The 71,771-nt window shown below is 49.8% G+C and overlaps 2 protein-coding genes across 2 annotated transcripts; both read left to right on the top strand.

Annotated features, from left to right (window-relative positions):
* The first annotated feature begins 14,982 nt into the window (after window positions 1-14,982).
* On the top strand, window positions 14,983-25,292 carry LOC149371143 (uncharacterized). Its single transcript, XM_089564632.1, has 4 exons — window positions 14,983-15,812; window positions 18,030-18,247; window positions 19,266-19,391; window positions 25,048-25,292. The coding sequence occupies exons 1-3, from the start codon at window positions 15,494-15,496 to the stop codon at window positions 19,350-19,352; spliced, it is 624 nt and encodes a 207-aa protein (XP_089420758.1). The 5' UTR covers window positions 14,983-15,493; the 3' UTR covers window positions 19,353-19,391; window positions 25,048-25,292.
* An 18,018-nt stretch (window positions 25,293-43,310) lies between these two features.
* Window positions 43,311-59,919, top strand: LOC149371142 (uncharacterized). Its single transcript, XM_089564627.1, has 5 exons — window positions 43,311-43,898; window positions 52,901-53,241; window positions 54,453-54,667; window positions 55,517-55,646; window positions 59,675-59,919. The coding sequence occupies exons 1-4, from the start codon at window positions 43,798-43,800 to the stop codon at window positions 55,601-55,603; spliced, it is 744 nt and encodes a 247-aa protein (XP_089420753.1). The 5' UTR covers window positions 43,311-43,797; the 3' UTR covers window positions 55,604-55,646; window positions 59,675-59,919.
* Window positions 59,920-71,771: the final 11,852 nt, after the last annotated feature.

Here is a 71,771-nt window from a genome sequence, read left to right as displayed (position 1 = left end):
GGGCGAACTAACGACGACATGCGGTGCACTGCCGCCATCTATTGGCGGGTCACAGCCGCAGAGACCGTCTTCTGGCGCCACCGTACCCTCCCCATCCGCTTTCCTCCTCGCGCTATCTTCGCGCAGCTAGAGCAGCGCGCTGCCCCGGCTGCGGAACTGGTTACAACAGAAAGCGGCGACGCCGCGAAACGCAGGAACGGGCGCCAAAGAGCTGCGCTCTAAAATTCAAGTGACGAATAAAAATAAGGATACATCTTTGGGATGTGGTCGCAGAAATCACAAGCACCATTATTTATTGCATACCTGGCCTAAAAGGTGAAAAAGAAGTGATGAAGGTTTGGAAAACGTTAATTTATCGGTTGATCTCATCATCATCATCAAAACGTTTATTTCCACCCAAATGAGACTCCTTTTTGGACCCCCCGGCACGCAGGCCTAAGGGAGCCCTACTTAGGAGCCTCGCAAACTAAGGTCTGGTGAAGACACATTGTCTCTTCACGGCCTCAGCCGCCAGGCGGATGGCTTGTTGCTGCTTAGCGGGGTCCTCGCTCCGCAGCAAGGTCTCCCAGGCTTCTCTATCGTCTATCTTTTGCTCGGCGCCCGGGCTTCCAGCACATTCCCATATGACATGGTCGAGAGTGCCCCTCTCCCCGCACGTTATACAATATTGGTCTTTCTCCTCTTTGGAGATTGTTATGTATACCCAGAAGGGGCTTATATGATTCCCCCCTTGCAATTTTCTCCACGCAATTGCCTCCTCTTTTGCGAGGGAACGGTCGGGCGGCGGATAGACCCTCCTGCTCAGCTTATAATGTTCCGTGATCTCGTGGTATGAAATTAGGCGATCTTTCATGTCTATGCGGGAGGGCTGGTCTGCGGCCGCCCGGTGATAGAGAGCTCGGGCAAGCTCGTGTGCAGCCTCATTTCCTGCAATAGACTCATGCTCTGGGATCCATTTTATCTCTATGTTACGTTCTATCGGCCTCGCCTCGAGGACGTGTTTGGCCTCTTCCGAGATTCTTCCTTTCGCGAAGTTTCTGACTGCAGTTTTGCTGTCACTTAAAATCATCGTGGACTTGGTACCGACGCAAGCGAGCGCTATCGCCAACTCTTCCGCCGCATTGGCATCTCTCGTGCGGCTCGAAGCCGCTACCGTTGGTACTCCTGCCCCGTCGACCACAGCGGATACAGCCGCCCCGTGCTGTCCGCACGCCGCGTCTACGTACGCCACCTGTTCTGCCGGTCGCTCCGTCATCTTCCTCTCGTAGGCCTTAGCCCTATGTTCTCGCCTTTCCTTGTTTTACACGGGGTGCATGTTCCGCGACATATGTGGGACGCATATCTTGGCCCTGATTCCTGCCGGGATGTTTACCATCTTGTGCGTGCTACTTTCTGGCCGGATTCCTACCCATTCGAGTATTATCCTGCCCGTTTCAGACTGGCCGAGCCGTTCTAATTGGGATATTCTCACCCCCTCTGCCAGCTCAACCCATCTGTTGTGTACCACCATTTTTTCAAGCCGCTCCGTCGACGTAGATATCGGAAGTCCCAGAGCTCGCTTGGCGCATTTCCTCAATATTCTGTCTACCTTCTCTATTTCTGCCTTGTTCATGTTTAGGTACGGCGTCGCGTAGCAGATCCGACTTATTACGTACGCCTGCGACATTCTCAGGAGATTCCTTTCTTTTGGTCCTCGCCCTTTTACCGTTACCCTCCTGAATATGCCTACCACTTGGTCTGCATATGTGGCTAATTTCTTTATGGTATTGGTGTTGTTGCCTTTCTTGTTGATAAACATGCCTAGGATCCTCATTTCCTCGACCCTAGGCACCTCCAGGCCTCCCACCACCACTTTAATTTCTACGTCTCTCTTGTTCCTGCTGTCGCTATTGTACACGAAAAGCTCCGACTTCTGCGGTGAGCACGCCAGGCCTCTTTCGGCCGCGTACTTCACCACTACGTCTGCTGCCCTTTGAAGACTCCACTCAATTTCCGCGTCGCTTCCGTTATTCATCCACATGTTTATGTCGTCCGCGTACATGCTGAATTTTAGATCAGGGATCTTGTTCAGCATGGCCGGGAGACCTCTCATCGCTATGTTGAATAAGAAGGGGGACAGTACGGCGCCTTGCGGGGTACCTTTGCTGCCCAGCCTTATGGCGGGGGACTCTGCGTCGTGGAATTTAATCACCAATGCTGTCTTGAGTGACGTATCATTCGGCCGCTGTCGCTGAAAGAAAACTTTCAGCACACTGCACATCGATACTGTTTCGTAACAAAAAACAAACGCTCACTGAGCCTTATTCAAGAATTACTTGCAACACCCCGGTGGAAACATAGCGACACTGCAATGCACGCGTGCTGTACGAACAGATCCTTGCTGACGCAGAGCCCCCTATTGGAGAAATGTTTAGGGGAATTCCAGGTAGAGTAGGTTTGTAATACCAGGGTAATTATTCATTTGCATCCACCGGAGCGTAGCCATACGGCTACAAAGGAATGCTATACAGCTTACGCAGAAATTATGTAGTTAAAGAAAAATTCGTCCTGGTCCGAAGTTCGAACCCGGGACGACCGCTTTACCGAAGAAGTCGCTCTATCAACTAGCACTTCGAGTTTTTAATTTTCTGTCGCCCTAAAATGTGGCTACCATATGAGCTTTATCAAAAATAATTCAAAATAAAATGTCTCAGCAGCCAAAATAAAATAACAAACAACTATAGCAATAATTTTGGAAGTTATGAAGGTAACAGGTTCAAATAAAACTGGGCCTAAACTGGATATTACACCAAAAAGTCTGCAACCAAATTATTCCTGTGTGATGAGCGTTGTTAAAAGTGAGTTCAAATTTTTCCTGCTTAGTTTTATGTTCTTTTGCTGTCCACAATATAGGCCTCTCACATCACTAATTTATACTAAGCTGGGCCACTGCACAAATGTAGCGTGAGTGTCAGCTAAAGTAATGTAATTTCGTCACAGCGCATGCAAATATCAGTAGGATACAGTAAATAATTGTCCAAAGATCACAACATTGGAGGAATGGTTGGTTGGTTGGTTGGTTTATGGGGTTTAACGTCCCAAAGCGACTAAGGCTATGAGAGACGCCGTAGTGGAGGGCTCCGGAAATTTCGACCACCTGGGGTTCTTTAACGTGCACTGACATCGCACAGTACACGGGCCTCTAGAATTTCTCCTCCAAAGAAATTCAACCACCGCGGCCGGGATCGAACCCGCGTCTTTCGGGACAGCAGCCGAGCACCATAGCCACCGAGCCACGGCGGCGGCTGTTTCGCAGCATTGTTTACCTTGCGTCCCCTAGAGATACCATTGCGAGTCATGTATCCCGCATCCTGAAGTTCCGGTTAATCGATTATCGCAAACTTAAGAAGGCTGTCGCACAGACACATTCCGGGAAAAAGCGCATCTAGTGTTCTGCTCATGGTTTTTGCGTACTTTTGCCTGAATTTTTTTCTTTTCTTGAGGAAAGCTCATGTATCTTGGTTAAGAAAAGCGGATGCGTTAAGACTTTATCAAGGGCTCTGAAGAATAAGGTGCAACAATTTCCCCTCCTTTAGCAGTGCCAGGAACTCTTGCTAATTGCGCGAGTATGTGGAGATTCGTCAGTTTCCAAGGCGAATCTGAACATGATGCCAAGAAAGCAGTCTTCTGAAAAACGGCCGCTCAGGCTCATCATCTATGGAAAATGTTTCTCTCAAATAAGTGTTACTTTTCATTTCTTTCGTAGGTATCAATCTCTTCTTTTTTTTTCAGGGAGAATGGGCAGAGGATCCATCATTGGAAAAAGCTCCCGCAATATTCACTGGCATGTGGTTCGCATGGATGTTTGTGTGAGAAGCTTTATCTTTGATGGATGATAGTGAAGGTATCGTTCCGAAATGCAATGGCTCGTCACGACCGCTTTCGAAAGGAGCGAGCGCTCTTCTTAATGGCCTTCGCAGTAGGGTCTGTTTCCGCTTTCCGCCGCACCTCGGTGGGGTCGCCACTGCCCCACCGCGGTACCACTGCGACCGCCGTGCATGCGCAAGGAGAAAGCGCGCTCGATCCCACTTCGGCTCGAGTCAGCGGTAACCGTTATGCCCTTATATTTCATCCCTTACACCTTATGCAAAGACCGCGTAATCGCCACCCCTGATTTTCAATGTGAGAAATCTGAAATAACGAATTAATTTCTGCGCGCGCTCGCTTTCAGCACGACTGTGCATCGTCGCATGTTCCTCGAGCACAGATTTCAATACGTCCTACCCCTTTGATTTTGCTAAAAAGCAGGCCTATGAGCCATTGTAGTTAGTCTTCTCGCAGGTCTAAATGAGTATGCAGAATGATTTGGGACGTGAAGCATTAGCATGGCAAGTTTCAAAGAGCAAATGATTCTGCAGCGTACATATAGCTCCCGAAATTTCAAGAGCAGCGGCTTTAGTTTGAAGCACAGCGGCATATTAGCAAGAACTCTTGGTGGTCCCATCATGTAATTCGCGAAACGGACGACTAAAGACAAACCCCATCCCTGGCCTAAGGAGTACGGTGTGATGAGAACATGTTGTACGAACGCGGCATCCAAGAAACACAAATCTTTTCCTCTTAGAAAGGCATTTTAAACGTTGGAGCTGTCTCACGGCAGCCCGTGCCGCCCTGCGAGAACACGAAAATTAAGTCAGTTGTTGACACTGACTGGCAGAAAGAACTCATTGCCAGCAAGGCAAAGCAAGTTCGGAACTGCGCTGTCTCAGTGAAATCGGCCTCCACTGGCGAACAGACTTATCTGAGAGGCTATGACTGGCAGAGTTGCATAATGTATTCTTCATTTGTACGGGCTCCTCACCGCTTTCGATAAACCTCCTCAGAACTTCCTGATATCACTTAGGAGACGAAATAAAACCCAAAAAGCATCTTTTCCGCAATCTTACGTATCTTTAACAAACCTCAGAGCAATGCGCTAGGCTAGCTGGGTTCACTCACTATGTAAGGAACTGAAAATTAAATTTTGAGATAATTATATAATAATAAAGGTCTCTTAACTTACAATGGGGGCATTTGACACCCACCTGCGTGGCTGACCATAATTTAGGCTGTTATTTTGCAAAAATATTAAAACGAAATATTTTATAGGTAGCTTCAGGACATTCTGCAGGTTGAAAATACCTCGACGGCAAAAAATGGGCGGTCTTTATGGTAGCTTAAGTCATTCATTCTGCATAATTTCGGAAACAGCACTACTCGGTACACGCCAGTATACTGCGCCCGCAGACGCGAATTGTACTGGTTACTTGTATCATGGTCTGGTGACGTTAGGCAGCCCAGATTGATGAGAAGCAAGCTTGCGTCCAACTCTGAAACTGTTTATTTGGAGAAATCATGTCATCAAAGCAGTTCGGATAACATTAAGTCAACTAAGGTCACATGGACGGTCGCTCTCGGCCATGCAATATTTAAAGCGTACAAGAAAATTTGAGCTCATGACGGCTAATGCTCCCACGTCTGTTTCGAACATTAAAGAGAGACTTGCGCGCGGCTACAGTCATTCCAGAGAAATCTGCTTGCCTCTCAAAAAAAAAAAAAATAGAAGCAATAAAGCCGCTTGCCAGCGGCTCCGAGCAGAGACGAAAATATTACAATTCTTTCTGACACTTGTCAGGAAGAATAACGCGAAATTTGAGCGCAGCTCATCAGCTGTTTCAGCTTTTCGATAGATTGAGGCAAAGCATTCGAGCAAGACATCTATGTACAGTTACAGACAACTTGTTAGACAACTTATTCCTTCTTCAAGAAACATTCCACTAACAATTCTTGACTATCTTGGTGAAATCTTTGTGGTCGAAGAAGTAGATGGAATATACAGGGTCTGTTCTGAAAGTAGTAGGACTGGTTTTTTCCTGGGCGAACGGGCGGACGAGAGGTGGTCTGCGCGTGCAGGATCGTTGAAGGGGGATATTGGGAATGCTGTGGAAAATCGACAGTCGGCTCTCGGCCGTTGAAGAGAGGACGTCGCTTGTACTGTGAACCCCTGTCGAAACGTCTCGTCACGCCAACGACGAGCTCGCGCGGTACGTGAACGCGGCCGAATACAAACGGAACGCCTTCGCAGCGGTCGTCATAGAGGCGTCGACCGGCGCCACGAGGACGGCTGCGAGCGTGAGAGGCGCCGGAGCGGAACAAGCGGAGGAGGTGGCCATCGCCCTGGCCATCGCCGACGCAGACTGCTACACGGTGCTGAGTGACTCGAGACAGGCGGTGCGAAACTTCGCCAAAGGCCAAGTCTGCAGGGAGGCCGAGCGCGTACTACGAGCGACTAAACTGCAAGACAGAAGAGTAAGAATCAAGTGGTTTCCGGCGCACGCGGGTGACGCGTCGGAACGCAGTGCGAACAACAATGAGACGGCACATGCAGCGGCGCGAGCGCTAACCAACCGCGCCCTGGCAACACACCGTCCGACGTGGTTCGGAGCCAAGGACCGCATGACCGACTACAGCGAAATCACGAAGGCCTACCGCCTGGCTCGCAGGACTCTCCCACCCCCGCACCCGAGGCTGAGTCGAGCGGAGGCGGTACTACTGAAACAGCTCCAGACCAGATCGCTACCGAGCCCGGGACTGATGCATCGCATGTACCCCGAGACCTACCCGACCGATACGTGTAGAGTCGGCCGGAGGGAGCCGGCAGATCACACGCACATCTTGTGGGACTGCATCAGAAATCCAAAGGAAGCAAGATCAGGAACAATCCCGCCGCGGCTGGAGGCAGCCGCGAAGAGCAACGACCATGACCAACAGCTAAGGGCCGTCCAGCAGGTCCTCGGGGCGCTCGAAAGGCAGGGATCCAGCGAGCCGGCAACGGCGAGCGGAGACCCGCGCCGAGTAACGGCAGCCTCGTAGACGACGTAGGCCCTCGTCGGGGCGCGCGAGCGCCCAACTGCAGGCACAAATAAAGTTTACTACAATCCAATCCAATCCAATCGTCACGCAGAATCATTTAGCGTTTACTGGATCAGCGATACGCGATCAAATTTTGAGTAAATCTTGATAAAACGGGCAAAGAGACTCACAACAAAATTAAGGAGGCCCACGGTGACGCTTCCATGGGTAGATCAGGTGTTTTTTGAGTGGCACAAGCTGTTCCGAGAAGGTAAGGAAAGAGTGGAGGAAGACGACCGCTCCAGACGCCCTTACTATACCCCTATTTTTGTAGCTGAGTTTCTGGCCATTGAGTTGGCCTTAATAAGGATTCCCTGCAGTGTCACTCGGGTTATTATACTCTCAGACAACCTTTCTGTTTTGGCAGCGCTCGAAACCTCGAGTGATACTCCTATGAGCCGTTCCCTTCAATTTTTTATTCCTCCACATGTTTCAGAAGTTCGCTTTCACTGGGTCCCTGGGCACTGTGGCATTGTTTCTAATGAGAGGGCTGATTTTTTAGCGAAGTCTGCCCTTGATGGCCCTATTGTCCCTTTCGTCCCAAATACTATTTATTTGACTCTAGCACGCTTTCAGCGATTCCAGCGTTTCCACACCTTGAGCCATGAGCCTCTCCTCGCTGCAGCGCATTTTCAACACCTGGCATTTCCTTGGAGTGTGCGGATGTGCAGTTCGAGGCAATGTGAGGTGTCCATGACCCTTTTGCGCTGCAGGATACCGCGGCTAAATCTTTATTTATGCCGATCGGGGCTTTCGATATCCAACCTTTGTGAGTCTTGTGGCGAAATTGAGTCTATAGAACATTTTTTCCTCTCCTGCAGGCGGCTCGCTGCTCTCCGTAGAATTTGCTTGGAGATCCCCCTCGCTCGGCTTGGGCTTCCTCTATCTATTCCAATTCTCTTATCCTTCGGGGCAAGCGCCAAGGGATATGCCCTGAAACCAGTGTTCGATTCTATTCACAATTATATAATTTCATCTGGTAGATTCCTCTGCTAGAATGTGAATTCACAACTTTTCTTTCTCCGTATTTTTTGTATTGTACAAATTCTAGCTCTGTGTCCCAAATTTTAGATTTAATTATACTCCATTCCCTGTACTTGAGTGCGTTTGTATCCGCTATGCACCCTGGCCAATCCCCCGCCGTGGGTATGTGCCATTCAGCCCGAGGACATCATCATCATCATCATCGACCAGCAAGACCAACGAAAATGTGTAGCGAGTGAAACATTTACTTAACAGTGATGATAGAATGAGTATCAGAATGATTGCTGATGACTTCAGCATTCATCAAACCCAAGTTTTTGAGATCGTGACAGAAAACTTATCCATGAGGAAAGCGTGCGTGAAGTTGGTGCCGGGAGTGTTGTCAGAGGAGGAAAATGCCAACCGGTAGGATCTTCTTCGTCATGTGAATGAGGACCCCGATTTTTTGCCCAGCACAAGGCGGCAACGCTTCCTCTGCCCCCCTAAAGTCTCGACTTGGCCCCGCCAGACTTTTTTCTATTCCCGAGAATAAAATCGACGCTCAAGGGGAAACATCATGGATCGGTAGAGGTGGTTCAACAGGCCGTGACGAGGGAGCTAAACAGCATTCCGGTCCAGGCGTTCCTGGAGGCGTACGAAAAATGTAAAACTCATTGGCAGCAGCGTGTAGGTACGGAAGGGTGTTACCTTGAAAAATTGTAATCGTTTGTAATATTCTCTTGAATACATTTTGTTTAAAAAAATGAGTCCTACTACTTTCAGAACAGACCATGTATGCTCGACTTGCTCCACCAATGCCTGTTTCTCAAAGACGAGGTCTTTGCAAGTATTTCGCCAGGCAGCCGTGGGAGGCGTTACGAACAAGAGGAACGGGTTGTTCTCCCGCTTAAGTGGTAAGAAATTCCTGTTTGTCTTTATATCTACATTAAAGACACAACCTACCCTTCTACCCTGGCAGGTACCAGCTAATGGTTGATCGCGAGAGTTCGCTCACCGTTGTCAGCGCTAACGCATGCAGCCCACATCTCCCGCTCATCACCCCACGTACCTATCAGCGTGATTCAGGCGCCAACAGACCCAGCGATTCCTTTCCTAAAAATGGAACACCATTGTCAATGGTAATGCAAGCAGCACACACCTGGGGTGGTATTCTCCCGGTGTCGCCTTTTGCGACATGTCGCATTCGCTCTTCGCTGATTGGCTCGAGCCGCGGTGACGGCGGCGTGACGACACGGATCCGCCTTCCTGCAACGTCATCGCGACGTCGCCCCAATTTACTACGCTTAGCCGAACAACGGAATGCGCTGAAGCGATTCGCGCTGGCGACGTGCCAGGAAATTGATGGGTCCCACTCTCCTTGCCAGGTTTTTGAGTTGCGAAGAAGAGTGGCGTGTCCGCGGACATCGCGACCAGTTTGCCTTGGCCGACGAATCTTGTCCGTGGCATTACCGGCTGTCGAAGAGCACAGCACTGTGGCTACCGTCTGCTGAGCCGGACTTCCAGTCACCATGCGAACTTACTTTGCACGAGCTGAGGCTAAAAACAGCGCAAACGGGGACGAAGCAGAGAGAGGGAGACGACGTGTCCCTTTCTCTGCTTCGTCCCCGTTTGCGCTGTTTTTAGCCTCAGATCATGCACCAACCAGCCCAAATTTCCACCCTTTTGAATTACTTTGCACCGTCGTAAACAGACGACGAAGCAGACGTTGCCCGCTGCGACGCGATGGCCTTGGCAGCGCTTGCGCTCGCATCTACATGAGCCTTCAAGGCGTTTTAATGCACGTTAGTGCAACGAAACAGTGTCTGCACGAGCCAAAGAGGATTTAAAGCAATGTGACGACTTTTACAAACCTACAACTGAACATTACGGAGTTTTATTATTGCTGGCTTTGCGTAATTGCGTGCATAGCGGGATAGCGGGTCCAGAGTGCGCATCGCAGAAAGCTAATGTAGAAATAGCGTTAGCGTACGAATGCAATCGGCAGTTGCGGCTTTTGCGCCCTTAGCGTGAAAACATGGCGGCGTCCTTCCAAACGAGAGCCGCCCGCTTCAGCCAATTCAGCAGTCCTGCGATTCCGGTCGGCATGTTTACCGGCAATTACTGGTGTTGTTGCTTTTCGCTATGACTTATCTTGCTTCGCCGATAAAGTTTAAGCTGCAATTCAGCCCAGTTTTTGAGATACGCTCTCGATTCTGGAGCGCGCAAGCATAATGGGACCTCCAGCTACACTGCTACCGTCTGCAACTGCCCGAAACGCAGCCGAAACCTAGCACAACTGTCCGGAACGAAACAAAATAGATTTGGAGCTTTTTCGCGGTGTTTTATAGACTTAAATGAAGTAAAGCGAGTTTACATTAAATTTGCAAATGTTTTTGAGCATTAGACGTCATGTGATGGCAAATATTCTTGCTATCAAAGATACGAAACTACTGCTGCTAGTGAATCAGCAGTGGTAAATTGTCGCTTCTCAGAGTGAATGAAAGCCCCGCCGACGAAAGTGCCGGCGGCGTTTTGCGTTTCTTCGAGCAACTGTACGCACTTTTTTAGGCCCCGCCCTAATGCGTCATGTCGCAAAAGGCGACACCGGGAGAATATCACCCCTGTCACTGCCACCACGCCACGTAGCTTGAAGCACAATTGAGGTGTCCAGAGTTCTGAGAGGGCATAACATATAAATACCAGCACAAACCAGAAAGCACAAGAAGAAGAAGCAGAACACACAAGCGCTGACTTCCAACTGACGTTTAATGGGTGAAAAAATGTGCTTAAATGCTGATTTCAAACAACAAAAAGAAAATATCTTTGCTTGTCACTTCTTCAAGAACACCAACTCTGCATCTGACAAGGCGATTGAAGGCGCTTAAGGCTTTCGCCTCACCGCACTTTAGGTCAGCAAAGTGGTGGTGAAAACTTTATTTCAATCTGGGGAGTTTCGGACACGTAGCTCCTTGGGCGCCCGCACGCCCCACTGCACTCAAACGTTCATGTCCCGAAGGCTCATGACGCTGGCAGGCCGGTGGATGTTGTAAGCTTCTTCATAGTGTTGGTGTTCTGTCGCCCCTGCGGGATATACTGCCCTAGGATCTTGATCTAAGTGGGTTTCTGTACCGGGTGGTTCTCTATATACACCGAGATGCTCTGCGCTAGGGGTGTCCTCGGGTTCTTCAGGATTAGCAACTCGGACTTTTCCGGCGCACACTGGAGGCCTCTCTCCTTGGCGTACCGGTCCACCGTGTCGGCTGCTGCTTGAAGACGCTCCTCGATCTCGGCGTCACTCCCCGAGTTGCACCAGACAGTGATATCATCCCCATACAATGTGTGTTTGATGCCGGGGATTTCGGAAAGAAGGCCTGGTAGATCTTTCATAGGCAAATTGAACAAGAGGGGTGACAATACCGCCCCTTGCGGAGTTCCCCTCGGGCCTAAAGTGATGGGATCTGATTTTATTCCACCGAAGTTTATAGTGGCTTGCCTGGCTGATAAGAAGTTTTTGATATAGTTGTAGGTTCTTGCGCCACAGTTGGTATCGACGAGGCTTTGCAGGATGGCATGAAGGAAAGGGATGCCATCCGCTTAGTGCAAGCTTTCGTGATCTCTCGGATAATGTACGGGACGGCATACCTTAACCTCTCCAGGTCGGAAATTGAAAAGTTGGAGGTACTCATCAGGAAAGCCTACAAGACGGCACTGGGGCTACCGAACTCCACGCCAACGGCAAAGCTCATGGCTCTAGGAGTACATAATACCCTCCAAGAGATGTGGGAAGCACAATGGCTCTCACAACTGGATAGGCTCGCACTTACAAAACCCGGCAGAGAACTGCTCGAAAATATCCATGTTAATCAGCCCTATACAATTGACCAAAGGGAAGAGGTTCCACGCGATGTGAGAAGACGCATAAACGTGCACCCCATTCCGCGGAATATGCATCCCGCATATAACATCGAGAGGAGGAAAGCAAGAGGTGAAACCCTGCAGAAGAAATGGGACAAGCAAATTAACACCCTTTACGTGGACGCAGCAGGACCAAAGAATGGACTCATGACTATTGTGGTCTCAACGCATTCAGGGTCGATGGTGAACTGCGCCTCGTTGAAAACATCTAAACCCACTCACGCAGAGGAAGCAGCTATTGCATTAGCTGTAGCATCTAACCCCAACGCCGTTGTGCTCACTGATTCCCAGAACGCCTGTCGCAACTTCAATAACGGATTAATTCACAAGTCAGGGTTGTCATTTCTGACTAAGCATCCACCCAACCAAGTCTCAGTCATCTGGTTCCCCGGTCACCTAGAACTACCAGGAGGAAACGAAGCCGGCGACAGGCATGCCCGAGCTCTTCTATACCGGGCATCTCCCCTGATGACCATGAAGGGCGCCGCGACCTAATAGGTTTAGCAGTGTATGCTGACAATATTGCGCCATACAGAACAGACAGAAAGGAGTACCCAACACCACACAAATCCCTCAACAAGTTAGAAGAGAACACACTTAGGAGACTACAAACCAACACATACCCAACACGAGCTAAATTACAGCATTGGTACCCTACACTATACTAGTACTCCACAGTGTCCACATTGTGGAGCGGTAGCTAACCTCTACCATATGTTGTGGGCATGCCAATATAATCCCTTAGTTGACCCCATTCCCAACCCCTCGGAGGAGCAGTGGGAGGCTATTCTGCTCAGCGATGATCCTGACCGTCAGCACTGGCTGGTGGGGAGGGCCAGCGCCGCAGCAGCAGCCAGTGGTCTACCGGACTAGGCGGCCCACCCACATGTTCTGAGAATATTGAATAAATAAAGATGTTTGTAATCAATCAATCAATGGCAGCCCGGCCTACGGCGATGGCTTGCTTGGCCGGGTCCTCGGAGTGCAGTAAGGTCTCCCATGCCTCCCAACTGGTAAGGTGCTCCAGGCCCTGCGGGGGAGGGTCCGCCGGGCAGAGGAAAAGAATATGGACGAGAGTGGCTTTGGGGTGGTGGCAAAGAGTACAGGAGGGGTTTGTGTGGACTTGGTGATAGCGCGAGCGTATATAAGGGGAGGGTAAAGCGCGTGTTTGGAGTCGCCTCCAAAGTGTCTGATGGTAATTGTCGAGGGAGGGATGGGGTGGGGGGTAGAGCCGACGCTCGGCTTTGCAGGCCTGCGTTATTTCACTGAATAATTCCTGGAGTGGGCAGGCACCCATATCAGCTCCACGTGGCGAGGAGTGCGGCGTGGGAGTTCAGTATGCGAAATGCAGGGACGCGAACTCTCCCGCGAGCAAAATTTAGTATGGCAGTTTGAGAATCAGATTGTATATATCGTGCCTCCGTGCGTGTGATGGCCAGGGCAATAGCGGCCTCTTCGGACTCCTCCGAAGTGGCAGCGGGGGATATGTGAAAGGTTACAATCGGTTGGAGGGATGGGTTTATGATGGCTACTACCGCGTCCTCGCCTGTGCATGAGGCATCCACCCAAACGGCATACGGTTCCATGCCATAGTGTTTGTGGAGTGCCCGAGCGCGAGCTCTCCGTCGGGGATCGTGGCAAGTGGGGTGCATGTTCCTGGGGAGAGGTTTGACAAGTAGTTCGCGGTGAATATGGCGGGGGACCTGGAGCTGCGTGGGGTCCGTGGCTGGTAGGTGGACACCGAGTGTGTGTAGGATGTGTCTGCCAGTGGTGGTTCTCGCGAGACGTATGTATTGTGTCTGTTGGTGGGCGTCGATAAGCTCCCCTATCGTATTGTGCAGGCCTAGTTGTAGTAGTTTTTCGGTTGAGGTATTAAGGCGAAAGGCTTTAATGCCTCATGCTGTCGTTAGCAATCCGTGTCGGCAGCCGTGTCTGCGTCCGTGTCGGCCGCCATGTGTCCGTGTTTTGACGGGTGTCCACCGAGATATGTGAGATAGTTACTGAGTAATTTCCTTTCCTCAAATACAATTTTCAGTTTCTTCATTACGGCGCCTCTTTCTTCTTTCACTGGCACTTCCTCCCTTCCTGTACGGTGTGGTTAAGGTGTCCACCGAGATGACTGAGAATTACAGCTCCATTTCCTTTCCTCAAAAAGCGTTGCGTTCAAAGGGCAAGGCACCGCGCCGAACGGATGGTGGCGTTCCTCCGTGGACCCCCCTGGCAGCTCTACAACACGCTGTCGCGTTCCACTCCCATTAAGCTTAAGCGCCATTAATTAGCAGTCAATTAGTGCTGAGTGATTCATCAGTAATTTGTAATTAATTAGTAATTTGCCATTACTTCGTAATCAATTACGTGTGACGTCATCCAGTGCGGACGTCACCAGTGTCACTTAGGCAAAGAGGTGCGGAAAACGCTTTCGCCTCTACGCCCTTTAGAGAGTCAAAGTGAACCATGAACTTTTTTTAGGGGTGGGTGTAGTGCTGTCTTAAATGCTGTTCGGATCATGGCATCCAGGGTGGAGTTTTCGACGTCATAGCGTGACGTCGTACCAGGGTGAGAGATGGGCTACCAAGTCGAGTCGTCGCGCAGCGGCGGCCGGTAGCCACGCGTGACCTGTAGACGCGGAGCACTGTGTTCCTTCTTCAGACGCGGCGCGCCGCGTAGAGGCGCTGCGCTCGCTTTCGCAACCTACCAGGCTTAATCAAAGCTAAGCTCCCGCGAATTTTTTAGTAGTAGTCGCCACCGTGCGTCCGAAAAAATCGGGGGCTGCATGCAAATAACCGCAGAACCTTATGAATAGTGTCATACGATTCAGAGTGTCATGCAGCATAAGCGTACTATTTAAATTAGAGCCTACATCATTGCAGGAAGTCGAACCAGCGACATATAATCGGGGTGACCGGTGACCTATAAGTATCATGCCCGGTTTGGAAGTCCACCAAGACAAGACTGCTACTGCCTGGTTTCCCTTCCTAAAACAAAACAATTTTCGATTTGTCCAACGGGCAAGGCGTCGTGCCGAACGGGTGATGGTGTTCCGTGGGCTCCGTGGAAGCGCTGCAAGACGCAGTCGCGTTCTACTCCTAAATACGAAGCTTAAGCGTCCTCCAAATTTTCCTTCTACTATTCCGCGGTACGTGTGTCCATCGAGATATGTGTGGTAGTTACTGCGTCATTTCCTTTCGTCCAAACCTGTTTTTGAATTTTTCATTTCTTTTCTACAGTTTTTTTTTTCTTCTCGTGTGGAGAGATCAACTCGTGCCAAATCTCCAGCAGCGAATGACTGAAGCCGCTGACGCTGCTAACGAGTCAAATGAACATGGCTCTGCGTTTCTGCTTGGGAGGCACGCACCGTGAACCCCTGATGCCGAGCTGGCTCTTCGGCAACCGGAGAAAACCATGAGCTACACCCCCGACAATGGCGTCGGCGTCTGCTGCGGAGACAAAAAGCGTAAGGCAACACGTGACCACGGCGCCTCGGCCAATAGGAGGCTATTATCCGGCGGCGTGCTAGGAGAGGAGTAAAACAGGAAAGTTTCACGCGCCGAACTCTGACACGTAACAGAGCTCTACTTGTTCCGATCTGTCGTGCCTCGCCATCAAAGCGCAGACGCTGCTGAACCTTTGAGGCTGCGACCTAGGGATCTCTGAATCCAGCTAGCGATATAAACTCTGCGGTTTAATGAGGCGTTTGGGTATGGAGGCCAGCGCCTTTGGCGTCAGCAGAGTAGAAAACGGACCCTGCGCACATGCTGCATTACTTCGGCGACGGTGTAAACCTGTGGCGGAGACGCTGCCTGGAGCTCCTGCTGCCGGGAAACTGCTGTGCCCGGGTGTGCTCGCACATGGTGATGCTCCCCTGCTGCCAGGTCGTCAGTGCCGTCTGGTACACCGAATGCGTCCCGACGAGCCACTCCTGAGAGCTGTTTCTAGACCATTGGTTCTGCCTGTACGACGTCGCAGGGATGGCCAACTCCTTGCGAGAGATGACTCCCAATCACGTAAGCTAGACCACAGAAACTGCCTCGCTCGGTCTTAAAAACGGCATCGCTCGGTCTTAAAAGCAGAAATAGCTCTTCAAAACCTATGCGGATTGCGGTTTGTCTCCAGTTGCGGCCTGCCTTCTAAACATCGGCCCTATAAACTTTTTGTTCTGGGGGGAGAAAGAAATAGGATCAAGCTGATTTAAGTCCCATTCTCCCGCTAGTTCAAGTGGAACCATTGCTGGTCTTTCTCTGCTCATGCAATGTTATGCTGGCTACGACTCGATAAAACTTCGGCAAAAAATTTGTTTGTAATTTCAGCGTCCGCCAAAAAGAAAATTCATTTAGTAGTAGGTGTGACTTTCGGAACTTATCTGCTTACATGTAGCTGCTGTGATTAAAGGCTGAACTATTTCTTGCCGCCGCTTTGCGTGGAGCTGGTTTAACGAATGATTGCGCGTTCATATAATGCATCACTTGCCTATGGGTTGGAGAGCCTTTACTGCTTTACTGCGAGATACCACACCTCAGCATGCTACATTTTTCTTGAATTTTCTTAAAAATTCATAGAGATCATATGCACACCGTCTTTCCATAGAAAAATTGGAGGAAGCTTAACCTTCGCCTTTATGAGTGGAACGCGACAGCGTGTTGCCGTGCTCCCAGCGAGTCTACGGAACGCCAACGCCGTTTCGGCGCGATGGCTTGCCCGTTGGGAACAGCTTTGAACACAACGCATTTTTGAGGAAAGGAAATGGCACAGTAATTTTATCACATCTCGGTAGAGACCCAAACCACACCTCAAGGGAACCGAGGAAGGTGGGAGTGAAAGAGAAGGGTGCTGTATTGAAGTAAATGAAAATTGGATTTGAGGAAAAGAAATGGCGTAGTAACCGTCTGACATATCTTTGTGGACACCCGAAGCCTACGTAGTCGCCGGGTCAAACTCCTGCCGCAGGCTAGGCTCTAACTTACTAGCAGGTTTATTATGCATGAAACACACAATTTTATGATACCATTCGGAACATTCTGCGGCAAGCGGTTGGCATGATACGATTCTTTATGCCGTCGCGGTGGCTCAGTGGTTATGGTGCCCGGCTGCTGACCTGAAAGACGCGGGTTCGATCCCGGCCGCGGTGGTTGAATTTCTTTGGAGTAGAAATTCTAGAGGCCCGTGTACTGTCGATGTCAGTGCACGTTAAAGAACCCCCGGTAGACGAAATTTCCGGAGCCCTCCACTACGGCGTCTCTCATAGCCGCAGTCGCTTTGGGACGTTAAACTCCATGAGAGACGCCGTAAACTGCATAAACCAAACCAATCGATTCTTTCCGACGCGCTGTGCCTACTACTACTACTACTACTAATACGACGCCGACGGCTTTTAAGGCGAAAGCCTTTAATGAAATTCTAGAGGCCCGTGTACTGAGCGATGTCAGTGCACGTTAAAGAACCCCAGGTGGTCGAAATTTCCGGAGCCCTCCACTACGGCGACTCTCATAGCCTTAGTTGCTTTGGGACGTTAAACCCCATAAACCTAACCTAAACCTAACCTTTAATGACTCATACTGTCGTTAGCAGACGCGTCGGCAGCCGTGTCGACATACGCGTCGGCAGGAGTGTCGACAGACGCGTCGGCAGCCGTGTCGACAGACGCGTCGGCAGATTTGTCCGCCTTTCGGCGTCACTGCGCACTGCGCCGAGGGTGGGAATCGAACCAGGGCCTTTGGCATTTGAAGAGGAGACGCTACCACTCCGCCACGAAGGCTCAAGGTTCCAGCATGAATAAAGGCGCACCTAGTGAATGCATAGGTTTCATAAATAAAATAAAAGGAATAAAGTCAAGAAAAGGAAAATAAAAATAAGAAAATAAGCAAAAATAAAAGAATAAAATAGGATGTGAAAATAAAAATAAAAAACAATAAAAACAAAAAAGCAGCAAAAATAAAAATATGAAAAAATAAAAGAAGTAAATAAAAACAAACAGCGCGCCCGGAACCGCTTTCGCCTTGCAGCACTTTAGCGAGCCGAAGTGCCCCCTGAATTTTTCGACTGAAGCAGCTGTATGCGCTGTCGCATAAAGCGTATGTGAGCAACGCTTTTCCTCTTGATACACGGGACTTCACTAAGAGCATGCACAAGCCGTAGTCACATGGTGCTATATGGCTGCTGTGTGTTCGCGTTGTGCGCGTTCGGTTTCTCACGCGACCAGGGTGCTCAGTCCGTCAATCTTTCAGGTGGAACCGGCGGCGGCTCAGATGGGTCGAATGGCAACGGCGGCAGAGAGGACGGATTGCACTTGGGGGCTGTTCGGCTTCGGCAGCAATCTGGGCTGATGGAAGACCTGCCTGCCGGAGCACCTGCTCCCGATCACGTGCTCTGGCTTCTTCGGGTGGGATTGTTTGGTGGTAACATCCCTCAGCTACCTCGCCATGTGCGCCGGATGCTATACCCGGTGAGTGGCTTTGAAATACACCAGAGTAGTCGATGCGAAGCGTTTGCGCCTGCATGCGTCGCAGTGATGGTTCGCCACAAACCAGGACATTGCTGCACGACACGTAACCAGTGACCAATGCGTCAGAAGGTCTGAACGGTCGGAATAGTTATCTGTGAAACCCCGTTTAGAACCACAGGATTTATTAGAACAACAACTTCTATTATACAACGGGTGTTTGTAAACTATGCGCCTCATACTTGGTAAACATGAACAGCGCGAACGATTTGTCCGTCCTAAGGAAGGAAAGCAACTTGAGACTCATTCTCTTCCCTCACAGGTATCAGCCGGAGGCTTCGTGCGGCTCCACACCCAAAATTCTCGGTTAACTTCACTGTCGCGACACGAAACAGTGGCATTCATTTTCATCTCAAATATCGTTAGGCCACAGTACCAGCCAACAGTCACATCGATAATGATCAGGAGATTATTCGTGGAGCTGCATCTCACAGATCTCCTGCAACGACAGTCTTTTCTTTGGAGGAGCAATTCTAGAGGCCCGTATGCTGTGCGATGTCATTGCACGGTAAAGAACCCCAGGTGGTCGAAATTTCCGGAGCCCTCCACTACGGCGCCTCTCATAGCCTTAGTCGCTTTGGGACGTTAAGCCCCAACAAACCAAACCAAACCAACTCGCTCTCGCTCGAAGCCGCCATCTCATCAGCTAGCTGCACAAACGACTACGTGTACTGCTCAGTTGATCATTCCAGCGCTGTGAGTGCTGAAGGCAGAGTTTCTATATTGCGACGTATTGTACCACAGTGTGGTGCTCATTTTACATGAAGTTGGGCTGAAATGCACGCTTCTGTGCAGAATTTTCGGGCGCCATGCTCAGGCACCCAAAGCATATCCTCCTCCGACACATTACAGCGTTCTAGGAACAGGAAGCAAAACATCCCGGAAGTTTGCTTTCGCTGGTTGTCGTTGTATGCCCGATGTGCCGGCGGCTGTCACGGTTCTTTATCTCTCCCTCTTTCAGGTGGGATTTGTGGCGTGTCTGATATCGGATGGCACTAACCCCGAAGAGGATGCACCCTACGTGCACACTACACGGCTTCGGGAATGACCTGGAGCGACGGCGCACCTGCTGGAGCATCTGGCGACGGTGAGGCACTGTGCCTGCTTCACGGGTTGTACTCGTAAACGATCGTGCTGTTATGCTTGCCCCGTGCATTTGAACTAGCTACACCTGAATGGTGTACATACAGGATTTCCGGTAGCCTGACATCACTGAGAACCGGTTCTCGAGCCAGGGTCAGGATTTATCGCACAGAAGGAAGAGTCACCGCCACTACCTAGCTATCAAGAGCGAATGGTCGTGATAGTTGATACTACATAACGAAGAAAACAGTGCGAGCAACAGAATTAAGTCCAATATCGGGACACACAAGCGCTCATATGCGCTTCATTATTGCTATCTCCTCATTATGTCATTAGGAAAGAAAATGTACCTTATTGGCTCCCTGGGTCCATGGACACCTCAATCCTGTTGGTCTTTCGCGAAAAACTCCGATACTCAAACCCCCATAAGGTGATAATCACCCTCCATAAGGCCTAGATACCTTAATTTGGAACCATTAGGACACTAGCAATGCTCGCTGGGAGAAATGATGCATCGGCACTGAATCGAAGGCAGAAGTCAGGGACTTTGCTAAGAGAAAGCTTCGTGCTCCATCTTTTTCTATCCTGGCAAGAGTCAAATTATGCACAGAACAAATCCAGCTGTTATGAGTGCCAGCACATACCAACCACCCAGAGAATACGGCAGCTCATGCATGTGCCCGAGGACTCGTCAATCGGGCGTAGAGCCACTGGTGTCCGTGGCTCAGCGGGAAGCGCCTGGTAGCCCACCACAGAATCACCCTCCACTATCGAAATAATCTGGTCAAATGCCCACCGCCCCACAAATCCTCACAAAAGCAGAGCAGGTTGCTTGACGAAGACAACTTCAAACGGCTACATTCCCAAATCCTTAAACCCGCTTCCTGATGTATCCACCGGAATACGATTCCAGCTGCAATTTCTGGAATCACTCCAAAGCAAACCTTAGCCACGATCTGTTGGAAGTCCCCGAGGTTAAACCGTCTCTAAGCCGCCAATTCTCAAACGAAATCAGTGGGAGACTGCGTTGCTCAGCCCTCAGCTGGTGTTCCTATGCACTTATGTCTGGTTCTGGGTCGAGCCTATCGCTGGTGTTGGTATGCCTTGCACTTTACCCTTGACCTTTGACCTTGCTTTTGGTGTGCAGATTATGCAAGGAGTCACGTGACTTTCGCGTAGTACCACGTGATTATGGCGTGGTGGAGTGTTGGTGGGACGTAAGCGTAGCGAGTAGTAATAACCAAAGCTTCCCGCCACAGCTTGCGCTACAGAATCAGGGTGCTGCCACTCGACTTGGCCGAACCGCGTTAACAGTAGAGAAAGGTGCGGCGCGAAGCTCGTGGTTGTATACATTTGGCGGAAGAGGCAGCTACGAGTCAAGGATTCCCGTCTCCTAGTCCTGCCTGCTGGGGGGCGGGGATAAACGTCTTTCATAATGGAAATAAAAGGTGTTCAATCAGTCAGTCATCACGCCAGAGTCATGTGGTATCACGCTGTCTCGTGATATCTTCGGCACCTTAACATCAAATGTAAGGTCAAAGGTCAGAGGGCAAGGGTGGTCCCCTGAGTCGACCACACATGACAAGGCATAAGCTCATAGCAACACCAGCCATAGGATCAAACCAGAAACTGACACTAGCGCATAGAAACACCAGCCATAGCTCAATCAAGGTCTTCAAGGTCGGCGACTAGGCGTGCGAAGTGTGATTTAGGTATCTTGCTGTAGCTTTCCTTCAGTCGCCGTCAACTTCACAACTTCACAGTGGGATTGAGTTATTCGCTGGCCTAGTGAGCCTGAGATGCACCTTTCCTTTACTCAAAACTGACGGAGGGTCTAGATGCGAATAACCAACACCAGAACAAGATTATGTGCTTCGGTCACGCGGGCTTTGGAGTCCATGAAGTGTGTCGAAAACGGGATTGAACCTATGACCGCAAGCGGAAGGAGGTCGAGTATTCACATAGAGTATATGCGCGAAAACAGACCTGGAGGCGTCCCAAAAAGGCAGTTGTCTCTGAAATGAGAGCCAAGCAAGGTGTCTTGGCCGCAAATGCCAAACGTTTTCGCTGATTAATGCGCTAAGACAGTAGTCTAAGATATATTTCATGGCACATAGCTTAGTTGAACATAGTAACCTGTCTGAAGGCACGCGCCCGGTCCTAGACAATTTACCTTGCTTTGATGAATATAGCAGCTACTACTATGCCTTTTCATTGCATGCATATTCAGCCACTCATATTCACGGCAGCTCATCGGTTGATGCTTTGTGCGTACTATTTGTAGCCACATTTAGCGGGTGAGTTACCTTTTTCCTGAGAGAATCACGAGATTGCGATGTCAGTGCGCATTAAAGAACCCCAGGCAGTTGAAATTTTGGGAGCCCTTCACTACGGCATCCCCCATAGCCTGAATCACTTTGGGACGTTGAACCCCAATAAACCATCCCATGTTTCTTTTTGAACGCCAGAACTAAAATGATGCTTTCTTGAAATTGTGCTTTAAATGGGAGCGCCATCGGTAGCAAAACATGTCAAGATACATAAAAAAATTCAGAGGGGCACTTTGTTGAACTAAAGTGCGGGAAGGCGAAAGCCTTAAGCGCGGTGTTGCTGCTCGTGACACTGATGTCGTGCTAAGATGTTAAGCTTCGCCTCTAAGGGTGGAACTCGACAGCGTGTTGGCACCCTGCCAGGGAGTCCACAGAACGCCACCGCCCGTTCGGCTCTATCGTTGCTCGTCCGTAAATTGGTTTTTGAGGAAAGCAAATGTATCTGTCTCGCATATCTCGGTGGACACCTGAATCTCGCCTTAAGGGAACGGAGGAAGAAGGGAGTACACGACGACACCGTATTCACTAGACGGGCCTTTGATCATACCAAAACATCGAGCTGGCGGGAAGTGGTTAGCGTGTTGTCTCGCACTCCGCAGACCGTGGCTCAATTCCCCAACTCGACCTCGGTTTTACTTATTTTTCTGGTCTGACAAGAAAGGTTTTTAGGCTAATTGGTTATTTAACTGATTAACCCTTTCGGCCCTGGAATTTTTATTTCGGTCGTAGATTTTTTTGCTCCGCGTTTTTACAATGCCTAAGGCTCCATAACCACGCAGTAAAAATTTAAAGCGCGTGGTGCAAGTATTAACTGATTTAGAGGTATGGTGTCAAAATCGTACATTAGGGCTCAATGGGTGTAGATGCGAAAAGGACCGTTTTTTTAATCGCAAGCGACAAGAATGAAATGAACGCCAAAATTTCTTATTTTGCTGTGTGGAGACCTCTAAAGAAGCTTTTTTTAATTTGTAAGGGATAGATGGATCTTGCAGTTGCCACAAAAGACGCTGCTCGCTCCTGTTTACCCTGAGTTTTGCATCCACTCCTCATTTTTTTTTTTTTGCTGACAGGCTTGTGTTCCAGGTTGTGTACGTCACATCAACAATACAAATGTTAAAAACTTGCCTAGATTTCCAGGAAGGCGATTGGGGGACACGATCAAGGCTTTCCTCGAATCTGTAACGCCCTCCTCTATCGAGCTTTATGAAGCGCTTCCATCAGGCCCAGCGCGGAGCTCTGCACATCTAAGTTCTAAGCTTGCGGAAACATAATGTATCTGGTTTGCACCTGTTTTCAAACCAGCTGTTTGCTATAGAAGAATGCATAAAGTGGAAGGTAATCTCGTCCTGTCTGTCTCTTCAGCGAATGCTGTTCTCTACAAGTGACAATCAATTCCTTCTCATCCATAGGCTTATGAGCTGGGGATACCTCTCGGCCGGAGAGTAAGCAGAAGCTGTTTTTCAGCACACCAAATAAGCTTTCTCAAGAAAATATAGCCAAACACTCTGCATTGATCCTAGCGTCGGGCGTGCGCCACAAGTGCTGCACGAGCGGTGGCGCGCGAGTTGCAGTGTGAATATCCCGGCCGCTTGTTGCAGCTCAGGAGCAGAGCGGTAAAAAAATGGAATAAAAGCGCTAGGTCAGTCGTGCATTGATTCTCGCTATTCCTTTGATCCGGTTGCTGTTCGCTGACATCTGCATGGTCATTTCCAGGCTCGATCCGAATATTCACCTTGTATGATGGCGAAAATTTTTCTTCCAATTTAACAAAAAGATAATTTTATTCGTTCGTCCATTTAGTGCGATGAACATTCAAGTCAGCAGTCCTAAAAGGCCATTGGTATAAGTGCATTCGCAAAAATGCTAGCACATTTTCTTCTACAAAGACCACCTTTCATCACTCAATGGCCACCGCTGGCAACCGTTGAGCCCTGATGGTGTCAAAATCGTACATGTCAAAAATGTGTTCAAACGCAGCGTATACGCATTAAATAATATTTACGACGGGGATGTGAGTTTGTATAAGCATTTCCCACAACATATAGAAATCTGAGCGCAGAAGAACGAATGTTTAGTGAGATACAAATCCACAAATTTGCTACACCTCGGCTTCTTCTCTCCATGCCTCCCATGCTGCTGCTTCTTCCTTAGACCGCACAGCTCAATTGAAGGGGGTGAACAGCGATGCCGATAGCAACAGGGATCCCTAAGGAACTACTCTATTAAAATTTAGTAGTATTTTCTTCTGTTACCGAGGCGTGAACGGAATATTTGTGTTGCGGTGTCACTTGACACCGCCAGGGCCGAAAGGGTTAACTAAACTCAGTCACACTTACTTGGAGCATCACTGTACTATCAGTTGGTTGACTGGTTACGAGCCAAAGTATAATTGGCCTCGTTTGAGATTCGCGCACTGTGACGTCACGACCATTTGGACCAATTGAAACGATGGAGTGTAGTCGGGCTAATAGGCGGCGTCCCGACGGCGTCCTTGAAAGTCTTGTGTATTGATTGCTGAAGTGTGCCTTCCGGTTGCTCCGGACAGTGCAGAACCTTTTGGCTCCACAAGGAACGCGTTTATAAGCAAGCCGCTGCGCTGGTTCAGTGGTCATCGCACTACTCTCTTGCACAAATAAAAAAGCGCCGCACGCCTCAGTGGAAAACAAGTCGGCTGTTCACTGCAATTCAGGGCCGCCGTGGTAGCTCCGCAGTTAAGGCGCTTGGCACGTCACCGAAAGGCGCGTGTTCGGTCTCGGCTGCGGCGTTGGAATTTCGATGGGGGCGAAATTCTAGAGGCATGTGTATACTGCGCAATGGAAGTGAACATTAGATGTCAGGATGGAACCAGCGGAACACAGACGCAGGACAAGAGAAAAGAGGAACACACACCACACCGCTGGGTGTGGTGTGTTCCTGTGGATGTGCTCCTCCTTTTTCTGTGTTCTGCTGGTGGAGATTATGAACCAAGTAGCCCAGGAATTTACGCCCCTGAACATTCGAGAACCCGAGTTGGTCGAAATTTTCACAGCCCTTATCTATGGCATCCCTCATAGTCGTAGTTGCTTGGGGACCTAAAACCCCATAGAAACAACACGTTTATACGAACTGGTAGGCGTTTGCAATGCGGAATATTACATAGCAATGCCAATTTCTCTAGCTATGACATTTATTTCCTCTGCAGCTCGAAGCGCACACCTCGAAGCAAAACAAGTTGTGAGTAGAGTGGAAGTTTGCTCTAAGTTGTACGTCACTACCATGCTGTTTCATCCGACCATCTGCCAGTTCTCAGATAGTGTGGTGTCAAAAAACGTTTGTTTCGCTCCATTCCAGGTTGCTGCCTAGAACGGAGAGAGAGGCTGCTGTCATGCAGGGCGACCTGCATAGTCCCCTCAGCTGTGCAACAGACACTGATCACGCCGCACTATTTGCTCCTCTGCTTGCCCCAGGCTTTCTTCTCGCGTGGACGTCGCCACCATCTGCCGTCAAGAGTTGCAAGAACTCTTGATGCGGCGCGCGAGACAAGAAACGTCGATTATAACGCGTTAATTCTATGAAATAATATATAATTTATCGTACTGGTGTGTATACGACTCATTTTTTAAGCGAAAGCTTGCCTAGAGTAGCGGCGCCGACTTCGCTGCCTGCAGGAGAGACCTTGAACAGGGGGAGCGGTGCTGCTCATGTAACTACTTGACGTACCACGTGAATGGGAGCAGCGGCAACCGCGCGGTCCACCATCGCCGCGGCCGCTGCCTGTCCATTGTCTCGCAATGGACGAAGCAAGTCAGCCGAAGCCGACGTCCTCGAGATTGGGTACTCGCTGACGACGGGCGGATAGTCTGATCGTCCGGTCGACATGACTGACTCTGGGAGGCATTTAGCAACTGATAGGGAGCATGAAGGCTCTAAATGTGCAGTGGAAACGATAGTGTGTGGGAGCTTCGAAAGCAAAGGAAAGGCGCGTAACTAGACTCCTGGTCGGCCAAGGAGCCGGTGACAGCCTACAAAGAAATTACAGCCCAATTCAAGAAAGTAAGATCTTCCCAGAACCACATAGATGTCAAAGTAAAACACATGCCAGATGGCGGCAGCTCTAAACACGCTTTAATCCGTGCATGCATAATCCATATGGTTCCTAGATCAGTTAAGCCCCGTCTGTTCTCTCTGTGAGCACCAATAGGCAGACACACCGCACATCATATAGTCACGTAATTAAGAGAAGCCATCGCAGAGGCTTCAGTTCTCTACCCAATCACTGTGGGAGGTCGCGCTGCTCATCTCGGACCCGGAGGTTCAACTCGCAGTCACGGAGCGGGCCGAAGAGGTCGCTGAACGACATCGTCGGTCGGCCACCTGGTGCCCTTCACCTGGCGGCCACCTGGCGGCCGATTATCTGTTTTAAGCATGAAATGCTTTTAGCCCCCGTTGTCGGCAGTGTGGTGACGTCACGCCGAGACCGAGAGCCATCATCCGGGCACTGAAATGCACTCATCCGGGCACTGAAATCCAGTCATCCGGGTACTGAAATCCAGTCATCCGGGCACTGAAATCCACTCATCCGGGCACCGTACGAGACTTAACGAGATTTAACGAGACTCTCTAAGCCCTCCTGCGCGACCGGCATGCAAGCGCCGGTTGGTCTCCAAACGAGACAAAAAATAACTGCTGCCAGTTATCAAGATATCAGTGGAGCTGTGGGTTTGATAATGCACGGAATTATAATTTCCGATTTCTAATAACGCGTGCAAAAAGCACATAAATGCCACGTTACACTTCGTTGTCATACGTGATCTCTTAGGGGCTTCGCGCATCGAAGCAAAGCCGCGCAGGCGCACAGGGGCCCGGGGGAGAAGCGCTGCGTTCAAAGGGCAAGGCATCGCGCCGAACGGGTGGTGGCGTTCCTCCCTTCCTTTACGGTGCGGTTCGGGTGTCCACCGAGATGGCAGAGAATTACTGCGCCATTTCCTTTCCTCAAAAAACCTTGCGGTCAAATGGCAAGGCATCGCGCTGAACGGGTGGTGGCGTTCCTCCCTTCCTGTACGGTGCGGTTCGGGTGTCCACCGAGATGACATTAGGCCCGTAAACATTTCATGCTTATTCTACTCTCGTTTACGGGAGAGGCAGAGATTTTTTCAGCAGCGTCCGCTCCGGCGGATGCAGTTGTTGCTGCGACGTGCGTCTTTTCTTTCCCTTTTCTCTTTCCTCTGATCTTTTAACTCTCTTCTATGGTGGCTTGGCTCGAGCCAGTAGGCAGGCCCGTGCAATTTTCTTTTCATCTTTCTCTCAGTCACAACAACAACAACAGCTACTTCGGCATTCGGTTTGCAGCCTTCGGGCTGCGGCCGTGTATCTGTTTTTTTCAAACAAGGGAGGACCCCAAGGGTCAGTTATCTCACCCCTACTCTTCAACATAGCTATGATAGGCTTAGCTCGAAAACTAGAGAACATCGAAGGCATCAGGCATGCAATGTATGCTGACGATATTACAGCATGGACAAACACGGGCTGTCTCGGAGAGAAGGAAGAAAGGCTACAGCAAGCGGCCTCTTGTGTAGAGCAATACCTCGCAGAAAGATGAATCGCATGCTCGACCGAGAAATCGGAACTGCTGAGAGTCTGGAGAGGCAAGCAAAACCGGACCGTCCCAACCAACGAGGACCTAAAACTCGACGTCTACCTAGAAGGGACGCCCATACCCGAAAAGACAACAATAAGAATTTTGGGCATGTGGGTTCAATCCAACCAGCGCAGTACTCACACTTTTACCCTACTGAAAGCAACAACGCTACAAGTTGCACGCATGATCACCCGCATCACGAACAGGCGACATGGCATGCGTGAAGAGGACACACTAAAACTAGTCAGAAGCCTAGTAGTTAGTCGAATCACGTGCAGTACCCTACCAGTGCCTCAACAAAAGCGAAATACAACAAGCGGATGCCCTGCTGCGCAAAGCGTATGACAGCGCTCCGACTACCACGCAACACGTCTACAGAAAAACTCATGGCCCTGGGATTACATAACACTTCTGAGGAGCTGCGAGAGGCGCAGCTTGAGTCGCAAAAACTGAGGCTGTTGCAAACAACGACTGGAAGAGCGCTCCTGCAGAGGCTCGGATACCGCGCGCAGATGCGAGAAATGTCGAGGACGGCAACGATCCCCGACGAGCTTCGCAAGACCCTCAAGGTAGCGCCAAAAAATTCAGGGAGCACTTTGGCTCTCTAAAGTGCTGCAAGGCGAAAGCGTTTCCTGGCCACTGTTCGTATTATTTACTTTTTTTATTTTTCATGTTTTGTTTTTATTTACTTTTTGCTCCTTTCCGTAGCTTTATTGTTTTTTATTTTTATTTTCAGATCTTATTTTATTTTGTTTTTATTTTTGTTTCTTTTCTTATTTTATTTTTATTTTCCTTTTCTTGACTTTACTCCTTTTATTTTATTTATGAAGCCCATGCATTCACTATACTCCGTTTCATACATCAGGTGCAACGCTGCCAAAGCTAGCGCTCTTTTTTGCGCAGCCTGCATCCGTGACAGAAAATAGTGCGTTGCTTGTGGTGAGCGAAAAATAACAAATGCATTGCCGACAGGCTTCGTGGGTAATACATTTGTCATCAGCGCGACAAAAAACGATGATATTGCGAATGAATCGGTCGAGATCTGTGATTTTGTATTTTGCGTGTGTCGTCTTTTTCCATTTCACGTTTTCGCTGTCCCCGCTGGCCGCCGTGTTTACTCTTTCTGTCCGCCTCTCTTTTACTTTTGAGAAAATGGCGTCCAGCTCAGCGGCGTGACGACAATTTGGACCAATCTGAAACGCGGACAAATACGCCTTGCTCGTCGGTAAATTGGTTTTTGAGGAAAGGAAATGTATCTGTCATATCTCAGTGGACACCTAAACCTCGCCGTAACGGGAAGGGAGGAAGATGGAGCGACGCGGCACGGCCACAAAACAGCGCGGAGGGATACACCTCTCTTTATTTTTTTCTCCGGACTACTTCCGTAGCCTTCACCGCGTTGCACATGATGTATGAAACGGAGTATAGATGCGCCTTTATTCATGCTGGAACCTTGAGCCTTTTAAGTAGTGACGCCGAAAGGCGGACGAATCTGCCGACGCGTCTGTCGACACGGCTGCCGACGCGTCTGTCGACACTTCTGCCGACGCGTCTGTCGACACGGCTGCCGACGCGTCTGTCGACACTCCTGCCGACGCGGTTGTCGATAGAATTCCGGAAAGAAACGCGCAGGCAAAATTACAGACCAAAGTTAGAAAATTACTCACTATTAAACCACTTCCAAAAAACATGCACCCTGCTTTTCACGAAGGCAGGAGGAGAGCCAGAGCAAAGGCCCTTGAAGCCAAGCTCGAAGGCTCGGAATCACAACCTATGTAGACGCGGCGGAATACGGAGGAGGCGACTCCTTTGTGGTCGTGGCCGTGAACGACTCGGGTGAAACATTAACGGCCGGTTCGGTCAAAACAAAAAACTCAGGGACAGCGGAGGAGGCGGCTATCGCCATGGCAATGGCCAGCACCAAAGCAATCACCATAATTAGCGACTCCAAGGTGGCTATCAACAATTTTGCGCGGGGTATGATCTCCCAGGAGGCAGAACGAATATTAAGACATAAAGACTGGGACCAAAGAGAGGTGCAACTAATATGGGTGCCGGCACACTCGGGGAACAGGGGAAACGAGTTGGCTCACAGTATAGCTGGAGGTTATGTCAGCCGAGCAGTGAGCCGGGTTGAGTCCCCAAATTTCACGAGAGATGCGTTCATATCATTTCACGAATACACCAATCAGTTTAAACTGGAAAGGAGGATCTATCCGCCACCAGACAAAAAGCTCGACAAAAGCCAGGAGGTAACGTGGCGTCGGCTCCAGACGCGAGCCTTCTTTAGCCCGTCGAGACTAGCACACATGTATCCAACACAATACAACGCTAGTTGCACACAATGCGGCGAGATAGCCGGATATGACCACATTTTATGGAGCTGCAAAAAGGCGCCGCCACCGGCGGACCTACTACCAGTCCCTTCTCTAGAGCGGTGGGAGGCTATACTGGCCAGCTCAGACCCGTTGACGCAAGTCCGGGCCACTAAGTGGGCTCACAAGGTCGCCAAAAGCCATGGGCTCGAAGCCACCTAGTATAATGCCCACTAGGGCTCAGTGCTGACAATAAACGTTTTCCAATCCAATGTCGACACGGCTGCCGACACGTCTGTCGACACTCCTGCCGACGCGTCTGTCGACACGGCTGCCGACGCGTCTGCTAACGACAGTATGAGGCATTAAAGGCTTTCGCCTTAATACCAAAAAACATGGATCCCAACCTCCATCGAGACAGAAGAGAAGCGAGGGCCGAATTGATCGAAAAAACATACGCTTCTCAAGCCACGACCGTGTATGCAGACGCATCTTGGAGAGGAGGAGACACCAAAATCGCTGTGGCGGCGGTGGTAGATTCGGCTTTACGCGAAATGACCAGCGCGTCTCTCCGAGGCCGCACAGCTGCAGAGTCCGAGGAAGTAGCTGTTGCTCTAGCGGTGGCGGAGGGCTATAGAACCGGGCGGTCGCTAACAATACTCACGGACTCTCAAACAGCCTGCCGAAATTACATGAATGGCAGGATAGGTTGTCACGCGCTCCGTATACTCCTAGCAGCAAGCGACAGAATTAAAACCAGGAAGAACAAAACGACAAGATCCTAAACAAAATTGTGTGGGTACCGGGGTGGTGGTGGTGGTGGTGGTGAAAACTTTTATTTTATGAAAAAGAGTCTGGAAGCCACAGAGTGGCCCCGCTACATGGTCGGCGTCCCTAGTCCGGGACACCGCACGACGAGGCCCCGTCCCTTCCAGAGAGGTACTGGGGCACACGGGGGTGGCAGGGAACCAAGAGGCCGACAGGATAGCTCGAGGATACATTACTTTCCAAGCATCCGACGAGACCGCAGAACTCGCGCCAGCACCCAGGGAATACTCGGCCATATTACAAAACTATAGAGGCAGAAGAATGCGATATCCCCCACCGCACAAATCTCTCAGCAGAGAGGAAGCTGTCACTTGGAGACAATTACAAACAGGCTCTTTCCCAAACCTACATATACTAAACAAAATGCACTCTACGATATACGTGGACAAATGTCCCTGGTGCGACCAAAAACCTACTCTATACCACATCACATGGGCCTGCCAAAACATAGACGTGGTCCCCAAAATACAAAACCCGAGTGCGGAGCAGTGGGAGACTCTGCTGTCCAGCGACCGCTGTGAAGACCAAGGTCTGGTACAGCGAGCTCAACGGGCGGCAGTGGCCAGCGGAGCCCTGGACTGAGGACAACCGACCACTGATTAGAGGCGGACGACTTCGACAGAGAAGGCTCCTGGGGGTAGAACCAAGACGTCTCTGAAGATGCCCCCAAACCGCAGGAAAAATCATTAGTGAAAATAAAGTTTTCCCTTCCTTGAGCCAGCGTCCGTTCCGTCGGACACGGTTGTTGTGACGCGCGTCGTTACTCTCTATTTTACTCTGTCCTCTTATCTTTCAACTCTGTTCCTTCTGCACGTGGCAGCGGTGGTGGCTCGGCTTGAGCCAGTTGGTAGGCCCGTTCACTTTTCCTTTTAAGGCGAAAGCCTTTAATGTCTCATCGTTGTAAGCAGCTGTTGTCGACAGAAATGTCACACTTTTCAGTTGGTCGAAACGGTCGTGACGTCACTGTGCGCCAATTTTAAACGGGGCCAATTGTACTTTGGCTAGTAAGCATGAAACCAATTGAAGGGATCGTATAGTGATGCTCCAAGTAAGTGCGACTGAGCTTAGTTAATTGCTTAATTACCAAAATAGCCTAATTAAGTTTTATTGTCAGGCCATGTAAATAAATAAAACCGAGTAAGAAATTGGTCGAGCTCGGGAATCGAACCCCGGTCTTCGGAGTGCGAGACGAGCATGCTATCCACTCCGCCATGCCAGCTCTTTTTTTTTCTTTATTGCATGGAAGAACTTCCGTAGAAAGGAGGAAAACTTCAGTCAGACTGGTTCGCGTCACAAGTTACCGGGCTGCTTAATAGGAGCCCGCCATAGCCCTACCTCAACACTGCATCTCTATCCAAACATCAAAATTCAGGGAGGCACACACATTCATCTAGACACGGCAGCCAGCTTGGAGGTTCTTCGCGTGCAGCATATACACTCCTCACCAAAGCACACTGTTCACAAAACACAGATTTGGACGATCTTGGTGGCTCGGCATGTCTGTCCATCATACGGCTTTTCCAAAGACTGAATAGTCCCATCAACATAAACAGATCATAAGGCACAACAGAGTTTTTGTGAACAGGCAGAAATCTAATAGTGTATGGTGTAATTTCAATGTCCTTCTTTAGAGTTCGTTGTAGTATGTCCCAAAAGAACATGGCATCACGGCACAGGATGAAGCAATGATCAATTGTCTCAGGCACGTTACACAGACGGCAATTCACATTCCAGGGTACAAACATCCCCTTGTCACTAAGAAATGTCTTGACAGGCAGCGTCGCTGTGTGTAGTTTAAAAAAGAACGTTTTAGCGGCTGCCTGAATGCACATCCGCCTAACACGCTTTAGAACACTGATGTCCAAAGACCCCAGATAAGGCTGCCGATACAATGGTGTAGGGAAGAAAGACTCAGTGAGAGCCTGGGTCATCTGTTTTCTCGAGAGGCTATACAGGTAATCTAAAGAGAAGCGCACAGTGAGGAAATTGAAAGTGTCAGCAACCTCCTTAAGGAATCCCCATAAAGTCCCCTCACGAGCCTGCACAGTCGGTGCGAATAAGTAAGGCAAATGAAAACTAAGCCGCCTAATGAGCACAGCTACCAGAAACGGGTGGTTTGCCGATTTGAAAAAGAAAAAAACGGGAAACAAGTTGATGCACGAACAGGTGAACAAGGCCCACTCCACCACCTTCTAAGGGAAGGAACAAGTTGTCACGCCTCATGGGCTCCCATTGAGAGCGCCAAACGAATGTTGCAAATATTCTGTGTATTGCTTGCACCTTCCTCCTCGCACAATGCAGAACTTGAAGGAGATACGTGAGCTTTGCAAACAAAAATATGTTACAGACCTGTGCCCTCGCAAACACTGAGAGTTCCCTACCCATCCAAGCCTGTGTTTGCCGCCGTAGAGTTACAATTTGTGAATCCCAGTAGGCTGTACTGTTGCGAACTTGGTGCAGCGGAACGCCTAGGTACTCAAGAGGGCTACAGTCCCAGCATATGCCACCAAACTGGCTTGGCCTAGTTCCCCAATAACCCAACCAAAAGTCTTTGCATTTCTCTAAATTAAGAGCCGCGCCTGATACATCGCAGAACTGTTTAGTCAAGTTTAGAGCCTCAAGTACACTCTTTTTGTCAGAACAAAAGAGGGCGACATCATCAGCGTAGGCTAAAACTTTAACTTCACATTGGGTCAGAGAGAAACCGCGGATAGCTGCGCTGTTAATAATACTGAGACAGAGGGGTTCCAGATATAGGGCAAACAACAATGGAGACAGTGTACATCCTTGACGAATAGATGCTTCTAGTGGTATTGGTTTCGTTAGCTCTCGATTAACAATAACCCTTGTATAGGAGTTCTTATAGCACAGCCTTATGCCTTTGAGCAAGACGTCACCAATATTTGCATACTCTAAGACCGCGAACAAGAACTCCTGCCGAACTTTATCAAACGCCTTCGCCAAGTCAATTTGAATCAGAGCTACTTGGCCTGTCTCATCTGATACTGTCTCTAATACTGAACGTGCAATATGGATATGTGTTTGAATACTGCGGCCTCTAATACCACAGACCTGATGCGAACCTATCAAGTCCATAATGACGAGTTGCAGACGACTGCTAAGAACCTTGGCAAAAATTTTGTAATCAACATTGCAGAGGGAAATTGGACGATATCCCTCAACAGTTTTCAACCGATTAGTATCTTTGCTTTTGGGAATTAATATTGTGTGCCCAGAATAGAAAGTGGGAGGCAGGACACCCACATCATAAGATGCTTGGAAAACTTCCATCATAACAGGCACTAGGCAAGGCAAAAATGTTTTATAGAATTCGCTAGTAATACCATCTGGCCCAGGAGATTTCTGGCTCTGCAGGGCAGAAATGGCTGATTGAATTTCATCCAAAGTGATAGGTCCCTTCACTATAGCACACTTCTCATCGTCAAGTCGAGGGAAGTTTCCGAGTAAGGAACTGTAATCGAAACCCTGATTTGGATCTTCGCAACTGCCAAACAGCTTCCGATAATAGTCGAAGAAAGCAGCAAGAATACCAGGCGCATCGCTGTATGTGCAATCACCATACTGAATTTCCAATATTTCCTTCGCAAGAGCATTCTCTCTTCATCACTCAGAGCCCGACGAGAAGGTTGCTCATCAAGAAACCTTCGGGACCTAGATCGTATCAAGGACCCCTTATATTGGACTCCGCCATGCCAGCTCGATGGTTTGGGATGAACAAAGGCGCGTCTAGTGAATACGGTGTCTTCGCTCACTGCCATAGGATAACTTTATTTGGCTCTAGCACAAGTGCTTTTTTTTTATGTGGTCAGATGAGTCCATCCGCAACGGTCGGTTGCCCCTATTGCAGGGCTCCGCTGGATGCTGCCGTCAGCTGAGCTCGCCGTATCAAACCGATCTGGTCATCGCGGCAGTCGCCATTTCCTGCCTTGCCTTCCGGTGAAAAAACGCCGCCAGGGGGCAACGCGGGTCGGACGCTCTGCACATGGGCTCCGGCTAAATGTGTGTGTTGCTCCGGAAATTTTCATCACAGCGGCCAACCAACTGTCCAAGCAAGCGCCAAACATCTCCAGGGATTCGCAAGTCCAGGTGTGTGATTTGAACTCTTCCTTTCCTGGATTCCGGCCCGGTTTTGTGCAGCCGCGGAACGCCACCTAGATAAGCCTGACGGCAGCCTCACCAACGCGCCAAGCCGGCGAGCCCGGCCTCCCCATGGAGATCCAGGTGGAGGGACGCACCGTCCCAGAACACGAACTTCAGTCCGGCGACTGGATCGCCGCGTTGGGCCGTTCGTACAAGACTCGGGCAGAAAGGCAAGCGATTGCAGCAATTACCCATAAACCGCTTCAAACGCCTGGCACTGCCGGCAACGCTCACCCAAACGGCAGGAACGCCCAGCTCTCCGCCGCGACAAACGCCGTTGCTGCGCCGCAACGGGCGCCGCCGATCACACGTGCTTCTCTCCTCGTCTCCCAGCGCAACAGACGAATACCGCCCCTGCCGTTAGAGGCAATCAGAGTTGTCTTCCGGCCGCGAGGTGAGCTCCTGCTCTCTACCATGCCCGGAATGAAAATACGAGCTGCAGTTCAAGCACAACTAACAAAGCCTCTGCCAGCCGACGCTGTGCTGCGTATCCACCCAACCAACAATACATTTACCATAGCCACAACGCACACCGCAACCGTTCAACACCTGATAGGAGTCACCCACCTGTCCATCGACGACACACGGTACGAGTGCACAGCTTATGCGGCACCGCCCCCGGGCGCCACTAGAGGAGTACTGACGAACGCCTACTATCAAGAGACGCCCGAGGAAATTTACAAATATATCGTGCAAGGGAATCCAGACCACACCATCTTGGCTGCACGCAGAATGGGGAAGACCAACTCCATCCTCATTACATTCGACGCGGACAAGGTCCCCTACGCCATCAACTATATGGGCACCATCTACAGATGCACGCCTTACAGAGGTAGCCCAGACGCCTGCACGAACTGTAGGCAACCGGGCCACCGTTACGACGTCTGTCCCTTACCAAAGACCCATCTATGCCCCAGATGTGGGACACAACATCCCAGTACAGACCCACAGTGCATACCTAAATGTATCCACTGCAACGGCCCGCACCTCACGGGCACAGGGCCCTGCAAGGCACGGAACCCAGGCACAAAACGGCTTCAGTACCCTGCGAAGCAAGCATTCCAACAAATAGACCAGCATCCGTCGTCTTGGCCTGCACTTACCCAGCCGCAGCAAGACCTCACGGGGTCCACCGCAAGCAAGCAGGATACATGGGCGCAGAAAGTGGCGCAGTCACCGCGAGGCTCTACACCGCCGGCGCACAGCACAATACAGCCAACCTCAACGCCGGAGAATGCAGCACAACGGCGGCTTCAAGAAGAAAACGCCATGCTCCTCCAACGCATCGCATTACTGGAAGCCAAGCTAAGTGCTACCTCTGGGGGACCATCCCCTCCTTCCTCACTTCCTTCCCCCAATTCTAACCCCACTCACGATCCTGTCTCACCAAATCAACAAGACACTAACCCTCAAAGCAATGACCATCCCCCCACCGCACCCATGCATGAGGACCCAGAGCCCGATCTCGAACCGCTACCCTCCCCGAGCAATAGCGCTAGAACAAGCGTAGCTCTCTCGGATGCAGACCTCCAAGCAGTGGCAGATCGCCTTGAAAACATTCTCTGTGCTCGGCTAGAAACTCGCCTGGTCGAACGTATTGAACACACCATAGTAACTAAGCTAGAAGCAGCGCTTTCGCAAAAAAATCGATCAAATGTTCGTCCAAGTTTCTAAATTTCTACAACCTTCCATAAAGCGCTGGAAGAGCATGCAGAACGCACAGCCCGCAGATTTCAGGAAATAGAAGAGCATCTGGCTGGATTTGACAGTCACCCCTATCGTAAGCGCAAACCAAAGACACCAGAGCATCAGGACCCCCCAACCCCGAACATAAGTCATACTCCTCCCACTTTAACGCAACAGGCACTCCCATCGCTGCCACATGATGGCGCCCTCTAAACCTTTATGCACGGTCTGGCAGTGGAACTGCCGGGGTTTTGGGAGAAAACGAGGGATCCTCCAACAACTTCTACAACGTGCTTCAGGCCCGGATGTCTTGGCGCTACAGGAACCGATTAATCGCATTACCCTGCCGGGATATACGCCTTATTTACCCTCATCGGAGGCACCACACAACGTAGCATTTCTTGTTAAACGTACGTGTCCCGTATTGGTGCACAGCCTCCCCGTTTGCGACATTGACCATATCTGCATTGAGCTTGTACCCAATAACCCAAAATTCCACAGTCTCTTTATTCTCAATATTTATAGCCCCCCTAAAAGAGCTCTCCCTAACTTCGACCGGCTTTTCTCACTTGTCAAACAACTTGCGCATAAGCAACCCTTGCTAATTGTAGGGGACTTCAATGCCCCACACACAGCATGGGGGTACCCTACAGACACTCCAAAGGGCCGCCGAGTCTGGCTGTCCGCACAGCAGGAAGGCTTCACACTTCTTACTGATTCCGATCACCCCACTCGTGTGGGAACGAGTGTGAGCAGGGACACCACACCAGATCTCACATTCACACACTCCATTCCTGATGCAAAATGGTGCAACACTAATGAAAATGTAGGCAGCGATCACTACATTATAGAGATTACGCTCCATAGCCAAATTGGCAAACCCTCCCCTAAACACCCAACTATCACGAACTGGGAATCTCTCAGAAAATGCCGCAGCAATAGAACGCACACATCCATAACGGACATAGAGGCATGGACCACAAAACTACAACACGATATACGAGCAGTTACTCGCACTACCCCCCCGGATTGCCCCAGTGAGGCGGTAGACACACGCCTCTTGCGTTTGTGGGAGGCAAAAACGGGCCTTGAGCGCCGCTGGCATAAACAACGGTGGAACCGAACTCTTAAAAGAAGACTTTGTAGACTAAATGCAGAAATAGAGAAGCACGCAACCACTCTGATGAGGCAAAATTGGGAGACCTTATGCACTCGTCTGAATGGAAACATGAGTCTCTCTCAGACATGGCGCCTATTTAGGCATCTTCTAGACCCAACGCAGTCCAAAACGACCCAGAATCATAACCTCACTAAACTCATTCATGGCACCACAGTTCAACCACAGGACCTCTTACAACAGCTTAAAGACCTCTACCTTCCACCATTCCCTGCCCAAACTCACCCCGACTACGAAGGCGCCCCAAACGCACTCTTAGACCAGCCCATTACAGAAGCTGAGGTAAGGGCAGAACTGCACAAACTGAACACATCCTCCGCTCCGGGACCGGATGGGATCACGAACAGGGCACTACGAAATCTGGACACCCCCTCTATCGAAGTCTTAACAGCCTATTTCAACGAGTGCTGGCAAAACGGTTCCCTACCTCCTCAGTGGAAAACAGCGAAAGTTGTATTTCTGCCCAAGCCAGGCAAGTCGCTTCACCATACTAATCTCCGACCCATCTCTCTTACTTCATGTGTAGGCAAGCTCTTCGAGCATGTCATTCAGACGCGACTCAGCCACTACTTGGAGGATAATGAGCTCCTCCCTAACAGCATGTATGGTTTTAGACCAGGATTGTCAGCGCAGGATGTATTCCTCCAACTACAACATCAGATACTGGAACCCAAAACAAAGGATACGAAAGCCATATTAGGAGTAGACCTCAATAAGGCCTTTGATCACGTTACCCACGCGGCTATCCTAACGAACCTACAATCCCTCGACGTTGGACAACGCATGTACAACTTCATTCGCGATTTCCTCAGTAATCGCACGGCCCATCTCTCATTCGGCCCGCATTCCTTAAACGACATCAACATCGGAGCACGAGGCACCCCACAGGGAGCGGTTCTCTCCCCGACTCTCTTTAACATAGCCATGATGGGATTACCTAAATTACTCAAGTCGATACCCAACCTACACTTCAGCTTCTATGCCGATGACATTACACTGTGGACATGCCGAGGTAGCGACGCGGAGATAGAACACCGCTTACAGACAGCACTAAATACCATTTGCACGTATGTCCATGATAGAGGGCTCTCATGCTCCCCCACGAAATCGCAACTTTTCATATACAAACCCCACCGAATGTCTGGCACACCACCGAATATTCAGCTCGTTTTGGGCAAGGAACCGATTCCCACAGTGCCAAAGGTTCGCATACTGGGAATGTTTCTCACTACTTCTGGCTCTCACACTGACACGATCCAAGCGCTACACACGCACACACAACAAGCCACTAGGCTCATCAAACGTGTGGCACACAGAAAATCGGGCCTACGGGAACCAAACACGCTTCGACTAACACAGGCTTACATCACCAGTAGAATAACATATGCACTACCGTATCTGCCCCTCTTAGCGAAAGATAGAGAACGCCTAGACGGCCTCATTCGGAGCAGTACGCGCACAGCTTTACGCCTTCCCCCATGCACTTCCACAGAGCGCCTTCTTCGACTAGGAATACATAACACTTTCGAGGAACTCTGTGAGGCCACCAAAACGGCACAACTAGCCAGACTCACACGCACCCCTGCAGGACGAGCTCTGCTGCAGTCTCTTCGCATATCGCCTGTCGGCGTTATACCCGGCACTGGCACAATCCCCACTCCCATAAGAGCTGCAGTTCAGATACCCCCCCTCCCTAAACACATGCACCCGGAGCGCGATCAAAAGCGCAGAGAGGCCCGGGCCTTAGCACTACACAGAGCTTACGGAGAGGATCCCAATGTAGCATATACTGATGCCTCGCTCTACGCATCAGGCGCACAAGCAGCTATAGTGGCTGTTCGCAGTGACGGCCGCCCCATCACGGCAGGAACCATTCTTACCTCATCCATAACCACGGCAGAGGAGGCGGCTATCGATCTAGCCATCTCCTCTTCAGCCGCTACCAAAATTATATCCGATTCGCAAACAGCAATCCTAAATTATAGCACTGGTCGTATCTCTCGGCAAGCCAGCAGCATACTCCGACGCTGGAATCCCTCCAGAACCGTAACGCTCATCTGGGCGCCAGCACATGCCGGACTACCCGGAAACGAGGAGGCGCATGCCCTCGCCCGAGATCTTACCCTCCGGGCGGGTGAGCACACCGCCTCCTCCGTCGAAGGGGAGTGCCTGTTAAATTTCAGTGACATCCTACAACACTATCGTTCCAACAGACAAATATACGCACCTCCTCACCCTTCGCTATCAACCACGCAATCAACTTTCTGGCGCAGGCTTCAAACTCGCACACTCCCATACCCGATAGTCATGCACGGACGCTTCCCTGACCTATTCTCCTCCTCCTGTCGACTATGTGGCAAACCAGGTGACTTTCTGCATGTTCTGCTAACCTGTTCCACTTACCCGCACCCCCCTCCCCCAGAGGTGGCACTCACTTACTGGGAACAGCTGATGCCCAGTTCAGCACTCCAAGACCAACGACTCGCCATCACCAGTGCCTCTAACAGGCTGGCCCTCCAGGGTCTGGCACACCATTTGTAAGGGAGGAACCCACTGTGTGGGCCACTCCCGCAGGCCATGAGGGGGGCTCTGCCCCCCACCTGTAATTTGTCGTGGCCAATAAAGTTTACACCACCACCACCCTTGCCTTCCGGCGAGGTTTAGGTGTCCACCGAGGTATGAGAGACAGATACATTTCCTTTCCTCAAAAAACAATTTACCAACGAGCGAGGCGTGGAACCGAATGGGCGATAGGACTCCGTGGCAGCGTTGCAAGACGCTGTCGCGTTCCACTCTTAGAGGCGAAGCTTCATCTTAACCACACATCAGTGACCGCACTTTAGGTCAAAAAAGTGCACCCCCCCCCCCCCCCCCCCCCCTGAATTTTGACGGGTGGATCCACCGAGATATGTGAGACAGTTACTGCGTAATTTCCTTTCTTCAAAAACCGTTGCGTTCAAACGGCAACGCATCGCGCCGAACGGGTGGTGGCGTTCCGTGGACTCCCTGGCAGCGCTACAACACGCTGTCGCGTTCCACTCCTAAAGGCGAAGCTTAAGCGTCATTAATGAGCAGTTGATTAGTATTCAGGCATTAGTCAGTAATTAAACATTAATTAGTGATTTGTCATCACTTAGAAATTAGTACTCAATTACATGTGATGCCACCAGTGCATCAGATGCAGTCAAAGTGGTGCGGAAAACGCTTTCGCCTCTACGCACTTTAGACAGTCAAAGTGCCCCCTGAATTTTTAAGGCGGAAGCCTTTAATGCCTCATCGTTGTAAGCAGGAGCTGTCGACAGAAAATGTCACGCTTTTCAGTTGGTCGAAACAGTCGTCACGTCACAGTGCGCGAATTTCAAACGGGGCCAATTGTACTTCGGCTACTAACGATGCAACCAATTAAAGGGATCGTATAGTGATGCTCCAAGTAAGTTTGACTGAGTTTAGTTAATTGCTTACTCCAATTAGTCCAATTAACCTTTCCAGTCAGACCAGATAAATAAATAAAACCGAGTAAGCAATTGGCCGAGCTTGGGAATCAAACCCCGGTCTCCGGAGTGCGAGTCGAGCACGCTACCACTGCGCCATGCCAGCTCGATGGTTTGGAATGAACAAAGGTGCGTCTAGTGAATACGGTGTCTTCGTTCACTCCCATCTTCCTGCCTTCCCGTTACGGCGAGGTTTAGGTGTCCACCAATATGAGAGACAGATACATTTCCTTCCCTCAAAAACCAATTTACCGACGAGCAAGGCGTATTTGTCCGCGTTCCAGATTGGTCCAAATTGTGGTGACGTCACCACGCCCGAATTTTGACGGGTGTCCACCGAAATATGTGAGGCAGTTACTGCGCAACTTCCTTTCCTCAAATACAATTTTCGACTAGTGTCTACTGACATATGTGAGACAGTTAATACGTAATTTCCTTTACTCAAATACAATTTTCATTTTCTTCACTACTGCCCCTCTTTCTTCTTTCAGTCACACTTCCTCCCTTCCTGTACGGTGCGGTTCAGGTGTCCACCGAGACGACAGAGAATTACAGCCCCATTTCCTTTCCTTAAAAAGCGTTGCGTTCAAAGGGCAACGCATCGCGCCGAACGGGTGGTGGCATTCCGTGGACTCCCTGGCAGCGCTACAACACGCTGTCGCGTTCCACTTCTAAAGGCGAAGCTTAAGCGTCATTAATTGGCAGTTAATTAATGCACCAACAAAATGTGAAGTGAAGTGAACAATCGCGTAGCAGAATGCAACACTCAGGCTTTCGCCTTTCACCACTTTAGCCGCTAAAGTTCCTGGTAATTTTTTCATCCTTCCCTCAGTCGCAACCTAACCAACCAGCTACTTCGCCGTGTTCGATGGACGAAAAACCCAACGGCAATGAACACAGTGAACGCCGACGGCCTATGGCTTCATCACCGCGTTTCTGGCACATACTTTTCAATGCCTGCAGTCCACATCCCTCTCTCATCACCCCACGTACCTATAAGCACGATTCAGGCGTCCACTGACCAAGGGAGGCATTATGCGCACTTACCTTAATATCATCGTAGTGTAAAACGTTGTCAACGCCAACAGCAATGAACTCGGCAAACGCGGTCGGCCTATGGCTTCATCGCCGCGTTTCTGGCACAGCCTTGTCAATGCCTTCAGCGCACATCCCTCTGGAGACGCGCCTCAGCAGTCGGGAAGAGCGGACGTGTCTCACGTAGGCTCCGCCGAATTCTATGATCCTTTACCGAAGCATTTGCCGAAGCGCCGCGACACCATCTGGCTACACTTCCAGAACAACGAGGAGACCACCCACCCTTGTTCAGGTGGAACCGTTTTCTCAAATCCTTTGAGAATTTGAAGACTAAGCGGATCGCGCGAGTTGCTAAGCCTAACAGTTAGGCCACGACTCAGCTGCCCGCCACGGCTCCGCGGGCAAATTCTGCCGCAAACCATGACGACCCTGATGGGATACGACCCGGAGGGGATGCAGATTGTCACCATGCCGCAGGCGAAAACCCCAGTTTTCGACAAGGTTACGGAGGCGATTATCCAACGCAAGATAGAAGAGTGGGAACGCGCATAAGCCCGTGACAACCACTCGGCACGGCAGAAAGGTCGAACGCCAGATGGACGCGTCACCGCTGCAGGGGATACGCCGCTGCAGCAGACGCCCCGCACGCAAGTCAAGCGTTGGAAGCCTCCTCCGCAGCCGCATCTGGACAAGCAAGATGCAGTGATCATAATCAAACCTAAAGGAACGCTGGATCTCAGCAAATTCAGGGGAAGCAACGCGGTCGGAAACGCCTTGCACATTGCTGCTGGCGTCGACAAGGGCTCAGCCGAGCTCAGCGTTTGGCCCATATGGGAACAGAACATTATCGTCGTCGGGGTGCGAGACGCCCAATTAATCAGAAAGATCCTGGCAATTCACGAAATTCAGCTTGGGGACAAGGCACAGGCAGTGTACTCCTACCTCCGCCCCTCCGACGACACTTGCAAAGGAGTAATACAAGTAGCCGCCGCGGTGGCCCAGTGGTTACGGTGCTCGGCTGCTGACCCGAAAGACGCGGGTTCGATCCCGGCCGCAGCGGCGAGAATTTCTTTGGAGGAGAAATTCTAGAGACCCGTGTACTGTGCGATGTCAGTGCACGTTAAAGAACCCTAGGTGGTCGAAATTTCCGGAGCCCTCCACTACGGCGTCTCTCATAGCCTTAGTCGCTTTGGGACGTTAAACCCCATAAACCAACCAACCAGTAATACAAGTGGACCCGAGGGTTTCCAACGAAGACATCACGAACGCGCTTCGCTCCCCGGACGCACCAGTGGTGAGCGTGAGAAAATTAGGTTCCTCCAACGTGGCGGCCATCACGTTTGAAGGAAGAAAGGTTCCGTTTCACGTCTTCTACTACGGTGAAGCGGTTCCAGTACGCCTATACAAGAAAACAACGCCAGCCTGCGCACTGTGCGGGAAACTTGGACACCGGGCGGATGTTTGCCCTTGCCCTTCGAAGTCAAGATGTCCGCAGTGCGGTCAGCAAGATGTTCCAGAATCCCACGACTGCCAACCCAAGTGCACGGTCTGCGAAGGCCCACATCCCATGGGGTCGAATCAGTGCAAGTACAAGTACCGAACATCACAAAAAAACCAAGCCCAAGACAGGAGAAGTCAACCACCGGTCAAGATCCAGGTTTCGCAACCGGTCCGGCAGCAGAGGCCCATCGAGCAGCGGGGACCGACTGACCCACCAGGCCCAGTCCTCTAGCAACAACTCAGCACCCCCAGGCTCACGCTCTTCAAGCAATGGACCTGGGACTACCGATAAGGTGTTGCACAACAACGGTAGTCGTCCAGCCGAGAAGACAACAGGACCCCATAACAAGGAGCAACGCAACGGCAGCAAGGTGAGCTGGGCAGATGTAGCTGCCTCCTCCCCCGAAGCGTTGGCTTACAAACGACTTAAAGCAGAGATTGAACAACTAAAATCAGAAAATAGCACATTGAAACAGCAATTAGGCATCGCAGACAATCCAAACAACACATTACCTCCATCGAAGCAACAGGCATGCCCGATGGAAGAAGATAAGGCAGAGCTAACCCCACCGTCTCCACACCAGTTAGATACTAGCACCCCCGAGAGGCAAGCAACTACACCAGACGCACCACTCCAGGCGCCAACTACGCAGGCACCACCACCGCAGGCACTAAAGCCGCAATATACAGAGCACCCCCAAACCCAGGAACGCATCTCTCGCTTGGAAAGAACAATTCAAGACCTCATTGAAAATAAATTACAAGTTATGATCGAGACGACAATCAAAAGCATGTTCGAATCAGTTATTAAACCCATGATGGAAAACCTCGAACCAGTTCTAATAAGGATGCAAGCGCAAGAGATTAGAATTGACCGCAAACTTCAGGAATTATCAGATGTTTCTCACAACAAGGGCCCAAAGCTACAGGGTAAAATGGGAACTCGTCGCCTGCTAAGCACTGAGATAGATCTACAACCTGAGTGCGCACCACATGATGAGACCCACGATTCTAGTGTTCACCATGGCTCCACAACGCAGACATAAACTTACCATCCTACAGTGGAACTGCAGGGGACTAAAACGGAAGATTGGTTGATTGGTTGGTTGGTTTATGGGGTTTAACGTCCCAAAGCGACTAAGGCTATGAGAGACGCCGTAGTGGAGGGCTCCAGAAATTTCGACCACCTGGGGTTCTTTTACGTGCACTGACATCGCACAGTACACGGGCCTCGAATTTCTCCTCCAAAGAAATTCAACCCAACCATAAACCCACCCATAAACCAACCATAAACCAACCATATAAACCCATAAACCAACCATAAACCAACCATAAACCAACCATATAAAACGGAAGAGGGAAACATTACAGCAATACATAGACTCTCATCCCGATACGCCGCAAATAATAGCCCTGCAAGAAGTGAATATGGAGGCTAAGATCAGAGGATACTCAACACATCAAACAAATCCCTCGACATGCATCTTGGTCCACAAATCATGCACGGCAATCACTGTAGACCTTAATCTAGACAGTGACATTGAATATACCTTCATAAAAATTCTGCCACAGCACAGAAACAGCAAGGGCACCTATGTACTCAATATATATAGTCGCCCCAAACAGCACCGCGTAGCCTTCGACGTGATCTTTCTTAAAGCCCTAAGAGAAGCCCAAAAATCTCCCCTAGCAATAGTTGGCGACTTTAATGCTTCTAGCCCCCTGTGGGGATACCCCAAGGAAGACACGAAAGGCAGAAAACTAGCATCCGCCATCGCTGACATGGCCCTGACCCTACTCACGGACCCGCTGCACCCGACGCGAGTCGGCACCAGCGTAACGCGGGATACTTCCCCCGACCTCACGCTCGTCCGCAATGCCCGCAACTATGAGTGGCTCAATACAGGAGAGACCCTAGGCAGCGATCACTACGTGCTGCAGACCATCTTCGAAAGCAACAAGCACAGCAAACCACGAGGGCAAGCCAGAATTACAGACTGGGAGACATTCAAGAAGGACACCAAGCTAACCACATCCGAAAAAATAACCAGCTACGAAGATTGGGCGGCTTCCATTCTGGACCTTAAAGAAAAGCTCACAAAGTCTCTCGCCACCACGGAGGACCACCCAGCTGTTGACAACCACCTCCTACACCTTTGGGAAGCAAGACGAAGTCTTATAAAACGGTGGAAAAAACAAAGACACAATCGGAAACTAAGACTTCGAATAGCCAAGCTTACTATTCAAGCAGACCAATACGCATGGGACCTCGCTCGCACCAATTGGCTAACGAAGAGCGAATCCCTCAAAGGCCGCCTAGACACCAAGGCTACATGGAACCTTCTGCGATGCCTAATTGACCCTCCGAAAGCGAAGAGTGAACAACATAGAAATTTGCATCGAGCCCTACACAGCTTTCAAGGCACGGATCAAGAACTCGTGGATGAACTGATGCGTCGCTATATCTGCACCGCGCGAGACCCACAACCCTACAATAAGGAGTATCGTGGGGAACCGAACGAAGACCTAGACAGAGATTTCACTTCAGAGGAAATCATTGCAGCACTAGCAGATATGCGCCGAGGCACAGCCCCGGGACAAGACAAAATTACTGTCGGACTTCTGGCCAACCTCGGCACCGAGGCTCTGCAGCAACTCACGGACTACATAAACGAATGTTGGCGTACCGGCACCATCCCACAAGCATGGAAAACAGCCAATGTACACTTTATTCCCAAACCCGGCAAGAAAATCAGCATCGAAAACCTGCGCCCCATATCCCTCACGTCGTGCGCAGGCAAACTCATGGAAAAGGCAGTCCACACGCGTCTCTCTAATTATCTTGAGGACAATGAGCTACTGCCACACACTATGTTTGGATTCCGGGCAGACTTGTCCACCCATGATGTGCTTCTGCAAATCAAACGCGAAGTTATTGATCCCGCACACGCAAACAGTAACCGAGCGCTTCTAGCACTTGACCTGAAGGGAGCGTTTGGCAATGTCTAACACTCCACAATCCTCAACAACCTCCACAGCATGAACTGTGGACAGCGAGTCTACTCGTACATCTGCGATTTCCTTACGGACAGAACCGTCAACATCAGCACCGGCACAAAACACACAACGCAAGTGAAGATGGGCACGAGAGGCACTCCGCAAGGGGCAGTACTATCACCACTTCTCTTCAACATTGCACTCCTAAATCTCCCACCTCTTCTCAATCAGGTACAGGGCATACGCCACGCCCTGTACGCTGATGATATAACCATCTGGACAACCACGGGAAGTATGGGAATGATTGAAGAACAACTACAAACAGCGGCGACAACAGTTCAAAATTATGCCCGGGCGTGTGGACTAACGTGCTCACCCGAAAAATCCGAACTCATAGTCTTCCGACAACGCAAGAATCAAGAGACCATCAATATCCGCGTAGACAACTCACCCATCAAGGAAGTTCAGGCCCTGAAGATACTGGGTCTGTACATAAATAGCAACGGCAACAACCTTCTTGCCCTCCAGAAACTACTGCTCGTGAGCGAGCAAGTCGCCAGGATGATCGCCAGGATAACGACGCGCAAATCAGGGATGCGAGAAGACGATACTCTGCGACTGGTGCAGGCTTTCGTTGTAAGCCGCGTCGTCTACGTAGCGCCCTACCTCCGCCTTAATAAGCGCGACATAAAAAACCTCGACATCATAATCAGAACTGCCTACAAGAAGGCCCTGGGACTCCCTCTTGCGACATCGACGGACAGGCTCTTGCGTCTGGGTGTGCACAACACGATCGATGAGCTGATAGAGGCACACCTTACGGCGCAGGTGGTACGGCTCTCCACAACTCGAACTGGCCGACAAGTCCTGAGTGATTTAAACATCAATTGCCCCCGACAGCTGGACACCAAAACCGACATCCCAGCCTCATGGAGAGGACAACTCAAGGCAGCTCCACTACCCAGGAATATGCACCCTGATTTTCACCAGTCAAGACGACAAGCACGAGCCGAAGCCATGAAAAAACACTACGGCGGGCGCGAGGGCGTGTTCTATGTCGATGCTGCGGGTCCCGAGCAGGGAATGACTGCCGTCGCGGTAGTGCACCAAAATACAACAGTCGACGGACTAGTACTAGCTAGCCAGGACATACTGGCTGCGGAAGAAGTGGCGATTGCTCTAGCTGCAACACACACTAGCTCAATATACATTCTCACAGATTCACAGACAGCGTATCGCAATTACCTCAGGGGCAGGGTCGCACCGCTAGCAGCTAAAATCCTGCAACATAGCTACATCCGTGGCTACCAACCCACACACAAACACTTAATATGGGTACCAGGTCACCAGGGCATCCCAGGGAACGAGAGCGCACATGCCTCAGCCCGAGCATTTCTCCCCCGGGCACCCAGTGCGGATGCCGTGGAACCTCCTACCCCACTACTAACTTACAATGACGTACTTCAGCACTTAAATATATCCCGTCGGGTCTACCCTCCGCCGGCTAAGACACTAGATAAAGGGGAGGAACAACACCTCCGAAAGCTACAGACCAACACTTACAACAACCCACGAAGACTACATGCCATAGACCCGAAGTCATTTGACTCACAATGCAAATTCTGTGGGGAGAAGGCGAACCTGTACCATATGGTATGGGCCTGCCAACGGAATCAGGCGATCACTGTTAATAACCAGCCAACGCAGGAGGGGTGGGAGGCAGCTCTGTCCAGCTCGGACGAAAAGAGTCAAAAGCAACTCATCGAAAGAGCCCGGACAGCAGCCTACGCCAGTGGGGTTCCGGACTGAGAGCTCCAACCACCGCTGCAACCTCCTAAACCATTTCATTAAAATATTTTCACCACCACCACATCCCTCTCTCATCACCCCACGTACCTATAAGCACGATTGAGGCGTACACTGACCAAGGGAGCCATTATGCGCACTTTCCTTAATATCATCGTAGTGTAAAACGTTGTCAACGCCAACACCAATGAACTCGACAAACGCCGACGGCCTATGGCTTCAGCGACACCGACGGTCTACGGCTTCACCAACGACGGAAACAAGAACAGATACAATAAATAAAGAAAGACTTCAGAATTGATACTGCGCAGTGTGCCGTCTAATTTAATCATAGTCACTCGTACCGCAATTTCAAGGTTTAACAGGGGGGAAGCCAAGCCAATAAAAACGTGTTTAACCAAGATAAACCAATACTTCACGCTACATACAGGGTCGATCATATTTAGAGTGAATACGGTTCCGCGTGTCCACCTACCTGTGGAGCGCCAATGCATCTAACCCGTTCATGAATCAATGCACAGTGGCGCACAAAAAGAGAGAGAGAAATAACTTTATTTGCACCTGTCAAGGAATCAGAGGGCGATGAAGACGAGTCTTGACCGCCGTCATCTTCCTCCTCTTTCAGCAGGCTGGGATCCCTTGGGATTCAGCGGTGTCCAGGGCCAGACGGATGACTTCTTTTGGTTCTTCTTCTTTCTGGCTGGCCATTAAAGCCTCCCAGGACTCTATATTTCTGTCTGGTTTGTTGTGGCTAGGGCATGTCCACACCATGTGGATGATGTCTGCTATTTCATTACACTGTTTACACCTCGGGTCTTGGATCGCCGGATGCCATCTGCTTAGTGAGAGTGGGTTCGGAAAAACTCCCGCCTCTAACTTTCTCCATATGACCTCTTCCTTTTAGAGCGCAGCTCTTTGGCGTCCGTTCCTGGGTTTCGCGTCGTCGTCGGCGTCGGCCTCGTAACCAGCTCCGCCCCCCTTTCATCCGCAGCTGGGGTTGACTCACTATCGGCGTCAGCGGCATCAGTCAGTCGCTGCTATCTCTTCCCTCCTCCCTTTATCGTGTTGTCCGCTTGCTGCGCGCGCTTCTGCCCCCATCGTTTGCCGCTGGGTGTACACGCCGCCCCCCTCCCCCCTCTTCCTGCGAGTCTCCGGTTGTCAAAGCGCCGGCTCGAACTTAATTCCTTTCTTCTCTCCTCCTCCAATGCAACCCCTGTGCGGTGGCAATCAGAGAGCCAGATCGGTGGCGGCGGATCTGTATATGTGCACCGCCCGAGCCGAAATTGCCGCTGCCGTTCGCCCTGTGCGGTGGCAATCAGAGAGCCAGATCGGTGGCGGCGGATCTGTATATGTGCACCGCCCGAGCCGAAATTGCCGCTGCCGTTCGCCACTGCGAAATTATCTGCCAGTTCTTTCTGAGCCATGAGCGAGACGACCGATGGAAGTCCTCCGTCTGCTAAAAAAAAAATTCTGTGATAGCGCATACATGTGTTGCTCGATTTCTTTGCCTCAATCTATCGAAAAGGTGAAACAGCTTATTTGCTGCGCTCAAATTTCGCATTAGGAAGTAACGTAATCGTCGGTAATTTTTTGCTGAGGGCCTTGCATCCTCCAGGTAGTGTCTGTCTTCCTAATCTGTAATGGCTAAGAATATCTTGGTACGTGTTCAGCTCCTCGTCCCTCTGAAGGGGTTCGATGAGACCGCATTGGGGCCCGGTGTGTGAGTCCTCGGGCCAATACGTGCGCTGTCTCGTTTCTCCGGAGGCCCTCGTGGGCCGGAGTCCAAACAAGGTTAATTAGTTCTGCCGGTGTCGGGCCGGCAGTCAGAATTTTGACTGCTTCGACAGATACCCTGCCTGCGTTGTAGTTGCGGATAGCCGATTAGAAAGACCTCGATGTGGTGCTTCGTATCATCTGCCCCTTTGGACAGGTTTGCAACGGGCTTGGTCACAACCGGAATCCGCGTGGCTGCGCTCACGCGGAGCCGTGTCACGCTTAGTGTGATTGACCCCGTACATTTTAGAAAACTTAATGGCGCAGTATAAATTGTAGAGAAACCTGGGAAACACTGCTGTGGAGCCAGGTCCCTACTCCACAGAAACAAGACATGCGGCTGGAGGAAGAACCGCGAGGAGTCAAGAACTCTTTGCCTGCTTCTGATCGCGGAGGTTCCGGCGCCCGTCACCAAGGCCTGCGTGCCGGGGACAAGAATAGGGTGCCTTCTGATCTGGTGGAAAATAAAGTTGATATCATCACCATCAAAGACTGCCATACGCAACTTCTTGCGCGGTAGCATATCCCTAACTGCTAGAAACATTCTCACAAATATTACACTAGAACAAGAGAGAGAACTAGTATGGACTCAAGGCCATTCAGGAAACCCAGGCAACGGAGCACCCCACCAACACGATCGAGGTATTGTCGGCCAAGCGGTGAGCTCTCGTCCGGGGGACCCGAGATGGAGGCAGTGATTTCCTACCACGACATTACCCAATTCTACAAAATCTCTAGAAGAATCTGTCCTCCACCGCAGAAGTCCCTCTCCTAACACCAAGAGGTGGCTTGGAGAGTTCAAACCCTTGATTCGTGAAGCTCGCATTCTTCGCCGAATACAGTTTAATCTCCTACATAAACCAGCACCAGCCAGACATAATCTGTACCTGTACACTTCCACACCTCAGTGCGAAAACTGTCCACACACATATGCAGACATACAACACTGCCTTACACAGTGCCACGCAGCCTTCCAGTCTACCACCTATCCTTTCCCCCCACCCCCACCATGGCCCATCTAGCTCGCCTCCTTGGATCTAAAACTGCAACGTGCCCTCGTCACTTTGGCTGGCCCAGACTCTATTAAGGCGGAAGCCTTTAATTTGTCATCGTTGCAAGCAGGAGTTGCCGACAGAAATGCCACGCTTTTGAATTGGTCGAAATGGTCGGGACATCACAGTGCGCGAATTTCAAACGGGGATAATTGTACTTTGTCTAGTAACCATGCAACGAATTAAAGGGATTGTATAGTGATGCTCCAAGAAAGTGGGACTAAGCTTAGTTAATTACTTAATTAACCAATTAGCCTAATTAACCTTTATATCGGACAAGCTAAATCGAATCGAGAATCGAACCCGGGTCTCCACAAACACGCTAACCACTCCGCCATGCCAGCGCCATGGTTCTGAATGAACAAAGGTGCATCTGGTGAATACGGTGCCTTCGTTCACTCCCATTTTCCCCCCTTCAATTACGGCGACGTTCAGGTGTCCACCGAGACATGCGAGACAGGTACATTTCCTTTCCTCAAAAACCAATTCACCGATGAGCAAGGCGTAGAGCCGAACGGGTGATTGCGTTCTTCGGACTTTCTGGCAGCGTTGCAAGACGCTGTCGCGTTGCACTCTTAGAGGCGAAGCTTAACATCTCAACCACACATAAGACACAAGCAGCAACACCGCGCTTAAGTCTTCGCCTCACTGCACTTAAGGTGCACAAAGTGCCCCCTGATTTTAACAGAAAGACTGGTTTTAATAAAAGTGTCACACCACCACCGCCACCACCCAAACCTGTACATTTAGGGCCACATCTACCCCAACCTCATAGACCCCACCCGCAATCACTGCGGAAGCACTGCCACCCTCGATCATATCCTATCGGCGCCGCCGCGGTGGCTCAGTGGTTATGGTGCTCGGTTGCTGACCCGAAAGACGCGGGTTCGATCCCGGCCGCGGCGGTTGAATTTCCTCGGAGGAGAAATTCTAGAGGCCCGTGTACTGTGCGATGGCAGTGCACATTAGAGAACCCCAGGTGGTCGAAATTTCCGGAGCCCTCCACTACGGCGTCTCTCATAGCCTTAGTCGCTTTGGGACGTTAAACCCCATAAACCAAACCAAACCATATCCCATGGAACTGCCTGGAGGTTGTTTTTCTTGCGACTGATAGAAAGATGGAAAGGAAAGTGAATGGGCCTGCCGACTGGCTCGAGCCGAGCCACCTCCGCTGCCTCGTGCAGATAGAGGAGAGTTAAAAGTCAAGAGGAAAGAGTGAAAGAAGAGACGCGGCGCAACAAGCGCGGGAGCGAAGACGCTGGCTTAAACAACAGCTACCCCCGCCTGGAGGATCCTCCTCCGGAATCTCTCATAGAAGCTCCCTCACGAGAAGCCTGGCAAGAAGTCCTGCGCAGCTCCGAGCCCGCCGTGCTGGCTGGAGCCATCGAGCGCGCCGACGAGGTGACCGGCAGTTATCAGCTAACGGCTACCTGGCCCTTCTGCTAAGAATCCAGGAAGCGTTCTCTTCCGGCAATGAAGTTTTCTCTCTGTCTCTCTCGGGTCTCCACCGAGATATGTGCCGGTTACTGTGTCATTTCCTTTCCTCAAAACCAATTTTTCAGATTTCATTTTTTTTTCACTTTTCTTATTTTCATGCAGCGCCTCGCGCAGTCTCCAGCGTGCGCATGCGTCGAACGCTGACACGTATCAGAGCTGCACGTGATCCACTCTGCCGTTCCGCGTCATCACAGAGCAGAAACTGCTGAACCTTTCAGGTGGCGACGTGTTGGTCTCTGCGTTCGCAGGCATTGCCAACTGTTCGGTTCACCAATGCGGTTGGGTACGGAGGTCAGCGCCTTTTTCGCCAGCAGTGAAGAAAACCGACGACGTGTACATGCTGCATTACTTCGGCGACGGTTTAAGCCGCTGGCGGTCGCGCTGCCTGGAGCTCCTTCTGCAGGGAAACTACTGCGCCCGGGTGTGCTCGTACATGGTGATGCTCCCCTGCTGCCAGGTCATCAGTGCCCTGTGGTACACCGAATGCGTCCCAATGAGCCACTGCTGAGAGCTGTTTCCAGACCATTGGTTCTGCCTGTACGACGTCGCAGGGATGGCCAACTGCTTGCGAGAGGTGACTCCCAAACACGTAAGCTAGACCACAGAAACTGCCTCGCTCGGTCTTAAAAGCAGACATAGCTCTTCAAACCAATGCGGACTGAGATCTGTCTCCAGTTGCGGCCTGCCTTCTAAACATCGGCCCTATAAACTGTTTGTTCTGGGGTGATAAAGAAATAGAATCAAGCTGATTTAAGTCCCATTCTCCCACTAGTTCTAGTTGAACCATTGCTGGTCTTTGCTCATGCAATGTTCCGCTGGCTACGACTCGATAAAACGACGGCAAAAAATTTGTAATTGCAGTGTCCGCAAATGAGAAAAAATCATTTAGTAGTAGGTGTGACTTTAGGAACTTATCTGCTTAAATGTAGCTGCTGCAATTAAAGGCTGAACTCTTTCTCGCCGCCGCTTTGCCTAGAGCAGGTTGAACCGATGTTTGGCGTTCATATAATGCATCTCTTGGATTTGGGTTGGAGAGCTTTTTTGCTTTACTGCGAGATACCATACTCTGCATGCTACATTTTTCTTGAATTTTCTTCAAAAAGATATTATGCCCAGCGACTTTCCATAAAACAAATCGGAGGACGCTTAAGCGCCCTTAGGGGTGGAACGCGACAGCGTGTTGCCGTGCTACCAGCAAGTCCACGGAACGCCACCGTTCATTCGGCGCGATGCCTTGCCAGTTGCGAACAGCTTTAAACGCAACTCTTTTTTGAGGAAAGAAAATCGCGAGTAATTGTATCACATCTCGGCGGAAACCCGAACCGCGTCTTTAGGGAAGGGAGGAAGGTGGGAGAGAAAGAAGATAGAAAAAGGTGCTGTAATAAAGAACTAAATGAAAATTTTATTTGGGGAAAAGAAATGGCGCAGTAATTGTCTCATGTATCTTTGTGGACACCCTCAGCCCACGATTATAGGTCGGCGGATCGTATTCCTGCCGCAGGTTAGGCTCTAACTATCAATATTATGCTGCGTGAAACGCTGAATCGCATGATACCATTCAGAGCATTCTGCGGAAAGCAGTTGGCATGATACGATTCTTTCCGACGCGCTGTGCCACTACTACTAATACGACGCCGACGGCGTTTCGACCGAAGCAGCTGTATACCCTGTCGCTTAGAGCGTACGTGAGAAAAGCTTTTCCTCTTGATACACGCCACTTCACTAAGAGCATGCACAGGCCATCGTTGTGTGCGTCCTGCGTGTCCCGCGATCAGGGTGCTCAGTCCGTCAATCTTTCAGATGGAACCGGCGGCGCCTCAAATGGGTCGAATGGCAGTGGCGGCGGAGAGGACGCATGGTTCTTGGGGGCTGTTCGGCATCCGGAGGAATCTGGGCTGATGGGAGACCTGCCTGCTGGAGCACCTGCTCCCGATCATGTCGTACGGCTTCTTCGGCCTGGATTGCTTGGTGATACCCCTCAGCTACTCCGCCATGCGTGCCGGCTGCTACCTCCGGTGAGTGGCTTTGAAATATACGTGGACGCGGATCGTTTCCGGCGGCATACGTCGCAGTGATGTTTCACCAAAAACCTGGACATTGCTGCACGACACGTAACCTGTGACCAATGCGTCACGAGGTGTGAACAGCCAGAATAGCAAGCCGTGAAACCCCTTTTAGAGCTACAGCCTTTATTAGAGCAACAAGCTTTAATGTCTGTGTGTAAACTATGCACCTCATACTCGGTAAATATGAACAGCTCGAACGGCTTGTCCGTCCTAAGGGAAGAAAAGAACTTGAGACTCATTCTCTTTGCTCACAGCTATCAGCCGGAAGCTTGATGCTGTTCCAGCTCCAATATGATCGAATACCTTCACTGTAGAGACACGAAACAGTGGCATCCTTTTTCATTGCATATAACGTTAAGCCACAGCAGCAGCCAACAATCACATCGGTAACGATCAGAAGAAGATTCGTGGAGCTGCATCTCATAGAGTTCCTGCAACTACAATCTCAACTCGCTCTCGCTTGTAGCCGCCATCTCTGTAGCTAGCTGCACAGACGACTACGTGCACTACTCAGATATCTGATTATTCCAGCGCAGTGGGTGCTAACGGTAGAGGTTCGTTACTGCGACTTACATGCTAAAGAATGCTGCTCACTGAACACGCAGTTTGGTTAAAATGCACGCGCTTATGCAGAATTTTTCTGCGCGTTCTCGGACGCCCAAAGCATATCCTCCGTCGACACATTACAACTTCGTAGGAACAGGAACCAAAGCCTCCCGGAAGTGTGCTTTCGCTGGTTGTCATTGTATGCCTGATGTGCGAGGGGCTGTCACGGTTCTTTATCCTTCCCTCTTTCAGGTGAGATTTGTGGCGCGTCTGATATCGGATGGCACAACCACCGGAGAGAACGGACACTACCTACGCACTATACGGCTTCGGGAGTGACCTGGAGTGGCGGCAAACGTGCCTCCTGGAGCATCTGGCGACGGTGAGGCACTGCGCTTGCTTCGCGGGGTGTACTCGGAAACGATCATGCTCTTATGCTTGCCCCGTGCGTTTGAACTAGCAACGCTTGAATGATGCACATGCATGATTTCCGATAGCCGGACGTCACGGCGAACCCCTTCTCAAGCCAGGGTCGGAATTTATCGCACGGAAGGAACGGTCGCTGCAACTACCCAGCTGGCAAGAGCCAGTTGTCGTGGTAGTTGATACCGGATAACGGAGTAAAGAGTGCGAGCATCAGAGATAAGCCCAATAATGGGACACACGAGCACTTTGTTGCTAATTATTGCAGAGCGATACGCGCTCCTTACCTGCAGCATTTCACTGCTAGGGCTGCAAAAGCTTTTTACAAAAAAATAATTGCAGCATTTTATGTTTACACCGGCAGCCTTGTAACGCGTTTTTCAGGTGGACACCACCGCAACGGGTCTCAAAGCGCGATTTAGGTGTACGCTTTCCTAAGAAGCCATTATCGCCTTTCCTTTCCTCAAAAGCAACGGCGTCTAAAAATGCCGTCTGTTTTTTTGAGATAAGGAAAGGCGCATTACTGCCTCCAAATTATCGCGATACCACTAATAGCTTCGAACCTCGCTAAATTTTTCTGCTAGTATGAAGCCTGTGAGAGCCACAAAAGGAACGGGAAGGCACATTCCTGAATTCTAGGTCAATGGACACCTCAGTCGCGGTTTGAGCTACGTGGCAGTATAAAAGATAATTGTGCTGCATACGTTGGTGTGTTCAACACTGTGGCAGACACGCGAAACAGGAGTAATAATCCACACGTGTTTAGTGGGTTCAATGGCGTTAGTGTTGACAATGTTCTAGACTTTGTTAGATTCTGACAAAAAAAAGGCGCATAGGTGGCTCCCTGTGTTAGTGGGCGCCTCAACTGTGCTTTCAGGCACATGGCGTGGCTGTGGTAAGAGAGAGGTGTGTGCTGCATTCGTTGGCGTTGGTATGTTGTTGCAGAAACTCGAAATTTGACCTATGCCGCAGGCAGTGCCTTGATTTTAAGGAAAGGAAATTGGCATTATTGGCTCTCTGGGTCCGTGGACAACTCAATCCTCATGGTCTTTCTCGAAAATCTAGAGACTCAGACCCCCATCAGGTGATGATCACCCTCAGTGAGGTCCCCAAGTCCGAACCGTCAGGGCACTAGGAATGCTCTGTGAGAGAAATAATTCGCTGATTGGGCAACTAAAAGGAAGCTACAACAGGATGTGTTTCTGCATGCGTAGAATTTCTTACAAACCTACAGTAGCGAGGGAGTGGGATGCATGGCGTCTAGCGCAGGCCTTCGCTCTCAACCGCACCACTGACTCACTTTCTGCTCTGTTGCTTCAACATAATATACAGTCCCTTGAAACTCGGCGTAGAATACTAAGGGTAAGATTTCTCTTTCTATTGAAAACTAACAAACTGTCAATGGCCCCCGATTTGTATCTCCAACCGATAACGTCCAGGTCAACCAGAAACAGGCACACTGAATCGTTAAAAGCTTACTTTGCCAAAACTAACATATTCAAATTCTCTTTTTCCCCCGCACCATTACCGAGTGGAATCAGTTACCACCATCATCAACAGTTGACATTGATGCCATTGAACAGGCCGTTCATTGATTTTTTTTACTTGCCTTGTACTTTTTGTTTTGTGCTTTTTTGTATTTTGTTTATTGTGCCCCTCCTGCCAGGGCCCTTCTCTGGGCCTGCAGTATGTCCTAAATAAATAAATAAATAAATAAATAACATATTTCCTGCCTTACATTGAAGGGCTCCGGAAATTTCGACCACCTGGAGTTTTTTAACGTGCGATGTCAGTGCACGTTAAAGAACCCCAGGTGGTGGAAATTTCCGGAGCCCTTCAATACGCGGTCCCTCATAGCCTGAGTTTCTTTGGGACGTTAAACCCCAATAAACCAATTGCATTCATCTCTCACAAGACACTATCTGTTGCATCAAACTCTCTCAAGCTGAGAAAGAGTCCCAACACGGAATCTTTCGTCCAGCATAAAAATTCCGGGAGGCGGTTTGTTGACCTAAAGTGGGGTGAGGCGAAACCTTTTGTTAAGATGTTAAGCTTCGCCTCTGAGAGTGCAACGCGACAGCGTCTTGCGACGCTGCCAAGGAGTCTACAGAACGCCATCGCCCGTTCGGCTCTAAGCCTTGCTCGTCGATAAACTGGTTTTTGATGAAAGGAAATCTGTCCCGCATATGTCGGTGGACACCTGAACCTCACCGTAAGGAAAGAGAGGAAGATAGAGCGAACGAAGACGCGCCTTTGTTCATTCGAATTCCAAACCATCTAGCTGGCATGGCGGTTTGGTAGCGTGCTCGTCTCGCATTCTGGAGACCCTGGTTCGATTTCTGAACTCAACCAATTTCCTACTGGGTTTTATTTATCTCATCTTACCGTATTTACTCGCATAATGCTCGCACTCGCATAATGCTCGCACCCCCCACATTGCCTATCGAAAATTGGAATTTTTTTTTTCCTCGCATAATCATCGCATCCCCAACATCACTCGACAGAACTAAGGAAAAGTGCATGCACTATCAAAATATAGCATCAAAATATAGCAAGATAAAGAGGCCATCTGTGGAGCTGCTGTGCAGCTGGGTAGCAGATGCATGGAGCATGATTGGCGCTGACGTGGTCGTGAAGAGTTTCAAGAAAACTGGCATTTCCAACGCCCTGGACGCGACAGAAGACCACTTGGTGTGGGACGAAGATGAAGAGGGTGAAGCTGAGGAAGCCGACGAAGCAGCGACCAGCGATAGCGATGGCAATGTCGACGTGGACTCCGCGGACTCTGAGTGATGGTGATGTTGCGGGCGGCCAGCCTTCGCAAATAAAGTGTTTCTGCAGCTAGTGTTTGTCGTCTCTGTGGTTTTATTATAAACGTAAGTCCTGCTTGCAATTGAAGTTTTGGTTAAATTTACAATAGCTGGCTTGAGAACCCCGGTTCATAGCCTATTTACTTTTGCTTTCAGCACTCCAAAGCATTGTTCAAAAATTTTCCCCGCGTAATTATCGCACCCCCTAACTTCGCACCGATTTTCTGCGAAAAAAAGTGCGAGGATTATGCGAGTAAATACGGTACTAGAAATTTGGCTAATTGTTTAATTAACCAATTACCTATACTAAGTCCCACTTGGAGCATCACTATACCATCCCATTCATTGGTTGCATGGTTACTAGCCAAAGTACCATTGACCTCGTTTGAAAGTCGCGCACTGTGACGTCACGACCATTTCGACCAATTGTAAAGCGTCACATTTCTGTCGACAACTCCTGCTTACAACGATGAGGCATTAAAGGGTTCTGCCTTAGTAATATTTCTTCGGACGCGGCTGAACCTTTTGCCCCCTCAAGAAACGCGTTTATAAGCAAGCCGCTGCGGTGGTTCAGGGGTTATGACACTTTGTTGCTCACCCGAAAGACACTGGTAGCAGATTTGAAGCCCTGGGCTAATTTCCACAAATGAAAGTTCCGCTCGCATCAGTGAAAAGCTATTCGGCTGTTCACTGCAATACAGGGCCGCCGCGGTAGCTCAGCGGTTAAGAGGCTTGGCTCGATCGTGACCAGAAAAAGGCGGTTTCGGTCTAGGCTGCGGCGTTCGAATTTCGATGCAGGTGAAATTGTAGAGGCTTGTGCATATTGCGCAATGGCAGTGAACAGTAGAGAACCCGAGTTTGTCAAAATTTGCCCGCCCTTCTCAGTAGCATCCCTCATGGTCTTGAGTTGCTAGCGGACATGAAACCCCATAGAAACAACACGTTTATGAGAACTGGTTCGCGTTTGCAATGAATATTATTACATATCAATGCCTAGCCCTCTAGCTATAGCATTTATTTCCTCTGCAGCTCGAAGCGCACACCTCGAAGCAAAACAAGGTGTGAGTAGAGTGGAAGTTTCCTTTAAGTTGTACGTCACTACCATGCTGCTTGATCCAACCATCTGCCAGCTCTCAGAGAGAGTCATGTCAAAAACATTTGTTTTGCTCCATTCCAGATTGCTGCCTAGATCAGAGGAAGTGGCTGCTGCCATGCAGGGAAACCGGCATATTCCCCTGACCTCTGCAACAGACACTGATCACGTCGCACTATTTGCTGCTCTGCTTGCCCGAGGCTTTCTTCTCGCGTGGACGTCGCCACCATCTGCCGTCAAGAGTTGCAAGAACTCTTGATGCGGCGCGTGAAACAAGAAACGCCAATTATAACGCGTTAATTTCATCAAATAATATATAATTTATCGTACTGGTCAGTCATTTTTTAAGCGAAAGCTTTCCTGGCCTAGAGGCGCCGATTTCGCTCTCTGCAGGAAAGACCCTGAACAGGAGGAGCGGAGCTGCGTATGTAACCACTTGAGGTACCACGTGACTCGCCGCACCGGCAGCCGCGCGATCCACCATCGCCGCGGTCGCTGCGCAGACCGCTGGGCGGTGCCTTTCCATTGTATCGCTATGGACGAAGCAACTTAGCCGAAGCCGACATCCTGGAGAGTGCGTACTCGCTGACGACGGGCCGATAGTCTGATCGTCCGGTCGACATGGCCGACTCTGCGAGGCATTTAGCAATCAATAGGGAGCATGAACGCTCTAATGGTGTAGTGAAACCGATGGGGAGCGGGAGCTTCGAAAGCAAAGGAAAGGCGCACAGCTAGACTCCTAGTCGGCCAAGGAGCTGGTGACCGCCTACAAAGAAATTACAGCCGAATTCAATAAAGTAAGATCTTCCCAGAACCACATAGATGTCTAAGTAAAACACGTCTGATGGCGGCAGCTCTAAACACACACCCTCTAATCCGTGCGTGTGTAATCCTTATGGTTCCCAGAGCAGTTAGCCCCGTCTGTTCTCTCTGTGGGCACGAAAAGGCAGTTACCCCGCACATCATATACTCATATAATCAAGACAAGCCATCGCAGAGGCTTCAGTTATCTACTCAATCATTGTGGTAGGTCGCGCTGCTCATCTCGAACCCGGAGGTTCAACTCCCAGTCACGGAGCGGTCCGAAGAGGTCGCCAAACGACAGCGTCGGTCGGCCACCTGGCGTCCTACCTAGAAGATCCGACCACGGGGAAGGGAACACCATCCCTACCCGCGCGTAAGACATCTGCTTTAGTAAAGTTTGCCTCCTTGTCCTCTTAGGCCCCTGGGAAAGTGGAGACCTCAGACGCACTTTTAACCCTTTCGGCCCTGGATTTTTTATTTCGGCCGTAGATTTTTTTACGCCACGTTTTTACAATGCCTAAGGCTCCATAACCACGCAGGAAAAATTTAAAGCTTGTGGTGGGAGTATTAATCGATTTACAGGTATGGTGTCAAAATCGGACATCAGGGCTCAATGGGTGTAAAATGTTAGTGGGACCGTTTTGGTAACCGCAACCGACAAGAAAGAAATTAACGAAAAAATTTATTTTGCAGTGTGGAGACCTATAAAGAAGCTTTTTTTACTTTGTAAGGGATAGATAATCTCGCAGTTTCTACAAAAAAACTTCGCACGCTCCTGTTTACCTTGCGTTTTGTATCATACCTCCGCGTTCTTGTTCCTGCCAGGTTTGTGTTCCAGCTTGTGTACGTCACGTCAGCAGCTCACATGTTCAAAACTTGCGTAGCCTTCCTGGAAGACGACTGTGCTCTATTTTAAAATAAAGGCTTTCCTCGAATCTAACGCCCCACTCTATCGAGCTTCACGAAGCACTTCTGTAGCGCCCAGCGCGAAGGTCGGAAAATATAAGTTCTACGCTTGCGCGCGGCACACTGCATCTCGCTTGCGCTTGTTTTCAAACCAGCTGTTTGCTATAGAATAATTCATGAAGTGTAACATAATCTTGTCGTGTCTGTGTCTTGACCGAATGCTGTTCCCTACAGGTGACAGGAAATTCCCTCTCATCCATAGGCTTATCAGTTCGGGATATCTCTCGGCCGGGGAGAAAACAGAAGCTGATTATCAGCACACCAAATACGCTTTCTCAAGAAAACACGGCCAAACACGCTGCATTGATCTGAGCGTCGAGGGCGCGCCACACATGCTGCACGAGCGGCGGAGCGCGAGTTTCAGTGTGAATACCCCGGTCGCTTCTTGCAGCTCAGTGTCGATGCTCGCAGCTCACGGGAGCAGGAGAGAGGCAAAAAAAGGAATAAAAGCGCAAGGTCAGGCGTGCATTTTTTCTCGCTATTCCTTTGGTGCGGTTGCTGTTCGCCGACATAACGCATTGTCATTTCCAGGCTCAATTCGAATATTCACCATGTATAATAGCGAAAATTTCCATTTTCCAATTCATCAAAAAGCAAATTTTAAGATTTGGTCCATTTTCTGTAACAAATATTCATTTCAGCAGTTCAAAAAGGCCGTTAGTATAGGTGCATCTGCTAAAATACTAGCAGATTCTATTCTACAAACTTGACCTATCATCACTCAATGGCCACCGCTGGCAACCGTTGAGCCCTGATGGTGCCAAATCGCACATGTCAAAAATGTGTTCAAACGCAGCGTCTACGCATTCAGTAAGATTTCCGAAGGGGATGTGAGCTTGGATAGGTGTTTCACAAGACATATAAATTTCTGGGCGCAGAAGAACGAATGGTTAGTGAGATAAAAATGAACAAATTTGCTACACCTCGGCTTCTTCACTTCATGCCTCCCATGCTGCTGCTACTTCGTCGAACGATCGGTTGAGTTTCGGGTGGTTGGTTGAGGTTTTGTTTTTCTCCCTGAGCCTTTGCCTTTGTCGTTTTGTGGGCATCAAGCACACGGTGAGGCCGTAAGCCCGGGGTATGTCTACCCAGTCTCCCGGCCAGGGGAGCTCCTCCTGGTCGGCATCCCTTTCCCCTGATGTCTTGCCCTTGGAGGCTTTTTTGCGCAGTGGCGTCGGCAGCATCCCGGTTGCGCTGGTGCCTAAGGATGGTGGCGCCATCAAGATGACTAATCCTGGAATTGTTCGGGCTGCGCTCCAGTCAGCCACATCTCATTATGAAGCCATCAGTGAGGTCCGCCAGTTTGGACGCGGCGGTATTCTCTGCAGGTCCTCAGACCTTGCCTGCGTCAGAGATCTTCTAGCTACCTCATCTTTCGCATCTCTCCGGGTAAGCTCTTTTATTCCGCCCCATCTGGCTTGCACGAAGGGCATTGTCCGAGGCGTCGACTCTTCGCTGTCTCCAGTTGAGACCCTTGATCTGCTGTCCGCCGCAGGTGTTGTTGCTGTGCACCGCTGTAACCGTGATGTTGGCAACATGCGGGTGCCCACTGAGTCGGTAATTGCCACCTTTGCCGGCACGTCTTGCCCCAGTGAAATAAAGGCCTGGCCTCTAATTTTTCGGGTTGACCAGTTGTCGTCTAGGCCTCTGCAGTGCTCCAACTGCTGGCGCTATGGCCATAGCGCCGGCGGTTGTAAATCCACCTTGCGCTGCTGTCACTGTGGAGAAGATCATGCTACGAGCACTTGCTCTGAGCACAACAAGAAGTGCTGCCTTTGCGGTGGCGCCCACGCTGCTAATTCTTCCAACTGCCCCTCTCGTGCGCAGGAAATTCAGATCCTGGAGGTTATAGACCGGAAACGATGTTCGCGCCGAGAAGCTATACAGGAAATTAAGGAACGGGCCTACGGGTATGCAGGGGTGACCGCTCGTCAGGGCATGGCTTTAGACTCAACGCTGACTCAGGCAATTGCGTCTGCTGTGGAAGCGTCCATGACAAAAATGGTAGAGAAAATTGCAGCAAGTGTTTCGGAATGCCTCACCAACGTCCTCGCTTCCCAGCTCACTAATGCTATGCAGACCAGTTTGGCTTCTCTATCGAATGTAATTACCCCTGCTCTTGTACATTCTTCTCTATCTGCAACATCTCAGCCCCAGGAACAAACTTCTGCACCCAACATTGTTCTTACCTCGGGTACTTCCAGTGACGCTGGAGTCATCTCTGATTCCGAGATGATGGAGCCTGACGTGCGGGTCCTAAAGCGTAGCGGGTCCCCGATATCTCCTTCATCTACTTCTCGTTCACAATCCAAATCACAGAAGAAGCAGCTTGGCAATATGCCGAAGGACACCATTTTAGAGCAGGCAGTTGCTGCTGCTCTGCTTTCGAAGCCATAGCGTCGTTGCGAGTTTTACAGTGGAACTGTCGCTCTATTCTTACAGCTTCAACAGATTTACACTGTATTTCTTCCCAGGTTAATCCGGATATCATTATTCTTCAAGAAACGTGGCTTTCAGCCGACAAACATTTTCACTTTAAAAATTATCGTTCATTTCGTCTAGATCGCCAGTCACGAGGAGGGGGTTTGCTTACGTTAGTTTCTTCAAAACTTTGCCACAAGGCTCAGGTATCTTTTCAGCTAATGTCCCCTGACTGTGAGATTTTGGCATTAGACTTTCTTCTTCCTGGGTGCTCCCCATTTTCCTTAGTAAATGTTTATTTCCCCTATGGAGTCCAGGATACTAGACCTCTAGATTCGCTTCTCGCTAGCTGTGGAAACCCAATTCTCATGGCTGGCGATTTCAATTCACACCATGTGTCTTGGGGCTACCGCACAAATCTATGTGGGAAGCGCCTTTGGGACTGGGTTTCTGATAACAGCCTTACGTGTTCAAATTCTGGATCAGCCACTTACCTTTGCGCTCAGTCTAAATCTGTTTTAGATCTTACATTCACCAGTCCTGGAATTGGCATAATGAATTGGTCGACTGTTGATCGCGGCTCCTCAAGTGACCATATACCTGTTCGTTTTGATATCTTATGTCGTGTAACTCCTGCGGCTCGTCCGTTGCGGACGCATGTAAATTATGACAAATTTGAGACGATGTTGCGCTCTGCCCTCGTATCAGTTTCTAACATCGCCGAAGATCACCAGTCATCAAGCATATGCCTGGCTTTAGAGGATTGCCGGAAAAAGTCGGAGTTCCTGGTGCGGCCCTCAAATGGGAATTCCTCTAATCACTGGTGGAACGCGGACTGTACGAGGGATTACAGGCGGAGGAAGGCAGCATGGAAAAAGCTTCTTTATAACCAATGCCCAAATAACTGGAAAGATTATAAATTCATAGCAGCCACCTTTAAACGCACAGTTTCTCGTGCGAAAGAGAAATATGACTCTGAACATTTTGATTTTCTTTCAAAGTCAGGCAACCGACGGGCATTATTTGGCTTTTTACGGTCCAGGAAACAGGTCCTGCCTTCTCGTGATTTACAGTCATTAGTTATGTCTCCAAAGGAAGCTATCGAGGTGGTTGAATCAATTGCCGCGGGCTTGCATAAGCGGTTCTCGTCTCTATTTCCTTTGCGTTCCGTGTTGTTTGCGCACAGGACGCCAGATAATTATTTCACTAAAGTCACTCTTTCGGAGCTTTCTCAAGTTGTTCAAAGATTACCAGCTTCTGCTCCCGGTCCTGATGGTGTTACTTCAAAGATGCTCAAGATTCTATTTGAGGCGTCTCCGAACTCTTTGTTACACCTGGTCAACTATTCTATCAAACTCGCTTGGATCCCTTCTGAGTGGAAGCTGGCCAAGGTGACCCCTTTACTTAAAAACCAGGGCGGAGGCTATGAATTGGAAAATATTAGGTCTATTTCTCTAACATCAAACGTGGTAAAATTAATAGAAAGGGTGTTACTTATGCGGGTTTCTGCTTTTGTGGACCGCAGAACTATTCTCAGCCCGTGTCAACTCGGCTTCCGGCCGCGATGTTCGATATGGCATGCACATGTAGATCTTGAGAGTCGTATTCTTCTAGCTCGTCGTCAACGCCTGTATGCTGCTTTGGTTACGCTCGACGTCTCTAAAGCTTATGACAGTGTAGAGCATTCCATCCTAATACACAGGCTACAGTCCCTCCAGTTTCCGGAATATCTAGTTGCTTGGATATCTGCGTTTCTCTATAACAGGGAATTCTTCTGCGTCCATAATGGGGTAAAATCTGAGAGGTACAAACAGACGAGAGGTGTTCCGCAGGGAGCTGTCCTTTCGCCTGTGCTGTTCAATATTCTCATGAGCTCCATTCCTCTCCACCACCATGTTCGCACTTACGTCTATGCGGACGACATAGCATTTTTTGCGGCTGCGCCTGATATACATTCCCTCTATGATCAGTTGCAGTCATATTTGAGTTCTCTTGAGCTCTGGTTGAGCAGTTTACACCTCTCGTTAAATGTTAACAAGTGTGCCGTCCTTGTTTTTCCTCTACAGGATCCTGTCGTGCTCTCTCTTTCATGCAAATTTCAACCAATTCCTCAAGTTCAATCCCTAAAATACCTGGGCGTCATTTATGATGACAAACTCACCTGGCGGCCTCACATTGACCATGTTGCTGTAAAAGGGACTCGTGCCGCAGGCATGTTACGGAGGTTATGTAGTCACAGGTACGGCATGCGCAGGGATACGCTCCTAATGATTTACGTATTGTATGTTAGGCCAATTTTAGAATTTGGCTCTGTGTTGTTTTCAGGCTCGGCTTCATACAAACTTCGTCCTCTCATCCTTTTGGAGAGGGAGGTGCTTCGGATGTGCCTTGGCGTCCCCAAATTCGTGGCTACCAATGTGCTGTACCTTGAGGCCCACATTCCTCCTCTGTTAACCCGATTTCACTTTCTAACTGTGCAGACTTTCCTCAAAATCTTTGAATCCCATTTTCACCGTTCGCAAAGCATTTTCTGTTGCCAGCCGACCTCCTTTTTTGGTGTCCACTGGCCTCGTTTTCATACCCCTCAGGTTGTGTTCGTGCCAAGTCTGCTTGAGCCTTTAAACGTGCAGATTTACAACATCCTTCCAGCATTAAGCAGTGGGTCCTCTGTCCACATTGTTTTCGACAACATTTTTCCTCAAAACGCGAAACTTTTACCACCCCGTATTTTAAATGGTCTATTAGAGGATCATTTAAGGTCTCTACCTACAAAAATTGCAATAGCAACCGATGCCTCTCAGTGCAACGAAAAGGCAGGGGTGGGAATTTACTGTCCGAGTTTAGACTGGTCCTTTTCGCTGCGCCTTCCGGATTACACTCCTATTTTTCAAGCTGAGTTTCTGGCAGTAGTTCTTGCTCTGTGCAAGCTTGATCCTTCTATTTCTGCAGTGGCAGTCATTACCGATTCTTTATCTTTGTGTTCGTCCCTCGCGTCGCATGTTGACTGTCCCACTTTAAGCACTTTTTTATCGCTTCTTCCTTCGCATTTGAGCCTTGTTCACTTGATATGGGTACCCGGCCACAGCAGCGTGACTGTCAATGAGATCGCGGATAACCTTGCAAAGGCTTCCCTAGGCGGCCCTGTGTTGCCCATCATCCCGGCTACAGCGTATATCACAGCATCTAGGTTCCGGCGTCGAGCGTTATTAAGTGTGCAAGACACAACACTTTTAACATCGGTGGAATATCAGCATCTGAAATATTTATGGAGCAGGAAAAGTTGTCCATCTCGGCAGCTAGAAGTATCTCTGACGAGGTTGCGCTGCCGCATCCCCCCTCTAAATTTCTATCTGCACAGATCTGGTTTGGCGCTATCTCCCCTCTGTGCATTTTGCCGTGAGCCTGAATCTATCGATCATTTTTGGCTCCATTGTCGTCGTTTCACCTCTTTGAGAAGAAGACTGCTGGAGTTGCCCTTACAGCAACTTGGCCTCAGTTTGAGCAGCCCACACTTGCTATCATTTGGTGCCACCACACTTGGGTTCAGCCACAGGTCTGTGACGCTGTTCAAAATTTCTTGCTGGAATCTCATCGACTACCTTGCTAAAGCTTTCACTATTTTCTTTTTATGCTTCATTTTTTCTTTTTTCTTTTCGAATTATTCTCTTTTCTCTCTTTCTCTCTCTCTCTCCAATCCAATCTCCTTTATATATATATATATATATATATATATATATATATATATATATATATATATATATATATATATATATATATATATATTATGATTATTATTATTATTATTATTATTATTATTGTTCTTAGTTTTGTTGATTTTTTTTTTCATCCTCTCCGTGCCCTTTTTGTGGTAGACTCCCCCGGTGTTCCTCTCCCGTGTGCTTTCCTTTTGCCTTTACTACGTACAGGTGAATACCAACCTTTTCCACCCGATTCTTGGCCGATCCCCCAGAGTGGGTATGTGCCATTCTGTCGTAGGCTACAACAACAACAACAACAACAACTACTTCGTCCTTAGACCGCACAGCTCAATGGAAGTCCGTGATGTCGATAGCAGCAGGGATCCCTAAGGAACTATTATATTAAAAAATTAATAGTATTTTCTTCTGTTACTGAGACGTGAGCGCAATATTTGTGTTGGGTTGTCAATTGACACCGCCAGGGCCGAAAGGGTTAAGCTTCGTGGCGGTAGTGATAGGTGTGCGCCCCATCCATTGGCAATGACAACGTTGTGGCAGAAACGCGGCATAAGCCGCCGGCGCTTATTGTGTTCTTTGGAGTTGGGAAAGGACTGCTTCCTTGGGTAAGTGGACGCCTTAATTGCGCTTTGAGGTGGCGGTCGTCAGAGAGATCATGTTGGCTACCTCCGTTAGCGGCGACAGCGTTGTCGCAGACACACAGCACTACAGTAATAGGGCGCAGCGTGACCACGCTGGTGATGCATGACTTTCGCTTCAAAACAAGGGTTAGCTAGCAATGCCGCAGGCATCTTATAGCGCAGCTCTTTGGCGCCCGTTTCTGCGTTTCCCCGCACCACCGTCGTCGTTGCCGTTGCCATCGCCCTCAGCGTTGTCCTTTGTAGCCAGCAGTGGACACCTCAGTCACGCTTTAAGCTGAAAACATGGGCCGGGAGCTTGAAAACCAGTGGGTAAAATTGGTAAATTGATTTTTGTAGCGTGAGCTATATGGCCATATTCTCGCCGTTTCGAGCACTCTCTTGATCATACTGCGCATGCGCGAGAAGATTCCTCCACGTGTACCAATGTGTTGGGGTACGCACCCATTTGCCGTGTTCCATGGACGAAAAGCGCCAACGGCAATGAACGCAGTGAACGCCGACGGCTCATGGCTTCAGCGCCGCGTTTCTGGCCCAATCTTGTCAATGGCTGCAGCCCACATACCCTCTCATCACCCCATGTACCTATAAGCACAATTCAGGCGTCCACTGACCAAGGGAGCCATTATGCGCACTTTCCTTAAAATGATCGGAGTGTAAAACGTTGTGAACGCCAAGACCACTCAACTCGACGAACGCCGACGGCATATGGCTACAGCGAAACCGACGGCCTGCGGCTTACCAACGACGCGAACAGGAACAGAAACAAGAAATAAATAAACACTTCACAATTGGTACTGCACAGTGTGCCGTCTTTAATTTAGTCATAGTCACTCGTACCGGAATTTCAAAGTTTAACAGAGGGGAAACCAATATAATAAAAACGAGCTTCACCAAGATATACCAATACCTAACGCTACGTATATGTATCCTGGAATAGCAGAGGTAAGCCACTGCCATTTTTTTTAGGAAACTAAATGGCGCAGCATAAATTGTAGAGAAACCTGGGAAGCCCTGCTGCAGAGCTAGGTCCCTACTCCACAGCAACAAGACATACGCCTGGCGGAAGAACCTTGAGGACTCAACACCTCTTTGCCTGCTTCTAATCGCGGAGGGCCCGGCGCCCGTCACCAAAGCCTGCGTGCCGGGGACGGGGTGTAGGGGGCCTCCTTATCTCGTGGAAAATAAAGTTGATATCATTACCATCAATGACTGCCATACGCAACTTCTTGCGCGGTAGCATATCCCTAACTGCTAGAAACATTCTCACAAATATTACAGTAGAATGAGAGATAGAACTAGTATGGACTCCTGCACATTCAGGGAACCCAGGGAATGAAGCAGCCCACCAACACGCTCGAGTATTATTGTCGGCCAAGCGGTGATCACTCGTCCAGGAGGACGCGAGATGGAGGCAGTGATTTCCTACCACGACATTACCCAATTCTACAAACTCTCTAGAAGAATCTGTCCTCCCCCGCACAAGTCCCTCTCCAAAAACCAAGAGGTGGCTTGGAGAGTTCAAACCCATCGATCCGTGAAGCTCGCATTCTGCGCCGAATACAGTTTAATTTCCTACATAAACCATGACCAGCCAGACATGATCTGCACCGGTACACTACCACACCTCAGTGCCGAAACTGTCCACACACATATGCAGACAGGACACTGCCTTACACAGTGCAACGTAGCCTTCCAGTCCACTGCCTATGCTTTCCCCCCATCCTCACCATGGCCCACCTGGTTCGCCACCCTGGATCTAAAAATTCAGGGGGCACTTTTACTGTCTAAAGTGCGTAGAGGCGAAAGCGTTTTCCGCAACACTTTCAGTGCTTCTGTGGCACTGGTGGCGTCACATGTAATTGAGTACTAATTGCTAAGTGATGACTAATCACTAATTAAAGGTTAATTACTGATTAATGCCTGAATACTAATTAACTGCTAATTAAGCTTAAGCTTAAGCTTCGCCTTTAGGAGTGGAACGCGACAGCGTGTTGTAGCGCTGCCAGGGAGTCCACGGAACGGAACGCCACCACCCGTTCGGCGCGATGGCTTGCCGTTTCAACGCAACGGTTTTTTGAGGAAAGGAAATGGCGCAGTAAATCGCTGTCATCTCGGTGGACACCTGAACCGCACCGTAGAGAACGGAGGAAGTGGGAGTGAAAGAAGAAAGACGAAGATGGCCCGTAATGAAGAAAATGAAAATTGTATTTGAGGAAAGAAAATTACGCAGGAACTGTCTCACATATCTCGGTGGACACCCGTCAAAATTCAAGGGGGGGGGTGCACTTTTTTGACCTAAAGTGTGGACACTGATGGGTGGTTAAGATGTTAAGCTTCGCCTCTAAGAGTGGAACGCGAGAGCGTCTTGCAACGCTGCCAGGGAGTCCATAGAACGCCATCGCCCATTAGGTTCTAGCCTCGCTCGTCGGTAAATTGGTTTTTGAGGAAAGGAAATGTATTTCTATCTCATATCTCGGTGGACACCTAAACCTCGCCGGAAGGGAAGGGAGGAGGATGGCAGTGAGCGAAGACACCGTATTCACTAGACGTGCCTTTGTTCATTCCAAACCATCGAGCTGGCATGGCGGAGTGGATAGCATGCTCGTCTCGCACTCCGAAGACCGGGGTTCGATTCCCGAGCTCGACCAATTTCTTACTAGGTTTTATTTATTTATATGACCTGACTAGAGAAGTTAATTAGGCTAATTGGGTAATTAAGCAATTAACTAAGCTCAGTCCCACTTACTTGGAGCATCACTAGATGGTCCCTTCAATTGGTTGCATGGTTACTATTGATTGTAAAACATTTTATTCGCCGGGAAGAGCTTGGCAAGAGGTCGCGTTAAGTGGTCGAGAGTACATAGCCCTCGGGCATGGTTACTAGCCAAAGTATAATTGGCCCCGTTTGAAATTGGCGCACTGTGACGTCACGACCGTTTCGACCAACTGAAAAGCGTGACATTCTCTGCCGACAACTGCTGCTTACAACGATGAGACATTAAAGGCTTTCGCCTTAAAACCGCAACGTGTCCTCATCACCTTGGGCCAGGATCTAAGGCAGAGGCATTTAATGCCTCATCGTTGTAAGCAGGAGTTGTCGACAGAAGTGTCACGCTTTTTAAGGCGAAAGCCTTTAATGTCTCATCGTTGTAAGCAGCAGTTGTCGACAGAAATGTCACGCTTTTCAGTTGGTCCAAACGGTCGTGACCTCACAGTGCGCGAATTTCAAACGGGGCCAATTGTACTTTGGCTAGTAACCAGGCAACCAATTGAAGGGATCGTATAGTGATGCTCCAAGTAAGTGGGACTGATCTTAGTTAATTGCTTAATTACTCAATTAGCCTAATTAACTTTTCTAGTCAGGCCATATAAATAAATAAAACCGAGTAAGAAATTGGTCGAGCTCTGGAATCGAACCCCGGTCTTCGGAGTGTGAGACGAGCATGCTATCCACTCCGCCATGCCAGCTCGATGGTTTGGGAAGAACAAATGTGTGTCTAGTGAATACGGTGTCTTCGCTCACTCCCATCCTCCTCCCTTCCCTTCCGGCGAGGTTTAGGTGTCCACCGAGATATGACAGACAGATACATTTCCTTTCCTCAAAAACCAATTTACCGACGAGCGAGGCATAGA

Source organism: Amblyomma mixtum, chromosome 1 (genome assembly GCF_055824585.1).
Source record: "Amblyomma mixtum isolate Tamu chromosome 1, ASM5582458v1, whole genome shotgun sequence".
Classification (NCBI taxonomy): Eukaryota; Metazoa; Arthropoda; class Arachnida; order Ixodida; family Ixodidae; genus Amblyomma; species Amblyomma mixtum.
Note: the sequence above shows the minus strand (reverse complement) of the source record. Positions and strands in the feature narration are given on the sequence as shown.

Excerpts from the sequence above, each read along its gene's own strand:
- LOC149371143 (XM_089564632.1), top strand. The coding sequence starts at position 15,494 with ATGAGGCGTTTGGGTATGGAGGCCAGCGCCTTTGGCGTCAGCAGAGTA. Across the intron at positions 15,813-18,029 it reads GAGAGATGACTCCCAATCAC|GTGGAACCGGCGGCGGCTCA; the intron begins GTAAGCTAGACC and ends TCAATCTTTCAG. Across the intron at positions 18,248-19,265 it reads TGCGCCGGATGCTATACCCG|GTGGGATTTGTGGCGTGTCT; the intron begins GTGAGTGGCTTT and ends TCCCTCTTTCAG.
- LOC149371142 (XM_089564627.1), top strand. The coding sequence starts at position 43,798 with ATGGACCTGGGACTACCGATAAGGTGTTGCACAACAACGGTAGTCGTC. Across the intron at positions 43,899-52,900 it reads AGCAACGCAACGGCAGCAAG|GCATTGCCAACTGTTCGGTT; the intron begins GTGAGCTGGGCA and ends CTGCGTTCGCAG. Across the intron at positions 53,242-54,452 it reads GAGAGGTGACTCCCAAACAC|ATGGAACCGGCGGCGCCTCA; the intron begins GTAAGCTAGACC and ends TCAATCTTTCAG.